Raw genomic sequence first — 60,948 nt, 5'->3', positions numbered from 1 at the left:
TGTGTTTAAACATACCGATTATAAATTATTTGAATGTACTTCTCTTTCTGTTTTACTTGGAGATTTCCTGAACTTTACTGATTTATCTGAACTATTGTCTATTGTCCATGAGAACGATTTTAATATTCGTGTTGTCAAAGAAACTGACTCCAAGGCCAGTGAATTTATGAATCTTTTGATCTCTATGGACTTCATCCAACATGTTACTGGGCCCACCCATAACCATGGCCATACTCTGGACCTGCTTATTACCAAGGGGCTTTCTACTGGGCCCACCCATAACCGTGGCCATACTCTGGACCTGGTTATTACCAAGGGGCTTTCTACTGGGCCCACCCATAACCATGGCCATACTCTGGACCTGGTTATTACCAAGGGGCTTTCTACTGGGCCCACCCATAACCATGGCCATACTCTGGACCTGGTTATTACCAAGGGGCTTTCTACTGGGCCCACCCATAACCATGGCCATACTCTGGACCTGCTTATTACCAAGGGGCTTTCTACTGGGCCCACCCATAACAGCGGCCATACTCTGGATCTGGTTATTACCAAGAGGTTTTCTATTGACATATCCTCTATTTGTGATGTTGCTTTATCTGACCAACACTGTCTGTTTTACTACCTTGTTGCCCATAGCAACAGGGCAATACTGAACGCAATACTTCTGAAGTTGCTTTATCTGATCATCACTGTGTTGCCCACAGTACAGGGTAATACTGAACGCAATACTTCTGAAGTTGCTTTATCTGATCATCACTGTGTTGCCCACAGCACAGGGCAATACTGAACGCAATACTTCTGAAGTTGCTTTATCTGATCATCACTGTGTTGCCCACAGCACAGGGCAATACTGAACGCAATACTTCTGAAGTTGCTTTATCTGATCATCACTGTGTTGCCCACAGCACAGGGCAATACTGAACGCAATACTTCTGAAGTTGCTTTATCTGATCATCACTGTGTAGCCCACAGCAACAGGGTAATACTAAACGCAATACTTCTGAAGTTGCTTTATCTGATCATCACTGTGTAGCCCACAGCAACAGGGTAATACTAAACGCAATACTTCTGAAGTTGCTTTATCTGATCATCACTGTGTAGCCCACAGCAACAGGGTAATACTAAACGCAATACTTCTGAAGTTGCTTTATCTGATCATCACTGTGTAGCCCACAGCACAGGGTAATACTGAACGCAATACTTCTGAAGTTGCTTTATCTGATCATCACTGTGTTGCCCACAGCACAGGGTAATACTGAACGCAATACTTCTGAAGTTGCTTTATCTGATCATCACTGTGTTGCCCACAGCAACAGGGTAATACTAAACGCAATACTTCTGAAGTTGCTTTATCTGATCATCACTGTGTTGCCCACAGCAACAGGGTAATACTAAACGCAATACTTCTGAAGTTGCTTTATCTGATCATCACTGTGTAGCCCACAGCACAGGGTAATACTGAACGCAATACTTCTGAAGTTGCTTTATCTGATCATCACTGTGTAGCCCACAGCACAGGGTAATACTGAACGCAATACTTCTGAAGTTGCTTTATCTGATCATCACTGTGTTGCCCACAGCACAGGGTAATACTGAACGCAATACTTCTGAAGTTGCTTTATCTGATCATCACTGTGTTGCCCACAGCAACAGGGTAATACTAAACGCAATACTTCTGAAGTTGCTTTATCTGATCATCACTGTGTTGCCCACAGCAACAGGGTAATACTAAACGCAATACTTCTGAAGTTGCTTTATCTGATCATCACTGTGTTGCCCACAGTACAGGGTAATACTGAACGCAATACTTCTGAAGTTGCTTTATCTGATCATCACTGTGTTGCCCACAGTACAGGGTAATACTAAACGCAATACTTCTGAAGTTGCTTTATCTGATCATCACTGTGTAGCCCACAGCAACAGGGTAATACTGAACGCAATACTTCTGAAGTTGCTACAGATTTGATTGAGTGTGTGAACAATACTCCACCACCTATTCTACTTTCCTCTTGTGATGATTTAGTTAATAACTGTAATAGCAAATGAAGGGCAACCATTGATGCCACAGCTCCAGTAAAGTTTAAAAAAAGGCCACTACCAAACAGAGAGCCCCTTGGAATGGAGTAAACTAAATCAATTAAAAGAGAAATTGCAGAAATGCAGAGCGGAAGTGGAGAAAGTCAAAGTGGCAGGTCCATTATGATATTCTGAGAGTGCAACTTGGCAAATATAACAAGACTATTTGTATACCTTCGGCACTATTAACTCTGTATAATTCGAGAGTGCTCTTCTCAACCATTGATGACCTGATAAATCGCGGCCCCTGCAAACCTATGTGAACTTTCCCGCCACATCTAAATGTGGTGAGTTTGCAGCATATTTCAGAGACAAGTATCAGTCAAGCAAGAACCGATGAGAAGTTAGATGATATGTGCCCTAGCCTACCACGCAAAGGCAATATGGAGTTATTTTCCATGGTTGATACAGACAGCTACAGCAGCTACATCAAGTGTCAACTGTATATGGGAAAATTATTTTGGCAATAAGCCTGGAAAGGAGATCAGAGCCGCCGACACCTTGGTTTTCTGAGAGGAAGACAGTGTGCATGTTTCAGAAGCTGAAACCAGGAGCAACTTCAACTCAGACAGGACATGACTCAGACAGGACATCATTCAAGCATTTATCTACAGGCACTGGTTTAGTCTCTCCAGAGAATAAGGAAACAAAATGGATGGAAGTCATGTAAGCAGTAAAATTAAGATAAAAAAAAAACTGAAAAAACACCTTATGGAACAGCACGGACTGTGAAGCAACACAAACATAAGCACAGACATGTGCATACACACACAATAACATACACACTATACACACGTACACGTGGATTTAGTACTGTAGTTACGTGGTAAATCAAATCAAATCAAATCAAATGTATTTATATAGCCCTTCGTACATCAGCTGATATCTCAAAGTGCTGTACAGAAACCCAGCCTAAAACCCCAAACAGCAAGCAATGCAGGTGTAGAAGCACGGTGGCTAGGAAAAACTCCCTAGAAAGGCCAAAACCTAGGAAGAAACCTAGAGAGGAACCAGGCTATGTGGGGTGGCCAGTCCTCTTCTGGCTGTGCCGGGTGGAGATTATAACAGAACATGGTCAAGATGTGCAAATGTTCATAAATGACCAGCATGGTCGAATAATAATAAGGCAGAACAGTTGAAACTGGAGCAGCAGCACAGTCAGGTGGACTGGGGACAGCAAGGAGTCATCATGTCAGGTATTCCTTGGGCATGGTCCTAGGGCTCAGGTCCTCCGAGAGAGAGAAAGAAAGAGAGAATTAGAGAGAGCATATGTGGGATGGCCAGTCCTCTTCTGGCTGTGCCGGGTAGAGATTATAACAGAACATGGCCAAGATGTTCAAATGTTCATAAATGACCAGCATGGTCAAATAATAATAAGGCAGAACAGGTGAAACTGGAGCAGCAGCAGGTCCAGGTGGACTGGGGACAGCAAGGAGTCATCATGTCAGGTAGTCCTGGGGCATGGTTCTAGGGCTCAGGTCCTCCGAGAGAGAGAAAGAGAGAAGGAGAGAATTAGAGAACGCACACTTAGATTCACACAGGACACCGAATAGGACAGGAGAAGTACTCCAGATATAACAAACTGACCCTAGCCCCCCGACACATAAACTACTGCAGCATAAATACTGGAGGCTGAGACAGGAGGGGTCAGGAGACACTGTGGCCCCATCCGAGGACACCCCAGGACAGGGCCAAACAGGAAGGATATAACCCCACCCACTTTGCCAAAGCACACGTGGGTGAATACGTGGTAGTGGTGTAGTAGGGGCCTGAGGGCATGCAGTGTATTGTGAAATCTGTGAATGTATTTTATTGTTTTTTTAAATTGTATAACCTGCCTTAATTTTGCTGGACCCCAGGAATAGTAGCGGCTGCCTTGGCAGCAGATAATGGGCATCCATAATAAATACAAACACAAAGATGAAAGCTAAATAAGTTGGCAGCTAGATGATTTGGAGAGGAACACCACCAACGTTTATTTTCAAATCTATTGAATCCTCAATGAAATCTGGATGCTCAACCAGAGTCTTTGCTACAGCTAGCTTTTTGAAAACCCTTCTCCACATAAAGGGTTTTCAGCCATTACATTCATCCACATTTGGCTCTGCGTAAACTACAATTCCGACGCTGTGTTTTAACATTTAGAGATGTGAATAATCGCTTTCGATAGTGATCGTTCATGTCATCTTTCATGTCAGCGATAAATAATCTAAAAATATATATACTGTTGCTTACTGTCACGGTGTACCGTGGAGATTTGGACAGGTGGAAACGGTAACCCTATAAAAAGTTGTGTAATAATTAACTTTTTTTGTAGTATTATTTCTCTCTGATATTTAAAAAAATATATATTCCTAATGTTTCTCAAACAGTACCTCAAGCGATGAGTATTCATGTTTAGTGCAAGCGTCGGGGGTCTTAACAAAACTCCCCTTGGTCAGAAGATACTATCTTCAATAGTCTCTAAAGTAGTAGTTAGCGTATATGAATGGGGTATATATACCCTGCTCAACACGATCATATGCTGGGACCGAGAGACTGAAAAACAGCTTCTATCTCAAGGCCATCAGACTGTTAAACAGCCATCACTAACATTGAGTGGCTGCTGCCATTATACTGACTCAAATCTCTAGCCACTAATAATTAAAAATTGGATGTGATAAATGTATCACTAGTCACTTTAAACAATGCCACTTAATATAATGTTTACATACCCTACATTACTCATCTCATATGTATATACTGTACTCTATACCATCAACTGCATCTTGCCTATGCTGCACGGAGATCTCTCATCCATATATTTTTATGTACATTATCTTATTCATTCCTTTACACGTGTGTGTATAAGATAGTTGTTGTGAAATTGTTAGATTACTTGTTAGATATTACTGCACGCTCGGAACTAGAAGCACAAGCATTTCGCTACACTCGCATTAACATCTGCTAACCATGTGTATGTGACCAATAAAATTGGATTTGATTCGCCTCTCCCGCGTTCAAACCGACATTTAAAAAAAAAAAATGAAACCCAGCATAACGTGATCGGAAATCTCAACAAGCAGGCCAGTCCGCCCAATGAAGAATTGATTGCGTGCGCATTTACGCGAGGGGGGAGGGGGATCATTCTGCAAGTGGGGAGCTTTTCGGCACAGCACCGGTATATTTTTGAATATTCAGCCCCTCTTCTTTGAGAATTACCAATAAACTACCCACTGCACCCTTGGTGAGGTTGATTTCATTATTCCAAGATGCCAGCTTCACAAATACCACTCTTTTTTTGCAGTTTGAGAAGATCCTGCTTCACACGCTATCAGACGACCGCTCAATCTCATCACTATCAAACAACCTTTCAGTACGATCACTTGTAACAATGGAGGAGGTGTCAGTCAAGTTACCATCTACCCTAGTTTCAGTATGTATGACAGATGTTCCATTATCGATAGACTGTCAGAGCTAAAACATCCGCATTGTAATTCATGTCACCGTTTATGAGAAGTCATAGCTAAATTGCACTAGTCCAACAAACCATTAAACTAAGAGACATTTGGATTTATAGGTGACAAAATGTTTTTGTCTTACCTATTCAGAGGTTGTCTTCTCCACAGGGCTTGATTAGCTTGAGATGGGTGTTATCTGTGTAAATTACAGTAGACTACTATAATCGGGTCAATCAGTTGAAGCTGTCAGACGATTTCGCGAACAGGTTGACAAGACACCTTTTCACTAGTGGCAACACTTCATGCAAAGTAAATGACAAAACACCATATGGCATCTTAGCCCTATAAATAGAACGCCAAATTCATGATATGAATATAATAAACATTTTACATTTAAATATTGTCTTATGCATATATATTATGAATAATATGCAGACTCGTTCACACTGACGTGAATTACGTGGCATTTTTAAAGCAATTTGAACATATACATAGTTCTGATAACTACGTTGAAATTATACTGAAATAAATATACATTTTGCCTCATTACTTTGTCGGAGTGTGATTCATGAAACCCCGTCTGAAGACACAAAGATGGTGAAAGATGCACAAAAGCCACTTCAATGTCATAAATGTACAATGAACAAAAATATAAATGCAACAATAAAACACCTGGGAGCCAGGCCCACCCACATCATTATTTTTTTCCCCACAGAAGGGCTTTATTACAGACACAATTACTCCTCAGCAACCCCCAGGTGAAGAAGTCAGATGTGGTGGACATGGGTTGACGTGGCTACACGTGGTCTGCGGTTGTGAGGCCGGTTGGAAGTACTGCCACTTTCTCTATAATGACATTATGGTAGAGAAATTAACATTACATTTTCTGGCAACAGCTCAGGGTTGACATTCCTGCAGTCAGCATGCCAATTGCATACGCCCTCAAAAACCTGAGACATCTGTGGCATTCTATTGTGTGACAAAACTGCACATTTTAGCGGCTTTTTATTGTCCTCGGCACAAGGTGCACCTGTGTAATGATCATGCTGTTTAATCAGCTTCTTGATATGCCACACCTGTCAGGTGGATGGATTATCTTGGCAAAGGAGAAATGTTCACTAAAAGGGATGTAAATAAATTTGTGCACAACATTTGATAGAAACAAGCTTTTCTTGCATATTGAACTTTTCTGGGATCTTTTATTTGGGACTAACACTTTACATTTAGTTATTTGTACAATAGGATGTTGTAAAACCCTGATAGTCAGGTTATTAAGTCATTGTATTGAAGTTAAAGTTTTACCCTCATTTCAATGCTTGTAAAGCTGGTTTAAATGATATGAAAACAGTAGTGGTAACATTTTGCAAATCCAAATTTGTTTAAAATGTAGATTCAACGTCACAATCGGGCTACGCCGACAAATAACATCCAAACATTGATTCGACCAGCTTTTGCCCAGTGGGTAATTACTTCAAAAGATTATTATAAATAATATTCCATATGGGAATCATTTCAAATGTCTGCATTTACTTTTCTCCACTATATAAAACCATAGACACATGACAAAATCATAATACGCAAGATAGCTAATACCACTAACATTATAGAACGCAATCACATACAGACATCTTGAACATCTGTCAATGTTTGGTTCAAATCAGTTATAATGATAGCTAAAAAGGAAATGCCCCGCTGTCTGCCAAGGGTAAAAACAGGGTTAGATTTGCTGAGAGTGGCGAGACTGGCTGAGCTTCCATCAGTAGCCCTCCACAATCGCGTAAAAATATGTCCCCATTCTGTGCACACACATCCTGACCCAGGAACTTCCTAACACCCTGCCTTTATCTTTTTATAAATGATGGGGGCTTGCGAAGCAAAAAACACTTCAATATTCAACCTACCTACTTTTATTATAATTATTTAGCACTCAACTGCTTCTACACCGTTTAAGCTAGAAACACCATTCAAACGTTAAAACATGTAGACTGATCTGGTTTGATTTGCTTGTATTCTGCTTTGACATATTTTATACTTTTTAGGTTATACATTTTTGTCCTTCTTTACGTCAATCTTTATAGTACATACTACCTCAATCAGACTGACGAACCGGTGTCTGTATGTTACCTCGCTACTTTTATAGCCTCGCTACTGTATGTAGCCTGTCGTTTTACTGTTGTTTTATTTGTTTACATATTGTTCACCTAACACCTTTTTTCGCACTATTGGTTAGAGCCTGTAAGTAAGCGTTTCACTGTAAGGTCTACTACACATGTTGTACTCGGCGGACGTGACAAATAAACTTTGATTTGATTTATTCATTTTCCTGGCATTTCCTCAACATTCTTAAGCTCCCCATTGTGACATCATCACTTCCAACAATCCATTCACTGAAAATTGAATAATGCAACTTTTGACACAAATCAGCTACTTTGACCACATCAATAACTATGGTACGGCTTGGGGGATCACTAAATTGATCACTGACATTTTTTATCTTGAGTTATTTTTCTCGTGCTCTGCTACGTAGTACAGTTATATCTGACTATCTGACTATGTACTCTGTTCCAATGGCACAGAGTACATACAATACCTTTTACCAAATTCAGTTCGGACATTTGGAACAGTTAGCAGGATAAAGTCCACCGAACAAAGAGAGTACCCACCACATTTCTGAACAATAAAAATGCCCAAATAAAAAGGTAGTAAACCCAAAATGGCTTTGTAAATAAAAGTATACCAGTGACTGAGCCTAAGAGTTACTAGAGAAGGCCAGCCAACCCTGGTATACAAAGTGCAGTTTTGCAGTTTAAAATAAATCTCAAAGTGCCAGGGTAAAGAATGTCAATTGATCTCAAACACTGAGCGGAAGCATTCATATACAGTATAAAATATCTCCATTGTCTAGTAAAGGCATAAATGTAGCTGATACTAGCCTCCTTCTGGCTTCAAAAGAAAAACAGGCCTTATTCCAAAAATAAAATCCCAATTTCAGCTTCAATTTATTATAAGTTGTTGAATATGCAATTTTAAAGAGAGGCCGTCATCAATTAGAATTCCAAGATATTTATATGAGGTTACAACCTCAATCTCCTTTCCCTGACAGGTAGTAAGTAATAGGTGAAAGGTTCAGAGGTCTATTTCCTGCATTAGAAAACACCATTAGTTTAGTTTTGTCAGTATTGAGGATAAACTTCAATTGACACAAGGTATGTTGAACAGTATAAATAGCAGTTTGCAAGTTCTGGAAAGCTTTGTAAGAGACGAGGCACAACAGTAAATAACAGTATCATCAGCATAAAAATTAAGTTGTGCATTTTTGGCCATTTTTGTCTAAATCATTTATATAAATAGTGAATAAGAGAGGACCAAGTACAGAGCCTTGGGGCACACCATTGAGGACAGACAATTTAACAGACATAAGCCCATCAAATTGAGTGCACTGAGTTCTATCAGACAGATAGTTAGCAAACCATGCAACTGCATGCTCCGAAAGACCTACACTCAACCATCTCTGCCTTAGTATAGCATGATCAACTGTATCAAAAGCCTTAGAGAGATCAATACAAAGTGAGACACAGTGCTGTTTTTTGTCAAGGGCTTCAGTGATATCATTTAAAACCTTCATGGCTGCTGTAATTGTGCTCTGCTTCTTCCTATTGATAAAATATAGTTAGTAAATAAAAACTATTTTAGCTGTTCACTTACAAGGGTTTCAAGTATTTTCACCAGGGGTGACAGCTTTGAGATTGGCCTATACTTACTTAAAAGAGTTGGATCTCCCTCTTTTAAAAGTGGTAGGACAAATGCTGATTTCCAGATCTTTGGAATGTCATTACATTCCAGGGTTAGATTGAACAGATATCTAAGTGGTTCAGCTATGAAATCAGCTGCCAGATATAAAAGTAGGGATCCAAAAGATCAGGACCTGCAGGCTTTCTCTGATCTAAGGATTTCAGGGCTTTATGTACCACCTGCACTGAGAATGGCAAAAAGCAAAAAGTTTGACAAGCTCTCACTGGTTCATCCACACATGGTTGTACAGTGACAGAGGACACTACTTCATCCACACAGGGTTCAAACAGCCTACCAGATGATACAAAGTGCTCATTGAAACAATTCAGCATTTCAGTTTTGCCATATATAGCAACAGAGTCCTTCAAAACACATGACGGTAATTCGTTAACATTACTGTTACCAGACATAGACTTAATAGCCTTCCAAAACTCAGGTTATCAGTGGTTACAGACATAACATATTCAGACTTTGCCTTCCTGAGAAGAAAAGAACACTTGTTTCGTAACTGCCTAAAAATAAGCCAATCAGCATCAGAACACTATTTCCTTGCTTTTAGCCCAGGCTAGATTACGGTCGTGAATAATACAAGACAGCTCAGAAGAAAATGGGAGTATGCGGGAGTGATTGATTGACAGACAGAGAGCAGCAGCTAAAGGATTTACTAATTGCGGGAGTTATTTCTGATTTCGGGTTTCAGGCAGGGCCTTATATTTGGCAGAAGCAATCGGGCCTGTGTAAACAGCCTGGTCTCATAGACTAGACGTAACATAGTAAATGTAAATCCGGGACTCTGAAAATAGTATGAAATGTTATGTTTGGTATGGTTACACAATTAAGGATAAAACATATAACGTGCATGTCTAGCAACCCAAATGTTGGGTGTTCAAATCTTATCAAGGACAACTTCTGCATTTTAGAAACTTTTCAACTACTTACTACTTTTTAGGTACTTTGTAAATAATTAGCATGTTAGCTAACCCTAACCCTAACCTTGACCACAATTACTGAACCACACAACTACTGACCACAACTACCTACAACAATCACACAACTACTGACCACTACTGATCACAACTACTGACAACAACCATACAAATACTGACCACAACTACCGAACCCCCCACCTACCTCCCACAACCACACAACTACTGAACCACAACTACTGACCACAAAACTACTAAACCATAACTACTGAACCACAAGTACTGACCACAAAACTACTGAACCATAACTACTGAACCACAAGTACTGAAAACACAACTACTGAACCACAACCACTGAACCATAACTACTGAACCACAACCACTGAACCATAACTACTGAACCACAAGTACTGACCACAAAACTACTGAACCACACAACTACTGACCACAAAACTGCTGAACCGCAACTACTGACCACAACTACTGAACCACAACGACTGAACCACAACTACTGACCACAAAACTACTGAACCATAACTACTGAACCACAAGTACTGAAAACACAACTACTGAACCATAACTACTGAACCACAAGTACTGAAAACACAACTACTGAACCACAACCACTGAACCACAACCAATGAACCATAACTACTGAACCACAAGTACTGACCACACAACTACTGAACCATAACTACTGAACCACAAGTACTCACCACAAAACTACTGAACCACAAGTACTCACCACAAAACTGCTAAACCACAACTACTGACCACAACCACACAACTACTGACCATAACCACGCAACTACTGACCACAACTACTGACCACAACCACACAACTACTGACCACAACTACTAAACCACACAACTACTTACCACAACTACTGACCACAACCACACAACTACTGACCACAACTACAAAATCACACAACTAATGACCACAACTACTGACCACAACTACTAAACCACACAACTACTTACCACAACTACTGACCACAACTACTGACCACAACCACACAACTACTGACCACAAAACTGCTGAACCACAACTACTAAACCACACAACTACTTACCACAACTACTGACCACAACTACTGACCACAACCACACAACTAAACCACACAACTACTTACCACAACTACTGACCACACAACTACTGACCACAACTACTAAACCACACAACTACTTACCACAACTACTGACCACAACTACTGACCACAACCACACAACTACTGATCACAACTACTAAACCACACAACTACTTACCACAACTACTGACCACAACTACTAAACCACACAACTACTTACCACAACTACTGACCACAACTACTGACCACAACCACACAACTACTGACCACAACTACTAAACCACACAACTACTTACCACAACTACTGACCACAACCACACAACTACTTACCACAACTACTGACCACAACCACACAACTACTGACCACAAAACTGCTGAACCACAACTACTAAAAGTGACACAGGATGGTCATAATGCTTCATGACAGTGTCATAGAGTGTATTATCTTAGTCCAAGTAAAGTGACACAGGATGGTCATAATGCTTCATGACAGTGTCATAGAGTGTATTTTCTGCAAGTTACTTAAAATATGATGGAAAAAAAAACCTAGACTGTAAAGAATGAATTACAAATGCAAACAAAGGAAAAAAAAACGTTCAAATGGAAGGACACTTCTTGACAGGGAAAAACACGTTTGAAATGAAGGAGTAAATATAACGGTCATAACAGTAATATGACAATATTATGACAGGTTATGACAAATTTTGGTTGTGACCATGTCATCATGTGTTATGATGCTGGGTGTCCAGGAAAGTGTTACCATAAAACTTGTTAAACTTCCAAGCCCCACAACTGTACTTGTAAAGTTACCATCTAGTTAACTACTGTCATTTTTCCGGGCTCTCATTTCAGCAGAGCTTTTAAATTAATTAAAAGAAGACTGTCAGGAAAAGGCCCTGTTCTCTGCAACACATGGAAACAAATTATTGAATTCATTCTATTTGGGAAGCCGTTTTTGTCTGTCCACTTGCAATTTTTAATGAAGGCTTATTTCTATAAACTTAAATGTAGCCTATTAAGTTAGTCAACATAACTAAATAAATAATGAAATCAACAGCTTTCGAAATAAATGAAATACATATGATAGGCTATGAACAATTGTTACGTACAAATTGTAACTTTCATATGGGAATTGATTTAATAGATTGCGAAATCATTAAATGCTATGTTTTGCGTTTGCAAATCAACATCGGCTAAAAGTGGTGTAGGCCAAACAAGCAGTCTGTCACGTTTACTAAACATGTAGCCATCGGGAAAACAAGTCAAAACAATGAGGCTGCTGCTATTGTTTTTGCTTTCCACAATGGAACTTTGTTCAGCAGAAGACAAAAATATGCTGCAATATTTTTTTTAGGTCTAATGTTTACATACACATACAGGGTGTAGGCGCTTGAATGTACAATTCAAATTCGCACCACTTGCAGGGAATAAGGAGCCTAATTTGTCGTCCGTTTGCCAATAAGGCGTAAATGTAGCCTTTTAGAAATTAAATCAATGATTGCTGTTGGTTTATTGGATTATGTGGGAATGATGCTGTTGTTACTTTTACTGCAACTCTCTATGTGGGGAGCAACTGGAGCAGACACCGACGGAGAAGCAACTGTGTGTACATCCAATGCCTGTTTCTCTTTTCACATGGAGGGAGTCAGCTTTGAAGACGCTCGATTGAAATGCCATGGTGACGGAGGTTACTTGGTAACAACTAAAGACAAAAGCGAGATAGCAGAACTTCAGTCAACCCTTTCACAGATCGACGAAAGACATCGCTATTTGGACTTCAAATTTTGGATCGGTTTGAAATTGCGTAAAGGCGATTGCATTATAAGGGACATGAGTCTCAACGGTTTTAAGTGGATATCTGGAGGGGAATATTCCCAATATTCGAACTGGGAGAAGGAACCTCGCAGCACCTGCACAGAGGAGCGTTGCGTGTTGGTACATTATTCTTTATGGAGTCGCAATGAATTGAAATGGACGGATGGATCTTGCAAAGACGAGGCTTTTTACTCGTGCAAATTCTATTTCAAGGGAATGTGTAAACCTTTGTTGTTGGCAGGAGGAGAGCAAGTGAATTACATGCTCCCATTCTCAGCAAATCCATTAAATGGGGATAATAACATGACTGCATTCCCATTTGGAACATATGCTGATATAAGATGCAATGACAATGATCACTTTTCTATTTGTAAATTAACGGATGGTGTCTATGGTTGGACTATCCCTGGTCCGTTTTGTGGCTCAGATAAACAGAACTGTGGGTATAAAAACGGTGGATGTGATCATTTGTGCGTTGATAGTGACGCTGGTGGTGTCCGTTGTGAATGCAAGGACGGTTATGTGTTAGGACAGGACAGAGTATCATGTGGCCTAAAGGAATATTGTCACAGTTCTCCATGTCAGCACCAATGTGTAACAGGACCGACGGGCTTCTCGTGCGTATGCCCAAACGGCTTCCAATTGGATAAAGACCAATTTGGTTGTATTGATGTTGATGAATGCCACATTAATGCCTGCGATGGTCATCATTGCATCAATACCCAAGGTAGTTACATATGTAGGTGCAAGGGAGGCTACACAATGGTTGATGGCAAATGCCACGATATAGACGAGTGCACGGAATCTAGATGTCCCCAAATATGTCTTAACTCTGAAGGATCCTTCTCCTGCCATTGCATCGCGGGGTTCACTGTGTCTGAGGACGGTCATACTTGTAAAGACATAGACGAATGCTTCAGTAATCGATGCGAGGACAAATGCACTAATACCTTTGGTAGTTTCAGGTGTTCTTGCCATCAGAACTTCCGGTTACACCCTAATGGAATGACCTGCATTCGAGATGTGACTGTTGTCTCCACTGCGGAGACGTCAAGTGATCATAGAGACACTGACCAACACGACGAGACCATGGGCACTATAACCATATCGCCGGTTGAATTAAAAAAAGAGACTCAGTACACCCACGGACCACCTCAAGACACTATTAGGCACGACATTACGCACGACATTACGCATGACATTCCGCACGACATTACGCAGCATAGTCCGTCCAGCAAAACCATTGGAATGAGTGGGCCAGCGCATAATTATCATTTATTTAGCTCTTGGCTGTTTATTTGCGTCATTGCTTCTGTTGTTCCACTACTTATTCTCATTGCAGTAACCTCTGTTATTGTCATATTTCGATGCAGTCATTCAAAAAAAGAAGCGAGGAAGAAAATCGCCACTGCTGACAGTTATTGTTGGGTGGCTTCCGGTATAGATACTCGGTTGGAAACATTTGACGGGTCACTTGAAAGCACAGCTTGAAATTGTGTGAACTCTTGAAATGTTAAACGATAACAAATCTAAATAATATTCAGACATTGCATTACCTACTAAAATATATTTTAAAAATCGTTGAAGAATCTGAATACAAATGTTTTCTTTTTACAGCGTGTCAGATCATTGCCTGTACTTCATCAAAGCACATATCCAATTTTAAGTATGTTTTATTCATAACGGTTTAACAATGTTATTTCATCGTCATACTCTCGAAAAAAAATGTTGGGTTGATTTTTACTATTTTCCCGAGTTCATGTTATTCGTGTATTTTGACCCAGCAGTGGGTTATTTCCTACTTTTATTGCACGGTAATCATTATTTATATTTTTTGCTATACTCCTTCCTATACAGTCCATTGCTGTGTGCACGTCGTTAGTCCAGTCACGTTGTGCGTGGTTTACAGACCTCAGTCAGGGTCTCAACTCACTGTTGAGTTGGAATAGTAGAAAACACAGGGTGCAATTTCGAAACTTGGTTGTGCATCAGCAGTTTTCCTCTCGTTATAGCCCATGGCATTCACCCACGGTCACTCAATTAGCCCATGTCATTCACCCACGGTCACTCAATTAGCCCATGACATTCACCCACGGTCACTCAATTAGCCCATGTCATTCACCCACGGTCACTCAATTAGCCCATGTCATTCACCCACGGTCACTCAATTAGCCCATGTCAGTTATCATTTTTTAGACCGATAATTTATTTGAGTTAGTCTAGCCAGCTATCTAAACTTGTAATAATCAGATCTGAATTACCAATTACCAGGGACCCTGACCTCGAGGCGGCCCCATTGATTTTGTTACTCTCTCTGTGTAGAATTGCAGGAAATCGCCTTTTAAACCTGCAAACATGTCTCCCCGCTCCATGGTGAAATGTGTTGAATTGCAGGAAATTATCTGTAAAACTGCAACAACAACAAAAAGTTCTGTACCACAAACACATTTGTTTACCTTTTCTAAATAAAATATATTTTTTTCTGCTAACAGATCCTTATGTAGTGTTTAATCCCATTGGTTAGTTAATGTGTAGTGTACTTGCATATATTTACATAGTCTTTTTATTCAACCTTTAGGCAAGTCAGTGAAGAGCAAATTCTTATTTCCAATCACGATCTAGGAACAGCGGGTTAACTGCCTTGTTCTGGGGCAGAATAACATATGTTTTTACCTTGTCAGCTCGGGGATTCGAGTTTGCGACCTTTCGGTTACAAGTCCAATGCTCTAAGTCCAATACCCCTCCCCCCTCAACCCCCTTCTACTTCCTTAATTGTGTAGCTAGAGTCAAATACTTTCTATAGAACAACATTCACATCAGGTTAGGCATCCGAAATGAATAATGAATGTATGTGTGTTGTATTACAGTTTTTTTCCAACTGCAAGTTTTCAAAACGGTCTCCTTTTTTTTCAAAACTCTACACACAATTCCCCAAAACTGCACACACAAAATGCAAAATGCCTCACATCTCCTTCAAAATGTAACACTGCATTCAAAATGCCATAAACACATGTCAGAATGAAGCATTTGCATCAAATGGCAAACATTGCTTTCATAATAGAACATTTTTGGATCTACCATGTAAACACTGTTGTTCTAAATCTAAAGCTCTTTGTTCTTTCATAGGCTTATATCTACATTTCAATACAATGTTCTACAGTGAAGGTAATCTGCTGAGAGGGGTTACAAGTACACTGTAAACACCAATACAATGTTCTACAGTGAAAGTAATCTGCTGAGCGGGGTAACAAGTACACTGTAAACACCAATGCAATGTTCTACAGTGAAAGTAATCTGCTGAGCGGGGTAACAAGTACACTGTAAACACCAATGCAATGTTCTACAGTGAAAGTAATCTGCTGAGCGGGGTAACAAGTACACTGTAAACACCAATGCAATGTTCTACAGTGAAAGTAATCTGCTGAGAGGGGTAACAAGTACACTGTAAACACCAATACAATGTTCTACAGTGAAAGTAATCTGCTGAGAGGGGTAACAAGTACACTGTAAACACCAATGCAATGTAGAAACATAAAATATTTATTAGGCCAAACATTACTGTTGTATACAGTAGCATACAACAAAACCATAAACATATGTAAACCAAAAGTATATTCTTTAGAATACAGTAAAGAACACAATTTGTGTGTGGGGGGTCCCGGGGGGGGCAGTCCAGGAATTGGTGGTGGTGGTGGGGGGTGGGGGGGGGGGGGATCACCAGTGCTAAGCTACTCTTCATCTCTTCTCCGGCCTGAGTCTGGCCACAATACTTCGTCCACATCACAAGATACGTTTTCTCTTGCCAAACATCGAGGGAAGTATCTCCTAGCATGGCGTATCCAACCTTGGACAGAGGCAACCTCTATGTCCCCACATAGACCATATTTATAATTGCAGTCTCTTGTACATCTGTAAACAAGCGTCCTCGTCCTCCATGATGTCTTTGCCTTTCCACTCTGTACAGAATAGGAACTGTGAACAATGTACAAAAAAATGTAGTACAGCATGATAAACAACCTTATTCATTCAATGCAGTGCAGTAAATGGATGGCTTAGAGTTACAAATGTTTATGCAATACTATGCTGTCATACGTATTTTACAGTACATTGCTGTAATGCTAAAATTGTCATTAGATAGTTGCATACCTGTTCTCGTTTCTGAAGGTTTGAATTATGGATGCCACTGTAAATCGACTCAACTGGGGTTGGACTCTCAGTCCAGCCTCTCTCATGGTCAAACCGTGGTTGATCACATGATCAACAAGTGTTGCCCTAATCTCATCAGAGATGGCTCTCCTTTCCTTCTTTTCTTTGCCCTCATCATCTTCGTCCTTTTCCTCTCCCTCCTACTCCTCTTTCTCTCTGTCCATTGTTGGCATCCATTGTTCAAAACAGGTCATCTGACCTTTGACCTATTTATAGGCCTATACTACAGTAAAACAGTGATTGGTTAGTGATCAGTTAAGATTTTAGTGTTTGCACATGTGAGGAGTGTGTGTGTGTGACCTGGTGAATAAGTGTAGCATTTTGATTGGTTGTGTTTGGAAAACGAAAGCAAGTCACTTCCTGTTAGATTTTTGTGTTTTAGGTAGAGAATTGTGTGTAGTGTTTTGAAAAAAGTGTTTTATGCAATTGACAACTGAGTCAAAGGCTGAGAAATAGCTTATGGTTTTGGATATTTGGTGTGTAGTTTTGCACTTTGAGTGAGAGGTTTCAAAAATCGTGTGACATGAAAGGATTTTGTGTGTAAGCAGTTGGAAAAAACTGTAAACATAGAGGAGGGAGTAAATTGTAGGCAAGCAATAAACATTTCAGAACAACTACTAGTCGAATAAGACATGGGAGAGATTTATTTACATACTAATGCACTTGAAACAAATAGCCAAACCAAAAACTGCAGACATTAGTTTTTGCACGTAGCAATTTACCGCTATCTAGTGTACAAGCAACGTAACCTTTTCCTAACCATAACCCAATTATCCCAACATGACACGTCAATTCTCCTAACCTGCCAATTTAATTATTATAACTTGCTACGATAGTTATCCTAACCTCTCACATTAATTATCCTAAACTCTCACGTTAATTATCCAAACGTGCCTACTGGGCCTGGCTAAAACGCTACAAGGAAGCAGCAAGCAGCCACTCAAAATGTGTGCCTGGATAGTCTGAAACAGACCCCTGTGTCTTTTTGCACTTTGGATCTAATGGTAGACAAAGGAGAACAGTCATATCCTGTTCCTAAATAGCACTCAAATAATGGAATGCTCATTGTGTTTTCTTACACTGTAAAAGATGTGGCGATGTTAGTACACCACATCTACATACAGAAGTTGATTAGTCAATGGGCCAAAGTGAAATGAGCACTTCGATTTGTTTTTTACGTTTGTTTTGACAAATTGAGGTCATTGTAAATATTGAGACAGAAACTGCTGTATCTGGGATATATATACATATATATATATTTTTTATTTCACCAAAAAAAGTAACACAAACGTGTCCTTAATGGATGTTCTTGGGGCTTTATTTTACAATACCGATATTAACAACAGGGTGGAGAAAAAGTGATTGTACCAAATCTGAATATAACATCATGGGTAAGCTCAGGACCTCCTTCAGCTTGTACATGTTGACCATTCATAGTGTAGTACTAATTATAACAGTATAATAATTAGACCACATTAATATTATCAAAAGCATTAATGGTCCGTGACATTAAGCAACCAATTGTTATATTACTTTGATTTAAAGAACCATATGCCCTTGTCTGTAAATGTGTATGCATCATTTGTAGGGTATCCATCAACGAAATGTTAACATTTCTTTTTTTATCATACACTATTTAGCAACCATTATGAGAATGTTCTACATATGAAAATGCTATAAGTCATTCGTTGTTTCTTTTTTAGACATCTTTATTTAGGTTTCATAACATTTATGACAACATAGCTCTAGAAGTAATATTGAACAACAGTCACAACAGTAGCATTGAACCCCCTCCCCAACTTGAGTAGCTTTTCCTCATTCCTTAATGTGGCAGTCACTGGTTTCTATAACGCCTCATCATTACATCTCTGTTGGCCATCGACATTCTGCTCATGACGCTTAATAACACAATACCGAACAACAAGTATCAGTACTATGACCGCCACTGCAATGAAAATCCATACCCAAAGAAACCCCCCGGCTGTTGCTGATGAGACATTACTTGTAAAGTTAACACCTGGCGCTAAAAAGTCGCTGTGGACAGGCGTTGTTAAGGGAACACTTTCATTTCCGACTGTTTTGACACATTTCACGAGATTTTGAAGGGAAAATCCTGCACTGCACGAACAAACAAAACTTCCAGCCGTGTTAGCACAACTTTGATCACAATATCCATGGTCGCATTCGTCAATATCGTGGCAATAATCGTCACTCTTTATGAAGCCACTAGGACAATCACATTGTGTCCCAGCACTGTGTCTGTCGCATATTACTGGACATTTGGCCAAAAAACAGTGCATTTTACACAAGTGCGTATTTTCGCTACTTGGAATATATCCTTCTTTACACGAGCATGTGTAGCCCCCTGGTACGTCTGTGCATATATGTTCGCAAGGAGCCATAGCGCATCCTTCACCACCATTTCCTTGATGAAAAAACTCGTGAGCCTCCATTTGCGGTGTTTGGCATATGCTTTTATGTACATTCTGACACAAAAATCCATCGACTTTTTCCTGACAAGGTCGTTCTGTCCACATTCGATCGGTAGAAACGGACACACACCGTGGAGCGCAGACATTTACGTTGTCTTTCCAGTTGCTGAATTCTGTGATTTGAAATCCAGTTGCCCACTGGTAACCTCTCAATTTCGATTCGATGTTGCTACATCGGTCAGCTGGTAGGCGCAAACCGATCCAGAAGTCTCCCGTTAAGCCTACAAGCAAATCTCCAATAATTTTGTCTGATGCTGCAGATCGAACTGTCAATAGCTCTCCTTCCATCTTTTGGCATGTTTCCCCCGATGTCTGGAAATCGACAGCACCCAAGGTTACAGCGTTGCACATGTTCCTATTGCACACGCATGTAGTCGAGTCAATGCTTTCCCCTCCTACCGTTAGCATGAACATAGTTATAATAATTATGGTTATCAAACCAAGAAAAGGATTCGTTTTCATTGCCATGATCGCAGTGCACATCACAGGAGGATTCGTGGAGGGCAAAATCCATTTAGTTATACTGAGTAAACCATGAAAGGAGAAACCCTAGAGACAAAAGTTTAGAGGAAGGAAGGAAATAGAAACTGCCAGAAAAGCACCCCCAACTGCAAAGTGAGTAGGCTCTTCTGGATAGGGAAGGTACACACATATTTGTGCCCATGAATCTATTGATCCAATGTTATCATGATTTGTTATCAGGGATATTATACTTTAGTAATCCACAATGATTTGGTGATGTAAAAGTCTAATAATTACATTGTCTTTCACATTCCTACAGGTACAGCAGGGGCGGCAGGGTAGCCTAGTGGTTAGAGCATTGGACTAGTAACCGGAAGGTTACAGTTCTATTTTTGTTGTTTCATCAGACCAGAGGACATTTCTCCAAAAAGTACTATCTTTCCCCATGTGTTCCTCTCTAGGTTTCTTCCTAGGTTCCTAGGTTTTGGCCTTTCTAGGGAGTTTTTCCTAGCCACGATGCTTCTACACCTGCATTGCTTGCTGTTTGGGGTTTTAGGCTGGGTTTCTGTAGAGCACTTTGATATATCAGCCGATGTAAGAAGAGCTATATAAATACATTTGATTTGATTTGATATGGGATAGGGCTGTAGTCAGATGGTTTTCAGGGTGGGCCCCTATGGCCCCCCTCCCAGCGGTGTCTTCTCTCTTCAACTGTTGACCTTATCTGGAGTTGAGTTCCACATCCCTCATTGTCCTAGTTCCCAGCAACGTGCCTGCCTTACCAGGAACTCAAACCAGAATGCTACCCTTTGCCCTCTTCCTTAGAAATATGAATATTCAGCAAAAAAATGTTTGAACAGAATGTGAACTTTCTGCACCTCCCCTTGTCTCACTCAGTAACTTTCCATGCACAAAGTTCCTATTCACCTTTCATTGACCCCTAACATATACATTTCTTATTCATGTAATCAATACGTTCTAATATGATGACAGGAATACGTATATTTCAAGCCAGAATCCAACAGGTAGAAAAAGGAATGTTTCACTGTCTCACAACTTCATAATTGCATTGATGTCAGTGGAGTATCTTGCACAATGTTTGGCAGCCACACTTCAGGATAGTCAGGATAGGGCAGACGTGGCATCTCCAGAAGTAAACTGAGGGGCTTTACCTCAGGTGGTATACTCCTCAATGCCATTGGCTGAATCCTGAAACATTTTCCAGTCTGTGCTAGAAAAATATTCCTGTAGCGTAGCATCCACATCATTTGACCACTTCCGTATTGAGCGTGTCACTGGTGCTTCCTGCATAGGTTTTTGATTGTAAGCTGGAGGATAGAATTATGGTCAGATTTGCCAAATGGAAGGTGTATTTTTCCTCTGGTTGCACATGTGACATGCTGGTAAAAATGTGGTAAAACGGATTTAAGTTTGCCTGCATTAAAATCCCCGGCCACTAGGAGCGCCATTGCTGGATGAGCATTTTCTTGTTTGCTTATGGCCTTATACAGTTGGCTGTGTGCGGTCTTATTGCCAGCATCGGTCTGTGTGTAGCACCAGCTGTTATTGGCAAATAGACACACCCACCCCTCGTCTTACCAGACGTAGCTAACCCTAGCAGCAACATTATGAAAAAAATAAGTTTAAAAAAAACAAGTTCCAAACAACGCAAACAAAACTAACTAAATAGCACAGTTGGTTAGAAGCTTGTAAACATCATCCTCTTCGGCGCCGTCTCAGCTACTCCTGTTTATCTCAGGGCATGTAACCTGGGCTACGTCTGGAAAACTCAAGGAATGAGGCAACTTTGATTTAAAAAGAGAATAACAACTTTTTTATAATTACTTTTCCTGACAATTACGCTGGCACACACGACGCTGTCTATGTAAATGAATGGCTACTGCTGTCGCACGTGGTTGGCGTAGTCCCAAGTGTTATTTCTGTTTAAGATTCAGCTTTCTCGCATACATGCCCTGATTGGGATCAGTGATTGGGATTCTCTGCCTCCTCCATCACCATGGGCCCCTAGTCAGCTGACTCCTCTATGTTGACCACGGTCCACTTCTCTGCCTCCACCATCACTATGGGCCCCTAGTCAGCTGACTCCTCTATGTTGACCACGGTTCCCTTCTCTGCCTCCACCATCACCATGGGCCCCTAGTCAGCTGACTCCTCTATGTTGACCACGGTCCCCTTCTCTGCCTCCACCATCACCATGGGCCCCTAGTCAGCTGACTCCTCTATGTTGACCACGGTCCCCTTCTCTGCCTCCTCCATCCCCATGGACCCCTAGTCATCTGACTCCTCTATGTTGACCACGGTCCCCTTCTCTGCCTCCACCATCACCATGGGCCCCTAGTCAGCTGACTCCTCTATGTTGACCACGGTCCCCTTCTCTGCCTCCTCCATCACCATGGGCCCCTAGTCAGCTGACTCCTCTATGTTGACCACGGTCCCCTTCTCTGCCTCCACCATCACCATGAGTTTTATCTGATCTTAAATGGTTAGATCTGGAACCTGTTTTTTTTACAGGGTTCCCCTACAGGCAAAAATGGTGCCCCAGAATCATTTTTTTTTGTGTGAGTGTACTGGGAATAAAATGTCAATATACTGTCAACAATGTTTCACTGAGCAAGGCCCAAATGATTTTCTCTCTCCGATAATTGTAATGGTTGTGCAGACAGGACATACCAGTAATTTTTTCTATTGGACACACAGGCCAATAAATAAACTAGCTGATCACAAATCTAATTAAAATGTTAAATACAATTGTTTATTATATTATTATATGTTAGATGCAGAGTCAATAATGCAGAGTCATTGTTTCATCTCTTAAGTTTGGTGAGGAATACAGCATAATGAAGTTGATTAATTATATGGTCAGTTCCGAGTGAGCTTAAAACCCCAAGCGGATGCATTACTTTTATACATCCAGTGAAATATCTGTGTCATTGTTCATTGCTCGGCGATAGTAGCTCATTCCGCTCATTATTGGCTCTTTTCAGCGGAGAAACACCTCTCCAATTTCATCGTGGGGGACAATAACCAAAACCTGAGTAATGAATATATTATGCCCTACGATGCACCCTCCCGCACACAGGTGGCGTACCTCTACGTTTGTGTAGTTTGCCCAGTCATTCGAAAAAGAAGAAGTGAAAATTTGCCATCGCGTTTGTTTGTTATTTTTTATTAGTAGGAGATATTAAACCATAAGTAATACTGTATTCGATAAACAATGGACACATAACTTAATCCAGTACACAAATAAAACAAACTATTTATGATTCCGTTTTAGCGAAGCAAGGCTTCAGGTAAGAACGACCTTACGAGGAGTCTGTTTCAGGACAAATGGACAGGCAAGGCCTGGTCAAGTCAATTTTTAATCAAAGTCAATTGTAATAAAAGCCGCGTCTCTTCTAGACAAAACCGCAAGGACTGGCTAATGTTACTCAACTATTTGCTAAAGTTAATCAAACGGAAAAAAGTAATGCCATCACATACTTTATCAAAATAGGCAAATCTGTAGCTAACTAACGTTAGCAATAAATTGTGGCGAAAACCTTAAATAACGTTAGTTAACTACGGTTATCTTGCAATTTGTGACTTTATTTCGTAGCTTATCCAGCCGAGAGCCGATACAGGTAAATAAATTAGCGTAGCAACACTGATTAAATCACTGTCTACATCAGAAAACAATAGCTATGTGTGCTAACTAGATAGCAAGTCACCAAATTACATAACAGCCCTTGCATTTTATACAGGTTTTTCAGGTTTTTTATCTATCTGATCTTTACTTAATAAGGAGAGTGAAGATAACTAGCCTGCCGTTCTCCACCACAAACTGAGCCCAAGACTATACTGACTGGGTCCTGACTGACAACATCACTGGGCACCGCAGGAGAAATGGCATCAGTGAAAGACAGCAGTCAAACACTCCTGTTGAATATCATCACGAAAGATAAAGAGGAGGAAGTGAAGATTTGGGAATGTGATGATTATCCAGGTAAGAAGAGAGCAGGTTTTTATCAACAGCGTTTACAACCAAGGTAAGAGAGCAGGGGTGTATTCATTGGTTGCAGAATGTAGCAAAAAATCTTGGTCTATTGCAAAACGTTTACAACAGAAACCGTTTACAATGTAAATAAGAGTTTTCATTGGATAAATTCAGGTTGGTCCCTTCCTGTTCTGTGCCTTTTGCTTCTGTTCGGTTCCTTGTGTAGGTCCATAAGGTATTGTACTGTATATTGAATACTGTATTCTCCACATGGCTCATTCACATTTTTCTACCACTGTACATTGCATTGTGTTACTGTTATACACAGCTCATATTCATGTTTACCTTTACATTTTAGTCATTTTACAGATGCTCTTATCTGCCTTTGTGACAGGTTAAAGGAAATATTCATAGCCTGTTATACATTAAAAACTATTAGTAAGTTCATAGGGGAGAAATACCTTGCTCAAAAGCACATCGACAGATCCCCCCCCCCCCCCCCATCTAGTTGGCTCGGGGATCCGACTCTGCGACCTCTCGGTTACTGGCCAAACAGTTTGCTACCGTGTGCACTTAAGATTACATCCCAGGTTTTATCAACAGCGGTTACACTTTTCCTCGGGTCCTCGAGGGCCACAGTGCCAGCTGGTTTTCATACTTTCCTTTTAGTGAGAGACTGATTTCTATTAGAATACTATTTTTAAGATGCCAATTGTATTTTTTTTTACTTAAGATACCTGGGTTGGTTGTTGATCGAGGCAGGCAGATATCAAGTACACAGTTAGGTCATTTAGTTGCACGCCAACCACTTTCTTACATGGTTTTAGTATTTATTTTATTTCCTCGAGTCAATGCAAGATGTTAGTTTAGACGCAATGCATTTGTCACATTTTGACACGTTTTTTTTGTCTTCTATTCTCATTTACACAGGAGAGAGTCCAGACATGGCATCTGTAGAGCTGGCAGGCAGCAGTCAAACACTGGGGCTGAATGTTACCATGAATGAAGAACAGAAGGAAGACATTGGGGAATCTGCTGATCATGGTAAGAGCAGATTTGATGTATTATTTTTAGGCACGTCAGATGATCCAGGAACACACATTAGTTGATTTAACGGGTTTAAGGCCCACTCCAGCTATCTTTGAATTTTTCCAGTAATAAAAGTAAAGGACAAGCATTTCGCTACACCCCGCAATAACATCTGCTGAACATGTGTATGTGACCAATAACATCTGCTAACCATGTGTATGTGACCAATAACATCTGCTAACCATGTGTATGTGACCAATAACATCTGCTAAACATGTGTATGTGACCAATAACATCTGCTGAACATGTCTATGCGACCAATAACATCTGCTGAACATGTCTATGCGACCAATCACATCTGCTGAACATGTGTATGTGACCAATCACATCTGCTGAACATGTGTATGTGACCAATAACATTTGATTTGAAGTATATTCCAAGTATAAATTCAGTAAAGTATAAACACATAAGGGCGAAATTATATGTTTAGACACAATTACGAAATTCAAAGGTTTGGAAATTGAAGGAGTTGTATGTAATTGAGGACAAAAGAGCACCCCCCCCCCCCACCACCACCACACCACCACACACCACAATTAATTCCTGTCCCATCTTGTCCTGGCAATTTTTTTCCCCCTGTACTGTCCTGATCTCGCAACAAATTTATTTTACCCCGGAACATTCTTGTCCCTTCCTGATAAAAACCACTCCCATCTCGTGCTCTTTTTTTTTTGCCCGCATAAATATGTAGGCTATTGTGTTGGTTTACCAAGTGTTATAAAAAAACATGAGCTGGCACACACAGCAGAAAAATGTATTTTGTGTGGAGTTGCTGAATAACGGTGAATAAACTATTCAAATAGTATATTAAATTACCTAAATGTTTTTATAGTTTATGGTTTTACCAAGTATTGAAAATGATTTTGTTAATGCAATATGCGACTGTGATGTGGTTGTTTTGCCTAAGTCTCTCTGGATAAGAGCGTATTCTAAATGTAGGTGGATTAAGGCTGCAGGTGAGGACAGAGACCCCAGCAGGATGGTCTGCTCAGCACAGCACTGAGCACATTAAACTGCAGCCTCTACAGCTGAGCACAGCACTGAGCACATTAAACTGCAGCCTACAGCTGAGCACAGCACTGAGCACATTAAACTGCAGCCTACAGCAGAGCACAGCACCGGCATAAAACTGTAGCCTATGGCTCAGCACAGCACCGGCCTGCAACTCACCACAGCACCGGCCTACAACTCACCACAGCACCGGCCTACAACTCACCACAGCACCGGCATGAAACTGTAGCCTATGGCTCAGCACAGCACCGGCCTACAACTCACCACAGCACCGGCCTACAACTCACCACAGCACCGGCCTACAACTCACCACAGCACCGGCCTACAGCTCAGCACTGAGCACAAATTTACAACATGAACATAAAACATTTTTAAAAACCTGAGCGCCAGTACTGCATAAGTCAATCTATTTTTATTTCTTTCTTCACCTCCGATGGCATGGGTTTAGTTAAATATGCAAACAATTAGGCCTCCCGGGTGGCACAGTGGTTAAGGGCGCTGTACTGCAGCGACTCCTGTGGCTTCCGTGTTGGATGCGCACTGTGTTAAGAAGCAGTGCGGCTTGGTTGGGTTGTGTATCGGAGGACGCATGACTTTCAACCTTCGTCTCTCCCGAGCCCGTACGGGAGTTGTAGCGATGAGACAAGATAGTAGCTACTAAAAACAATTGGATACCACGAAATTGGGGAGAAAACGGGGTAAAATAAAAAAAATAATATGCAAACAATTTGGTTTGAAGATAAAGTTGTTGAAAGTATTAGCAGCTATGCCGCCTCAGGCCGCGTGTCGCTCTCTCCGGTTGGTAGCCTAATCCGCAACATTTTTACAAGCCGTGTTTGTCAAAGACAACTCCATCAAATTTAGGTAAAACATTTTTTTTCATTCCTTGTCTCTAATGTTAATGTTAGTGATGGGTCCTAGGGGCGCAAGAGTGAGCTGACTGAAGGGGAAGGGTGGAAATGACTTTAATTTTTGTATTCGTTTTTATTAAGTAAACTATGTTAGGCCTACCCTGCACAGTTGTTGTTTATATGAAATGCTCCTCACATGACATATTTCCACCTAAAAAACAAACTCAATTTTACTGTACTGCCCGTTCACTGTACTGCCCGTTTACTGTACTGCCCGTTCCTGTGGACTGTTGATCCTGTCCCGTCCTGTCCCGAACTAGACTCTAGAATTTCACTCCCATTCCTGCCAGAATCTCACAAAACCCGCTGAATTCCTGTTCCTGTGTTAAGCTCTAACCTGGACCAACCATTGAGATGTGCCTTTTGTTAAGTACATCAGGTGATACATTAGGTGATAGGAAGTCTGGAATGGGTCTTTAAAGATGCTCAACAGCGATATTGTCACTTAGAAAAGAAGATAAAGCCGATGTAGCATTCATTTCAAGCAGAATACACCTATAGATGTAACTCCTTTTCAGTAATGCACATTTATTTCTTTTAATTTGATCCAATGATTATGGATGTGTACTGCACCCGCTCACCAGTTTTTTATGTTGTCATTCACCCAGGAGAGACCTCTAACTCCTCTGAGCAAGTGGAGACATTTCCTGCATCCGGGAAGAAACATCAGGAAGGGACCAAAGCTAAGAGGTCTCGCCACTGCCCTCACTGTGAGGAGAGTTTCCCATTCCCATCATATCTTGAAAGACACCTTCGAAAACATTCTGGAGAGAAGCCTTATTCCTGTTCTGTTTGTGGGAGGAGTTTTTCTCAACTGAGTGGGTTGAATGTGCACCAGCGAACACACACTGGAGAGAAGCCTCACCGCTGTCCTCACTGTGAGGAGAGTTTCCCATTTCCATCATATCTTGAAAGACACCTACGAAAGCATTCTGGAGAGAAGCCTTATTCCTGCTCTGACTGTGGGATGAGTTTTTCTCAACTGAGTGGCTTGAACGTGCACCAGCGAACACACACTGGAGAGAAGCCTCACCACTGTCCTCACTGTGAGAAGAGTTTCCCATTCCTATCATATCTTGAAAGACACCTGCGAAAACATTCTGGAGAGAAGCCTTACTGCTGCTCTGACTGTGGGAAATGCTTCACAACATCAAGTCATTTAACCTCCCATCGCCGAGTTCACACAGGGGAGAAGCCTTACTCCTGCTCTGACTGTGGGAAGAGTTTCCCATTCCCATCATATCTTGAACGACACCTGCGGAAACATGCTAACCATTGTGTTTAATGAAGGTCATGTGGTGGCAACCAGCACTGAACAATACATTTTTGGCCAGCAGTCAACCCAGCCGGTCGGCAGTCAACCCAGCCGGCCAAACCATCCACTGTTGTTCACTGGAATCGTCATTAAGTCGAAGAGGAATCGGTTCAAGGAGTGAAGTCAGGATAGATGATCCTTTCCTCCAAAACATATGAATCTCATATCATCTGTTTTATATGTGCCAAGTCTATTGAGGGGGGCACAGGTTACAGGTTAGGCTTAAAGCCTGTTTTGTATGAATTATTATAAGTGGTGTCCAGCACAACCTATGACAAAGCTTACACTGAATGAATTGATGGTTTGGGTTCTTTGATCAGTGAAATTATATTCTCCCTGTCAATAGCATCATCATCATCAGACAAATACTTTACCCATGATTTAACCATTTGGAAGATATTTTTGCTTTAGTAATTGAAGATGGAAAATAAATAGCAGACACCAAACCTCTGGACAAATTTGTACCCAATGGGACACCATAGGCACAAAGTGCAGACTGTAGACTAAGATAAAGAGACAAAGTTCCTGGAAACTAGGGAGACCCTCTGAGTTAAATATATCTCCTAGGTTTTTGATCCCTTTTTCACACCAGGCTTTTGGCTCAAATGGTTTATTACCTGAAAGTAATAGCCTTGTTATGCCATAGCGGGGTATAGAGATGCCACTTCCAGGACAGATCCATGACAGATCCATGACAGATCCATGACAGGTCCATGACAGATCCATGACAGGTCCATGACAGATCCATGACAGATCCATGACAAGTCCATGACAGATCCATGACAGGTCCATGACAGGTCCATGACAGGTCCATGACAGGTCCATGACAGATCCATGACAGGTCCATGACAGATCCATGACAGGTCCATGACAGATCCATGACAAGTCCATGACAGATCCATGACAGGTCCATGACAGGTCCATGACATGTCCATGACAGGTCCATGACAGGTCCATGACAGATCCATGTAAACGTAACTGGTACCATAGACTCTGTCTGGAAGGAATGGGATGCGTGTGCTAACGAACGGCAGTAGGTCTGGTGTTTTGGAGTTTTCGTCACTGATTTATTTGGACAACTCATGATTTCGCAGAGGTTAGCGTCTTCCGAAATTTCGGAAGGAGAGGGGGACATTCGATTCGTCACTAGCAAAGAGAGAGAGAGAGAGAGTGAAGCTTCTCATTTTCTAGAATCTCTTAATCCCTTTCTCTTAACACATATGGACCTAGAATTGTAATCGTGCAGCTGACCAATTACACAACACTTTAGTTCTGGATTAACCAACTATACCATTTACACACTTCTCAACATTCCTCAAGTTCGAGATCTCATTGGAGATAATAGAACTGTAATATACTATAACATGCATTTCTTAGCATAGTAGAAAAATAACACATCTTTCAATCTAATAAGGGGAAACTAATTCCTTTTCAATGAACTACCAAGAGACTGGTGTAGACTGATGAACCATGGTATAAGTGATTGACCATTAAGACGTCTGCATGCTTCCCAGCCTAAACAGGTCCTTGTAGTACCTCAAACTGGATCTTTGCCATTCCATAAAGGTATTTATGTACATGTTTATTGAGTAAGTTTACATTCCTGCTGACTGTCGAAAGAGGAATTTTAAGATTTTGGGGAATATGATGATTAACCAGGTTATCGAGCAGGGTTTATTACCAGCGATACGCGACCTGGTCACTGATAATAAAAGGCTTTTTTTTTTTACCCTGAATTCAGATCTCGTCCCTGCTGGATAAATCTCAACAGGAGATCTTAAGTGTTGTTTCCTTCTGAAGGAAACAATCCAGCCACATGGTGGCATATATCTGTTTGTTTTTATTGGCCCACTAGATCTTTTTTTTGGGGGGGGCGTCGTTTTGTCTAGAAGGTATGCTGCTTTTGTCAAAATTAACTTTTTGTAGCGAGTGATAATTAATGTAGCAGGTTAGGATAATTTTTTTACATTTTAATTTGACCTTTATTTAACTAGGCAAGTCAGTTAAGAACAAATTCTTATTTTCAATGACGGCCCAGGAACAGTGGGTTAACTGTTCAGGGGCAGGACGACAGATTTGTACCTTGTCAGCTCGGGGATTTGAACTTGCAACCTTCCGGTTACTAGTCCAACGCTCTAACCACTAGGCTACCCTAGGTTAAGGTTAGGAAAAGAGTTAGGTTTGGCTAAAGTGATATTTTCTAAAATGTTTTGACGTCTAGTTGACATAAGCTGTATTCCATCTAGGCATGGTGGAATAAGCGTCCGCTCCTGAGTGGCGCAGCGGTCCAAGGCACTTCATCGCAGTGCTAGAGGCGTCACTACAGACACCCTGATTCGAATCCAGGCTGTATCACAACAATTGGGAGTCCCATAGAGCGGCGCACAATTCACCCAGCGTCATCCAGGTTTGGCCGGTGTAGGCAGTCATTGTAAATAATAATTTATTCTTGCCTAGTTAAATAAAGATGAAATCAAATAAAAAAATGTAATGCTTGGATGTCACCTGCTGGTAAGGTGCTGAACTGTTAGGTTATAGACCGGATGCCATTGTTGAGCAGGCGGTATATAGAAGTTGTTACTCGCTGGCTAAGGCACTGTTGGCTTCTTCAATAAAACGACATGAAACACGTGCTATCCGGGATCCCTACCCCATTGCATTTGACATTACAGACAAATATTCTTTGGTTTTACCTCAGTATATCGTTATTCGATTAGCTGACTCCTTGGCTCTTCTTTGGTAGCTAACTCAGCTGTCAAATCGTTAAGTCTCTGCTCTCTCTTTACTTTATATCTGCTGGCTTTTATGTTGTGTTCTGTGAGTTTGTGCCTGTGCTCGTCTAGGTGGTGTTCTCTGGCTTAGTACTTCACTACATTACCAAAAGTATGTGGACACCTGCTAGTTGAATATCTTAATATGTAATTTGTACCCCCTCCTTTGCCGCTATAACAGCCTCCACTCTTCTGGGAAGGCTTTCCACTAGATGTTGGAACGTTGCTGCAGGGACTTGCTTCCATTCAGCCACAAGAGCAGTAGTGAGGTTGAGCGCTGATGTTGTTGGGCGATTAGGCCTGGCTCGCAGTCGGCGTTCCAATTCATCCAAAAGGTGTTTGATGGGATTGAGGTCAGGTCTATGTGCAGGCAAATCAAGTTTTTCCACACCGATCTCGACAAACTATTTCTCATCTGCGGGATCGTCTGAAACCAGTCACCCGGACAGCTGATGAAACCGAGAAGCATTTTTGTCTTTAATAAAGACTGTTTGTGTAGAAACTAATTTTGATTGGCTGGGCCTGGCTCCGTAGTGCGTGGTCTGTTCCATCCCAGGCCCAGCCACGCCCCTTCCCAGTCATGAAATTCATAGGTTAGGGCCTAATCAATTTATTTAAATTGACTGATTTCCTTATATGAACTGTAAAAATAGTAAAATCATTGAAATGATTGCATGTCACGTTTTACAAATTTAGTTCAGTATAGATAAATCTTTGACGCAATAATCCCAGAGGCAGAACAGGTCGAAAAGTTCATTGAAGGACGAAAAACAAACGAAGAGCAGACAAGGTACTAAACAATTAGCACAGACAGGAATGATTTTCCACTTTCCTTTTAAGCCGGAGGCAAGCCTGCCGGAGCAGAAGTCAGAGCTGCCTCGACTGGAGTAGCCGAGCAAGATCATGCGGCCCCCACATGTGGGGAATCTAATTGGTTGTTTACATCACACCTCCTCGTGATTGATGGATTGTAGCTCGCCACTGCCAGCACTCTGCATGGCTTGTGGCTGATTTTAGCCAACTCAAGCTAGCTAACACAGAGTAGATTCTCCATATGTGACCCGTTTCAGGAAACTAGGCGCATGTCTCGGGTCACAAATTCACAGGAGAGCCGCTTGAACGTAACCTTTTTTTTTAAATGAAAATGCCTGTTTTGGGGGCAGAAATGCCTTCTGTAACATGTGAACTTTCATGTGCCTTAATAATAACAAACTTGTATGCCATCTGTAAATAAGAATAACATTGTTACATGTTGATCCTAGTTGGTTTAGCCACAGAAAAAAACAGCAACCTTCCCACTAGCCATGATTGGCTGAGATAATGAGTGGGCTGGACAGGCCGAGAGGTGAGTTTGGATTGGTCTGCCATATAGCACGCTTCTGTCTATTTGAGCTGGTCAGTATTGCTCTACACTTTCTGGAGGACCGAGTCTTGAAATCAGTGGAATTCGAGTGATTGCTAAGGAGAAAACACCTGTCTCCGGATGACATCTTCTTCACACTAGGGGCAACCATGGCATACGTGACAGGAGACAATTGATGATGCATATGGGTAAGATATTCTTGCTCGCTACATTTTCAGATATTACACGTTTCTAATTTTGACAGTCTTTTCATTTCAAGTTAGTTATACAGGGTCTGCTAACCCTGTCTGAAATATGTTGGGGCTAGTGTACTGGTCTGCTAACCCTGTCTGAAACATGTTGGGGCTAGTGTACTGGTCAGCTAACCCTGTACCAAACATGTTGGGGCTAGTGTACTGGTCAGCTAACCCTGTCTGAAACATGTTGGGGCTAGTGTACTGGTCAGCTAACCCTGTCTGAAACATGTTGGGGCTAGTGTACTGGTCAGCTAACCCTGTACCAAACATGTTGGGGCTAGTGTACTGGTCAGCTAACCCTGTCTGAAACATGTTGGGGCTAGTGTACTGGTCAGCTAACCCTGTACCAAACATGTTGGGGCTAGTGCACTGGTCAGCTAACCCTGTACCAAACATGTTGGGGCTAGTGTACTGGTCAGCTAACCCTGTACCAAACATGTTGGGGCTAGTGTACTGGTCAGCTAACCCTGTCTGAAACATGTTGGGGCTAGTGTACTGGTCAGCTAACCCTGTACCAAACATGTTGGGGCTAGTGTACTGGTCAGCTAACCCTGTACCAAACATGTTGGGGCTAGTGTACTGGTCAGCTAACCCTGTCTGAAACATGTTGGGGCTAGTGTACTGGTCAGCTAACCCTGTACCAAACATGTTGGGGCTAGTGCACTGGTCAGCTAACCCTGTACCAAACATGTTGGGGCTAGTGTACTGGTCAGCTAACCCTGTCTGAAACATGTTGGGGCTAGTGTACTGGTCAGCTAACCCTGTCTGAAACATGTTGGGGCTAGTGCACTGGTCAGCTAACCCTGTCTGAAACATGTTGGGGCTAGTGTACTGGTCTGCTAACCCTGTCTGAAACATGTTGGGGCTAGTGTACTGGTCAGCTAACCCTGTCTGAAACATGTTGGGGCTAGTGTACTGGTCAGCTAACCCTGTCTGAAACATGTTGGGGCTAGTGTACTGGTCAGCTAACCCTGTCTGAAACATGTTGGGGCTAGTGTACTGGTCAGCTAACCCTGTCTGAAACATGTTGGGGCTAGTGCACTGGTCAGCTAACCCTGTCTGAAACATGTTGGGGCTAGTGTACTGGTCAGCTAACCCTGTACCAAACATGTTGGGGCTAGTGTACTGGTCTGCTAACCCTGTCTGAAACATGTTGGGGCTAGTGCACTGGTCAGCTAACCCTGTACCAAACATGTTGGGGCTAGTGTACTGGTCAGCTAACCCTGTCTGAAACATGTTGGGGCTAGTGTACTGGTCAGCTAACCCTGTCTGAAACATGTTGGGGCTAGTGTACTGGTCTGCTAACCCTGTACCAAACATGTTGGGGCTAGTGTACTGGTCTGCTAACCCTGTCTGAAATATGTTGGGGCTAGTGTACTGGTCAGCTAACCCTGTCTGAAACATGTTGGGGCTAGTGTACTGGTCAGCTAACCCTGTCTGAAACATGTTGGGGCTAATGTACTGGTCAGCTAACCCTGTACCAAACATGTTGGGGCTAGTGCACTGGTCAGCTAACCCTGTACCAAACATGTTGGGGCTAGTGTACTGGTCAGCTAACCCTGTACCAAACATGTTGGGGCTAGTGTACTGGTCAGCTAACCCTGTCTGAAACATGTTGGGGCTAGTGCACTGGTCAGCTAACCCTGTCTGAAACATGTTGGGGCTAGTGTACTGGTCAGCTAACCCTGTACCAAACATGTTGGGGGTTCCTTCCTTCCAATATTTGAGTCTAGGATTAAGGTAAAAAATGTTAATTATAATTAAGGTCAATTATAATGTCTGTTTTATTTGACTCCACTTTTAAATATCAGCCTGTCTCATCACATTCAGGGATGAGCTGTTTGTAAGCAAGAGGGGGGGGGGGGGGGGAGGGGTGGTGTTCTTAGTGACAGCAAGCTCTAATCCACTTTAAGGCCAAGGCCCAAAGTGGATATCCATTATTGTAAAGTCAGTCCTCTCCTTCCTTTCATGTGGAGTGTTGCCTGTGTGTAGTATCAGTTCTCCTAGTTCTCCAGTCTAGTTTTTTATTTTTTTATTTTTTTAACCTGGCATGAACAAATTCTGATTTACAATTACAGCCTGCCAGGGAACAGCCTTGTTCAGTGGCAGAACGACAGATTTTTACCTTGTCAGCTACGGGGGATGTGATCCTACAACCTTCCGGTTAACGGCCCAACACTCTAACCACTAGGCTACCTGGTGCTCCAGGACACAACAGTGAAAACATTTGAAATAAAATAAAAAAATAAATAAATACATTTTTGGTCTACAGTTATGTTGTTTTTATTGGCATTTTTTCCCCATATTATTTTACAACGATGGTCACAATCTGGAAAGATGTGTGTGAACAAAAAGAGTGGCACTATTGCAGAGTGGCAGGAAGCAGGGTATTCTCTCGGCATGCGAGTGTCCTACACACTGCTGGGCATGCTGTGTTACCTACAGATGTTACTTATAGAGTTTAGTCTTTAGTCTTATTCATAAGGTGTTGAGTTCTATCTGCTGACGGACATGCATAACACACACGGGGCTACTGCACATCAATGGGAGTAAGACAGAGAGGTTGAGCCGGACAACCATGAATGGCTGCTACTGCATTGGAGCCTACCTGGGTAAAGTAATCAAAGACTGGTGGTTGTTGTTCTCTCCCTCTTTCACTTGCTTTCATCCCCTCCCATGTCTTTCCAGCCCCTCCCATCTCCTTCCAGCCCCTCCCACCTCCTTCCAGCCCCTCCCACCACCTCCTACCTTCCTGCCCCTCCCTCCTCCCAAGTCCTCCCACCTCATCCCACCTTCTAGCCCCTTCCAGCTATTCCCACCTCCTCCCAGACACTCACCTCCTCCCAGCCCCTTCCAATTCCTCCCAGCCCCTTCCAACTCCTCCCAGCCCCTCCCACCTCCTTCCAGCCCCTCAAACCTCCTCCTACCTTCCTGCCCCTCCCACCTCCCAGGTCCTCCCAACTTCCAGCCCCTTCGAGCTATTCCCACCTCCTCCCAGACACTCACCTCCTCCCAGCCCCTTCCAACTCCTCCCAGCCCCTCCCACCTCCTTCCAGCCCCTCCCACCTCCTGCTACCTTCCTGACCCTCCCACTTCCCAGCCCCTTCCATCTCCTTCCAGCCCCTCCCAGCTCATCCCATCTCCAGGCCTATCTGGGTGGGGGGACTGGCTGAAATAGACGTGTACCACTGGTCATGTTCCCAGTACAGTTGCACATTATCCAAATGGCTATTTTATTTTAAAATGGGAGAGTCTGTGAGGAAGTTGACAATGTTTTGTGAAAAGGGACTTGTAATGGTTAGTTTTTCTCCTTTAGCATTACAACAACAACAACAACAGAGCACCAGTGTCTGACATGGACATAACACTGACTTATTGAAGGAACCACATGTAGTGACGCAGTGTCCGGCTCATGTAAAGCAATAGTAGTCGTCGTATCAGAGTAATGATGTAAATACAGTTTATATAATACATATCTACTGTACATTAAAAAAAAAGAAACGGAAACAAGTGAGACAGAAACAGATCTTCACAAGTGACCTAAAGCCATCAAAGAAGCACTATGTACTTTAGGAGGAGAGAGAGTGGAGGGTAGAGGAACAACTTTAGGAGGAGAGAGAGTGGAGGGTAGAGGAACATGTTTAGGAGGTTAGGAGGAGAGAGTGGAGGGTAGAGAAACAACTTTAGGAGGTTAGGAGGAGAGAGTCGAGGGTAGAGGAACATCTTTAGGAGGTTAGGAGGAGAGAGTCGAGGGTAGAGGAACATCTTTAGGAGGAGAGAGTGGAGGGTAGAGGAACAACTTTAGGAGGTTAGGAGGAGAGAGAGTGGAGGGTAGAGGAACAACTTTAGGAGGGGAGAGAGTGGAGGGTAGAGGAACAACTTTAGGAGGAGAGAGTGGAGGGTAGAGGAACAACTTTAGAAGGAGAGAGTGGAGGGTAGAGGAACAACTTTAGAAAGAGAGAGTGGAGGGTAGAGGAACATCTTTAGGAGGAGAGAGAGTGGAGGGTAGAGGGACAACTTTAGGAGGTTAGGAGGAGAGAGTGGAGGGTAGAGGAACATCTTTAGAAGGAGAGAGAGTAGAGGGTAGAGGAACAACTTTAGGAGGTTAGGAGGAGAGAGTGGAGGGTAGAGGGACAACTTTAGGAGGACAGAGAGTGGAGGGTAGAGGAACACCTTTAGGAGGTTAGGAGGAGAGAGAATGGAGGGTAGAGGACGAGACAATTAACCAGGACTCATTTTAATAAAAGCCAAAGACCGATGACACAGAACAACATTTACAACAGGAAGAAGAGGAGAGGGGCAGTCTGATGTGTGCAAACCTACTGAGTAATGCTACATTCATTACCAAGTGAGAAGCTGGCAATTACCATTTGTGAAGTTGTAAATACTAGTTGGTTCACATGCTTTGGCCACGTTGAGAAATGCAGATTGGCTAATTGCCAACAAGCTGAGTCAACCATAAACTAAAAGTACAGACATCATGCTTGCAAACTGTTCAAAAATCATATTAATATATGTATTTTATAAATAATGTTTCTTGTTACATTTAACTGCCGAAAATGCTGTTATAAAGGCAATTTCCTTAGTAGGTGACCTCAAGAGGTCACCATGTGGGAGCTCAGGGATGATTGACGTGTTTCCCACTAGTAATTACCAGTTGGAGGGGCGTTCAAGTGGATTTTTTCCCAGTCGTATGTGGTAAATACCACCTTCCCACTTGGTTATGAACGCAGCAAAAGTCCCATGATAAAAGCATGTTCGCACCACCCCATGACATGCTTGAGAGGGGTGCAGGGGTGATAGGGGGGAGGGGGTTAAAGCACTTGTCGCTGCAGCTTAGCCTAACATCTTCGTGGCGCGCTGGTTGGCTTCATCAATCCTGGTCTTGTTGGAATCAGCCTGAGGGGAGAGAGAGAGAGAGAGAGAGAGAATTGAGATGATAAATCATTCAAGCAATCAACTACCAATGGATAAATCTTTGGATTGTCAAACTCAAGGATGAGCTGCCAATCGCTAACACTGAAAATGTATGGAATGATTTGTCATCGTCAACGTAATGGACAGTACCTTGTCCATGATCCTGTCGATCTGCCGGTTCTGGGTGTCGATCTCGTTGCCCATGTCCAGGGCCATGTGACGCAGGTTACCGATGATCCCGCCCACCTGCTCCAGGTTCTCATCCATCTCATTCTCCCGGGCATCGTCTGTTACCCTGGAAACACACATTGGATATTCCATGAAACTAACGGTAGCTTCGGAGTGGCAGAGGGAGTCCACACACACACACGCGCACACACACACACTCTTACTAATACAGGAACACACTCACCTGCGGATGAAGCCCCCACTGATTGCCATCTGTTCACGTTCGTCCACCACACGGGCCCCTGGCTGACTGTTCACTACTCCATCCTGGTTGGCCCCCCACGCCTGGCCCCCACCCTTTATCCTGCAGGGACACGTACCAGTCAGGGTCTGTGTAGGTGAGTAAGTGTGTGTGCTTGTGTGCATGTAAACTGTAATTTGCTGTAATATAAATATGACAAAGCCATGCATAGTGACAGCAAGGCAGCCCACCGACACAGCATACCAATGATATCTAAGGCAGCCCACCGACACAGCATACCAATGATATCTAAGGCAGCCCACCGACACAGCATACCAATGATATCTAAGGCAGCCCACCGACACAGCATACCAATGATATCTAAGGCAGCCCACCGACACAGCATACCAATGATATCTAAGGCAGCCCACCGACACAGCATACCAATGATATCTTAGGCAGCATGCCAACACAGCATACCAATGATATCTTAGGCAGCATGCCAACACAGCATACCAATGATATCTTAGGCAGCATGCCAACACAGCATACCAATGATATCTTAGGCAGCATGCCAACACAGCATACCAATGATATCTTAGGCAGCATGCCAACACAGCATACCAATGATATCTTAGGCAGCATGCCAACACAGCATACCAATGATATCTAAGGCAGCCCACCAACACAGCATACCAATGATATCTTAGGCAGCATGCCAACACAGCATACCAATGATATCTTAGGCAGCATGCCAACACAGCATACCAATGATATCTAAGGCAGCCCACCAACACAGCATACCAATGATATCTTAGGCAGCATGCCAACACAGCATACCAATGATATCTAAGGCAGCCCACCAACACAGCATACCAATGATATCTTAGGCAGCATGCCAACACAGCATACCAATGATATCTTAGGCAGCATGCCAACACAGCATACCATTGATATCTTCGGGACATATTTATGTTATATATGTTAGGTCTATCAATGAATAACGGATCCGAGTAGGCCGGCAGGCAGGGTAGCCTAGTGGTTAGAGCGTTGGACTAGTAACCGGAAGGTTGTGAGTTCAAACCCCCGAGCTGACAAGGTACAAATCTGTCGTTCTGCCCCTGAACAGGCAGTTAACCCACTGTTCCCAGGCCGTCATTGAAAATAAGAATTTGTTCTTAACTGACTTGCCTGGTTAAATAAAGGTAAAATAAAAATAAATAAAAAAGGCCTACTGATCAATTGAATTCTAGTGTATTTACTGTGTCTGTGGTTGATAGAAAGGGGTCCTTTATAGACTTGTAGATAGAGGAGACATAAACCCTCCCACCAACACAGACACATTAAACACACAGAACACCGAGCAGAAGACCAGACAGACAGACAGACAGACAGACAGACAGACAGACAGACAGATGGGGAGACAGACGGGGAGACAGGAAGACCAACTGGGAGACAGGAAGACAGACTGGGAGACAGGAAGACAGACTGGGAGACAAGAGGACAGACAGGGAGACGGGAGGAAAGACGGAGACAGGAGGAGAGAAAGGGAGACAGGAAGACATACGGGGAGACAGGAAGACAGACAGGAAGACAGGAAGACAGACAGTGAGACAGGAAGACAGACAGGGAGACAGGAAGACAGACAGGGAGACGCATCATATCCAAACCCTCTGGTTACTGGAGGAAATCAGTTTAGATCACAATCAGAAATAAACCAGAACATGATAGTTAATGATACTGAATTACAGAACGACATGGAAATAGATAAATAAATACATATGATAAAAGTAAAGTTTATTTATACATTTTTTTCAGATGCGGGACACTAAAAAGTAGGTCATGCCGTGCTGCTAGAAGAATCATTGCTGCAATATGTGTAAGTGATCATTTGTAAAAATAAATAAATAAAAAAAAACATTTTTTTTAAATATAGCTTTTTGGTGCCCGCAACTGTACGTAAAGGAAAATACATAGACAACACTAATGAACATAATGATATGGACATTATGTTATGGACACAGAAAAGGCTTTGCCTCAGAACATGACTCAGAGGCCATAGTTTGGATTTGCAGTGGCTCCTTAGGTACTATCCATTCACACCCCATAACCACACACACACACACACACACGCACGTGCAAACATGTGCACATAATGTACACACACACACACCTGTTTTGTACAATATAGAGAAAGAAAAACATTCTAGGAAGTGAAGTTCGGTTTAAAATCACTTGGACTTTATAGACATTTTTGATTGTCGCTCACCACAGAAGTTAAATATGCATAAAACAATAGCTTTGAAATATAAACTATTCCTATGATGTTAAATTGTCTTGAGAAGAGGTACACTATATATACAAAAGTATGTGGACACTCCTTCAACTTAGTGGATTCGGCTACCTCAGCCACACCCATTCTGACAGGTGTATAAATTCGAGCACACAGCCATGCAATCTCCAGAGACAAACGTCTGGAGTAAAATGGCCTTACTGCAGAACTCAGTGACTTTCAACGTGGCACCGTCATAGGATGCCACCTTTCCAACAAGTCAGTTTGTCAAATTTCTGCCCTGCTAGAACTGCCCCGGTCAACTGTAAGTGCTGTTATAGTGAAGTGGAAACGTCAAGGAGCATCAACGGCTGAGCCGCGAAGTGGTAGGCCACACAAGCTCACAGAATGAAACCGCTGAAGCGTGTAGCTTGTAAAAATCGTCTGTCCTCAGTTGCAACACACTCTACCGAGTTCCAAACTGACCTCTGGAAGCAACGCCAGCATGTTCGTCGGGAGCTTCATGAAATGCGTTTCCATGGCCGAGCAGCTGCACACAAGCCTAAGATCCCCATGCGCTATACCAGGTGTCGGCTGGAGTGGTGTAAAGCTCGCTGCCATTGGACCCTGGAGCAGTATAAACACGTCCTCTGGAGTGATGAATCACGCTTCACCATCAGGGCAGTCCAACAGATGAATCTGGGTTTGGCAGATGCCAGGAGAACGCTAAATGGTCTGGGGCTGTTTCAGGGAAAGCCCCTTAGTTTCAGGGAAGGGAAATCTTAACTCTACAGCATACAATTACTTTCTAGACCATTCTGTGCTTCCAACTTTGTGGCAACAGTTTGGGGAAGGCCTTTTCCAATTTCAGCATGACAATGCCCCCATGCACAAAGCGAGGTCCATACAGAAATGGTTTGTCACCTGCAAAGTGGCGCAGCTGTCTAAGGAACCGCATCGCAGTGCTATAGAGGCGTCACTACAGATCCGGGTTCGATCCCAGGCTGTGTTGCAGGCGGCCGTGACCGGTAGGCCCATGAGGCGGCGCAGAATTGGCCCAGCGTCATCCGGGTTATGGGAGGGTTTGGCCAGCTGTGATGTCCTTGACAATGTCCTTGTCCCATTTCTCTCTAGCGACTCCTTGTGGTGGGCCGGGCGCACGGGCGCATGGACGCTGACTTCAGTCGCCAGCTGTACAGTGTTTCCTCTGACACATCAGTGTGGCTGGCTTCCGGGTTAAGCAAGCAGTGTGTCAAGAAGCAGTCCAGCTTGGCGGAGTCAAGGCTCTCAACCTTCGCCTCTCCAGCAATCCAGTTGCAGCAATGGGACAAGACTGTATCTACCAATTGGATATCACGAAATTGGGGTAAAAAGTACCCAAAAATAAAATAAATCATGCACAACACTGAAAATGTATGGAATGATTTGTCATGATGATCGATGTGGAAGAACTTGACAGAGCTCTGACCTCAACCTCCTCGATCACCTTTGGGATGAATTAGAATGCCCAACATCAGTTCAGCCACTTATGCTCGTGGCTGAACGGAAGCAAGTCCCCGCAGAAATGTTCCAACATTTAGTGGAAAGCCTTCCCAGAAGAGTGGAGGCTGTTATAGCGGCAAAGGAGGTGCCAACTCCATTTTTATGCCCATGATTTTGGAATGAGAATGTTCAACGAGCAGGTGTCCACATACTTTTGGCCATGTAGTGTATGTGACTTCTAAATACTAATCAAATTTCACACAACATTGTGAACATAAAACTGAACTTCCTGAAATGCTTCATTTCCTCCTGTTTCAACACACATGAACCATACACGACAACATACCGTAGGTCCTAGGTCTATCATCTCAGGACCCGAATTCTGACTTGAGATTTGAACACTTAACTTGAGCTTTAGAAGATATATGTTCAAAGTAAAGTTCAAAGTTAGATGCGTAAATCTCAAAACAAACACAAGACCATTAGCTTCCCACTAAGCAGTTTGTTTCAATACCTCATCGAATGTAAACGATTGTCATTGTTCTTTTGGCAGGAATGAGTCAAATGAGTGGTCTTTATCTATTGCTTTGTGTGTCACTGTCCAAGGTTTGTATGTGTCCACCAAACAGCATGTAACACTATATGGTGAATGCAACAGCGAGAAAATAAAAAAACTCTGTGTCTGTTGCTGTGTGTGTCTGTCATGTATTCGCATAGAAAGCGTTGGGCAGCATGTTCATGCACATGACTGATGAGCAAACAACAGCAGGAATCAGGTCTTGCTAAATCGTACTGTAGGCCTACTGCACATGACTGATGAGCAAACAACAGCAGGAATCAGGTCTTGCTAAATCGTACTGTAGGCCTACTGCCTCATGTAAGAATAGTATTGGAATGTGTGGATGTATGTACTGTATGTATGTACGGGTGATTATTTTGAAGGAGATTAGTGTTACAGTGGACGAGCATGCATCAAACTCACACACACACTCACAAACACTCTCTCTCTCTCTCTCGCTCGCTCTCTCGCTCTCTCTCCAGGTCAAAGTGCAGGTGGAAGCAGCATGCACACTAGTTAAGACATTAAAGCAGGCAGGCAAGCAGGCAGGTGGGCAGACAGTCAGGCAATGCAGGCTGCACCTACTTGTTACAGGGACATGAACAAAGACCACAGAGAGACCCTAGATTGTTCAAATTCTTTTCTGCATCCTTCATGTCCTTATTGATCTGGTCCATCCCCTCCTCGATCCGCTCCAGTTGCTCTGATTATCAACACAAGTCAAGTTTCCCCCACAAAGAACGAGAGCACGTTGAAAAAAAAAAACAAAAAAAAGAAAGAAGAAGAAGAGAGCGGGAGGACAAAGGAGAGGAGACAAAAAAGAGACATTGACTGTGACAAGAGAGACAGACATTGGACAGCACTACCAACACCACACAGGCCCGTCGCCACCGGTACCTACTTGGCAACACATGGACATAATTGGACACAGCATTGCCCTAAACCCTTCATATCTTTCTCGGCCTCCTTCAAGTCTTGGTTGACCTTGTTCATGCCATCTTCAAACCGATCCAGTTGTTCTGGTGAGGACAAAGGTCATGAGAGCAGTGAAATGAATCGGATTGATGATTGAGCTCTAAGCTGCAGCCTGTGAAACACAGCCATAATGCGATGCAAGAAGTAAGATGCATTGTTATTAAGATGTACCAGGAAAGCAGGGGTTCTGTCGTCACACCAAAAGGCTAATAAAGGAGGTCCCTGGTGACATAGACGTAGGTTTAAACTCTATTATCACATTAATAGGCTATACTCACCTGCTTCTTTGGTCAATAAAGACAGTGTACTGTACATGTATTTGTATACATATTTACGAGACAGCCACTTCCATCCGAACTTCCATTGCTTTCTGTTTAGTTTAACACATGGAATTATTCAGCTGATTAACAGCAGTTTGAGTTTCAGCGGTGATTTGAACCAGTAGCCAGCCGTTCAATAATTAGCCTACTTCCTCTTACCTCTGGGCAGGGTTGAGGAAGCAAGCTACTCTGAAAATATAGTTTACCAAGCTACCAATTACTTCACACTGGAAGAAGGTAAGCTACACAAAAGCTACCCTTTAAAAAAAAAGTATAGTTTACTTTAACTAAAGTTACCTTGAAAAAGTATTCTACTACATCCAAACTACTTTGTGAGCTAAATTTGAAATGGCATATACTACAATTGCAAGAATAGATCACTCTGGGGTCAGATGTTTAAGAGTGTGGAATTTAGCCTATGGTCAGATGTTAAGAGAAGTGAGTATAAGGCAGGTCTGATGCTCCCGAACACTGCCTCTGGGCCACACTTTCAGACTCACAGTATTAAAGCCAGTGCATTTAAACAACTTATAATAGTGTTTGAGAGAGAGAGAGAGAGAGTGAGACAGACAGACAGACAGACAGACAGACAGACAGACAGACAGACAGACAGACAGACAGACAGAGAGACAGAGAGACAGAGAGACAGAGAGAGACAGAGATAGAGACACATAAAGGCTGGATTCCAATACAAAATAGCCTCTCTCATTCTGAAACTGCTAGGGCCTAGGAAAGAGAGCACCCCTATGAGCACAAGATGTTGACAATACGTGTTTAGGGTAGAAAATATGTATTTTTTTGTTTGACAAAACGTTGAAAATACTTATTTTAACCAATTTAGGTTACTGGGGCAGTGTATTGAAACCAGATTGGGGGGTGGGGGGAGAGGGAGCAAGTGATAAACAGACAGATAAGAGAACCAGGATGAGTGAAGGAGGGGTGTAGATGAACTGAACAAGTGTTGTGAAGCAGTGGATGGGGTGAAAAGCATTATGGGGGATGCAAGCAGAATGTTTGAATAAAATGTAAGTTGGGTAGCAACAGTAATGACCTCACCCCAAGAGCTTGCCCTAACCACTGATACAGGGTCAGATATGGGTTGATTCCTTAAATGGTGTGTTGGGTTAGCATTGTGGGTACTCTGATCCTAGACCTGTAGTTAGGGTCAACATCTACCTGGAGTGGGTCCGGGGGGAGAGCGGAGTGGTCTGTAGCAAGGCAGGGTAAGGGAATTCATGGCTGGGCTGGCTTGTTGATGTGTGAACATTTGTAAACAATCCCTGGGTTGTGGCGATGCGGAAACAACTCACAATGTTTGAGACAGATACACATGTCTCTGGTTACTGGACACAGAATGGACACAGACACAAGATGAAATAGGGAACTGGATGTTGAGCAGTGAACTAGACTTCAAGACTGCTTCAAGGCTGCTTCAAGACTGCTTCTGTGCTTTCTGGCTACTTCTTCTCTTTCTCCCTTCTACATATTCAGTGTCTTTCTTCTTTAGTTATTACTCACTCACTCACTCACTCACTCACTCACTCACTCACTCACTCACTCACTCACTCACTCTCTGTAGTGTGACCATCTGCAGTCAGATAGTGGGAATAGTATTGTTATCCTCTCTGGCGTCTCTGTCGCCCCCAACAACACTACCACACAAATAAGTAGCCTCCCCAGGTAATCCCATGGAAAGTGAGGGATTAGAGAAGAGGGGGAATGTGAGAGAGAGAGAAAGCGAGGGGCAACTTTACACAGCACCACTCTGACCCTAAACTAATCAATGGTAACAGTCGGGGTAGCCAATCAGATCAGTTCTGAAGTCACTCCACAGGTCCTGTTTACAAAAAGGTGGACTCTCTCCAACACTGGCACCTAGTTAGAATCTCTGGAGGTGGAATCTCTTCAACACTGGCACCTGGTTCTAGAATCTCTGGAGGTGGAATCTCTCCAACACTGGCACCTGGTTCTAGAATCTCTGGAGGTGGACTCTCTTCAACACTGGCACCTGGTTCTAGAATCTCTGGAGGTGGACTCTCTTCAACACTGGCACCTGGTTCTAGAATCTCTGGAGGTGGATTCTCTCCAACACTGGCACCTAGTTAGAATCTCTGGAGGTGGACTCTCTCCAACACTGGCACCTGGTTCTAGAATCTCTGGAGGTGGACTCTCTTCAACACTGGCACCTGGTTCTAGAATCTCTGGAGGTGGACTCTCTCCAACACTGGCACCTGGTTCTAGAATCTCTGGAGGTGGACTCTCTTCAACACTGGCACCTGGTTCTAGAATCTCTGGAGGTGGACTCTCTCCAACACTGGCACCTGGTTCTAGAATCTCTGGAGGTGGACTCTCTTCAACACTGGCACCTGGTTCTAGAATCTCTGGAGGTGGAATCTCTCCAACACTGGCACGTGGTCTAGACTCGCTGGTGCTGAGGTAATTTAAATCTGGGAATTGATTGCTCTGTGGTTGTGACGATTGCAGCGAGCAGGATGTTAGTACCATTACTCAGGAAGCCAGAGAGAAAGGCTATATGTTCCACTGACAGGCCTATGAGGTGATGTGTGGAACCGAGCCGGGGGCAGGAAGCCGTCCCATGGAGTGGAACACACAAATGAAACCCCTGCCATGCTGGAACCTGGGAGAGAGCAACACACTGAACGTTGGAGATGTAAATACCAAGAATAGAGCTGATATGATTGCTTTCTCCACATGTCAGAGAGGCATAACATGTGTTCTACAAAATACATTCATGTTGAAACACTGCATTGTGTCCAAATGAATGCAGAAGGGGCTGTGAATGCTTAGTTTAGAAAGATTGTGCTTCTGTTGCAATGTAACTTCCTAGTTCTATACCATACTAACATTATTCAGAGGTCTAATGAAGAGCTGGGACTGTCTTTCCTACTGCCACGAGACAACCATGACTGGAGAGCTGGGACTGTCTTTCTTACTGCCACGAGACAACCATGACTGAAGAGCTGGGACTGTCTTTCTTACTGCCATGAGACAACCATGACTGAAGAGCTGATGTCCGTACAACTGAAGAAGGAGGTCTACTTAGTTAAACTTCTCAGTCCGCTTTATATTCTGAACGGAAGCAATTGAGGTCAACATAAAGGTAAGAACCTGACCAGATAAATAACCTAACAACCAACTAGTACTATCAAGCTGCTTCTCCTGCCTAACCAACAAGTACTATCAAGCTGCTTCTCCTGCCTAACCAACTAGTGCTATCAAGCTGCTTCTCCTGCCTAACCAACCAGTACTGTCAAGCTGCTTCTCCTGCCTAACCAACCAGTACTATCAAGCTGCTTCTCCTGCCAAACCAACCAGTACTATCAAGCTGCTTCTCCTGCCTAACCAACCAGTACTATCAAGCTGCTTCTCCTGCCTAACCAACCAGTACTATCAAGCTGCTTCTCCTGCCTAACCAACCAGTACTATCAAGCTGCTTCTCCTGCCAAACCAACCAGTACTATCAAGCTGCTTCTCCTGCCAAACCAACCAGTACTATCAAGCTGCTTCTCCTGCCTAACCAACCAGTACTATCAAGCTGCTTCTCCTGCCTAACCAACCAGTACTATCAAGCTGCTTCTCCTGCCTAACCAACCAGTACTATCAAGCTGCTTCTCCTGCCAAACCAACCAGTACTATCAAGCTGCTTCTCCTGCCAAACCAACCAGTACTATCAAGCTGCTTCTCCTGCCAAACCAACCAGTACTATCAAGCTGCTTCTCCTGCCTAACCAACCAGTACTATCAAGCTGCTTCTCCTGCCTAACCAACCAGTACTATCAAATTGGTGTTGGAGTCATGTAGACGTTGGTGAACAGGGAGTACAGAACGGGACTTAGCAAACACCACTGAGGGGCCCCTGGGTTGAAAGTCAGCGTGGTGGATGTGCTGATGTGTCACCTGGGGGTGGCCCGTCAGGAAGTCCAGGATCCAGGTGCAGAGGGAGGTGTTAAGTCCCTTAGTGAGGAGCTTGGAGGGCATGATGGTGTTGAATGCTGAGCTGTAGTCATTGAACAGCATTCTCACATACAGTGGGGCAAAAAAGTATATAGTCAGCCACCAATTGTGCAAGTTATCCCACTTAAAAAGATGAGAGAGGCCTGTAATTTTCAACTATGACAGACAAAATTAGAAAAAAAATCCAGTAAATCACTGTAGAATTTTTAATGAATTTATTTGCAAATTATGGTGGAAAATAAGTATTTGGTCAATAACAAAAGTTTATCTCAATACTTTGTTACATACCCTTTGTTGGCAATGACAGAGGTCAAACGTTTTCTGTAAGTCTTCACAAGGTTTGCACACACTGTTGCTGGTATTTCCTCCATGCAGATCTCCTCTAGAGCAGTGATGTTTTGGGGCTGTTGCTGGGCAACACAGACTGTCAACTCCCTCCAAAGATTTTCTATGGGGTTGAGATCTGGAGACTGGCTAGGCCACTAAAGGGCCTTGAAATGCTTCTTACGAAGCCTCTCCTTCGTTGCCCGGGCAGTGTGTTTGCGATCATTGTCATGCTGAAAGACCCAGCCACGTTTCATCTTCAATGCCCTTGCTGATGGAAGGAGGTTTTCACTCAAAATCTCACGATACATGGCCCCATTCATTCTTTCCTTTGCACGGAAGCGGTCGTCCTGGTCCCTTCGCAGAAGAACAGCCCCAAAGCATGATGTTTCCACCCCCATGCTTCACAGTAGGTATAGTGTTCTTTGGATGCAACTCAGCATTCTTTGTCCTGCAAACACGACGAGTTGAGTTTTTACCAAAAAGTTATATTTTGGTTTCATCTGACCATATGACATTCTCCCAATCTTCTTCTGGATCATCTAAATGCTCTCTAGCAAACTTCAGACGGGCCTGGACACGTACTGGTTTAAGCAGGGGGACATGCCTGGCACTGCAGGATTTGAGTCCCTGGCGGCGTAGGGTGTTACTGATGGTAGGCTTTGTTACTTTGGTCCCAGCTCTCTGCAGGTCAATCACTAGGTCCCCCCGTGTGGTTCTGGGATTTTTGCTCACCGTTCTTGTGATCATTTTGACCCCACGGGGTGAGATCTTGCGTGGAGCCCCATATCGAGGGAGATTATCAGTGGTCTTGTATGTCTTCCATTTCCTAATAGTTCTCCCACAGTTGATTTCTTCTAACCAAGCTGCTTACCTATTGCAGATTCAGTCTTCCCAGCCTGGTGCAGGTCTACAATTTTGTTTCTGATGTCCTTTGACAGTTCTTTGGTCTTGGCCATAGTGGAGTTTGGAGTGTGACTGTTTGAGGTTGTGGACAGGTGTCTTTTATACTGATAACAAGTTCAAACAGGTGCCATTAATACAGATAACGAGTGGAGGACAGAGGAGCCTCTTAAAGAAGAAGTTACAGGTCTGGGAGAGCCAGAAATCTTGCTTGTTTGTAGGTGACCAAATACGTATTTTCCACCATAATTTGCAAATAAATTAATAAAAAATCCTACAATGTGATTTTCTGGATTTTTTTTCTCATTTTGTCTGTCATAGTTGAAGTGTACCTATGATGAAAATTACAGGCCTCTCTCATCTTTTTAAGTGGGAGAACTTGCACAATTGGTGGCTGACTAAATACTTTTTTGCCCCACTGTATGTGTCTTTTGAGCAGGTGGGAAAGGGCATTGTGCAATAGAGATTGCATCATCTGTGGATCTGTTGGGGTGGTATGGAAATTGGAGTGGGCCCAGGGTGTCCGGGATGATGGTGTTGATGTGACCCATTGTAACAGTTTAACTTCCGTCCCCTCGCCCCGACCCGGGCTCCTCTGTACACATCAACAACTGACACCCACAAAGCATCGTTACCCATCGCGCCACAAAAGCTTGCAGAGCAAGGGGAACAACTACTTCAAGGTCTCAGAGCAAGTGACGTCACCGATTGAAACGCTATTTGCGCACACCACCGCTAACTAGCTAGCCATTTCACATCAGTTACACCATGACCAGCCTTTCAAAGTAATTTAGATCGGAACCTTGGCACTCTTGGGCACAGGGACTATGGTGGTTGGCTTGAAACATGTTAGTATTACAGACTGAGTTAGGGAGAGGTTGAAAATGTCAGTGAAGACACTTGCCAGCTAGTCAGCGCATGCTCTTAGTACTCATCCTGGTAATCTGTCTGAATGTTAACCTGTTTAAAGGTCTTCCTCACATCGGTTATGGTGAGCGTGGTCGCACAGCTGTCCGTAACAGCTGGTGCTCTCATGCATGGTTCAGTGTTGCTAGCCTCGAAGCGAGCATAGAAGGCATTTAGCTCCTCTAGCAGGCTCACGTCACTGGGCAGCTCGTAGCTGGGTTTCCCTTTGTAATCTATGATAGTTTGCAAGCCCTGTCACATCCAACGAGCATTATAGCCGGTGTAGTAGGATTCGACCTTGGTCCTGTTTTGACAATTTGCCTGTTTGATGGTTCGTCGGAGGGCGTTGCAGGATTTCTTATAAGCATCAGGATTAGTATCCCGCTCCTTGAAAGCGGCAGCTCTAGCCTTTAGCTCAGTGCGGGTGTTTCCTGTAATCCATGGCTTCTGGTTGGGATATGTACGCACAGTAATCATGTGTACAACTTCGTCGATGCACTTATTGATGAAGCCGTTGCCTGAGGTGGTATACTCCTCAATGCCATTGTATGAGTCCCGGAACATATTCCAGTCTGTGCTAGCAAAACAGTCCTGTAGCTTAGCATCTGCGTCATCTGACCACTTCCGTATTGAACACGTCACTGGTACTTGATTGAGTTTTTGCTTCTAAGAAGGAATCAGGAGGATAGAGTTATGGTCAGATTTGTGAAATGGAGGTCAAGAGAGAGCATTGTATGCGTCTCTGTGTGTGGAGTAAAGGTGATCTAGAGATTTTTCGCCTCTAGTTGCACAGGTAACATGCTGGTAGAAATTAGGTAAGACAGATTTCAATTTCCCTGCATTAAAATCACCAGCCACTAGGAATCAGTACTATCAGGCTGCTTCTCCTGCTTAACCAACCAGTAATATCAAGCTGTTTCTCCTGCCTAACCAACCTTATCCATCTGATCCACGTCCACAAGGTTCCATTTCCTTAACCAAAGCCTTAACCCAGGGATTCTACAAATGGTCTCCTGTTTGAGTGCATGTGAATGAGATGTTTTGTCGTTACCAGTATAACTGATCAGTGTGTCCTCTCAGTAAAGAGGATGTGCTATCAACTAACAACTTCACCTCTGAACCGCAAGGCCACATGTTTCTTGTAACCATGCTCAAGTCAACAAGCAGTTAACCTCAATACTACAGCTCATTGTTACTGTCTACTGAGGAGATGTACTATACCTCTTATAAGACAAAGATACAAGCAAGACAGCAAACAGTTCAGACATTATATATTACAGAAATAACTGAGTTTAAAATCCCTGGTACATTTAACTTTCTAACTGCACATAGTGTACTAGCACTATGCAAATAGAGTTCAGTACATTACAGCGTAGGACAGCATAGTACAGCGTAGTACATTATATTTAGTTTATATAGTCATGTACAGTTGTCCAATATTAGAGTGTATTATTGTGTCTCTATAAGGACTTACCTCCCTGCTCATCCAGCATAACCAGAGTCCTGATACCAGCATCTTTACTCTACACACCCCGGGCCAGAAGAAAAGAGGGGGGGAGATAAGATAGGTCAGCAGTGATATCAAGCAGTTCAGTGTGAACAGAACACAGCAGTGATATCAAACAGTTCAGTGTGAACAGAACACAGCAGTGATATCAAACAGTTCAGTGTGAACAGAACACAGCAGTGATATCAAACAGTTCAGTGTGAACAGAACACAGCAGTGATATCAAACAGTTCAGTGTGAACAGAACACAGCAGTGATATCAAACAGTTCAGTGTGAACAGAACACGGCAGTAGAGATCAAACAGTTCAGTGTGAACAGAACACAGCAGTAGAGATCAAACAATTCAATGTGAACAGAACACAGCAGTAGAGATCAAACAGTTCAGTGTGAACAGAACACGGCAGTAGAGATCAAACAGTTCAGTGTGAACAGAACACGGCAGTAGAGATCAAACAGTTCAATGTGAACAGAACACGGCAGTAGAGATCAAACAATTCAATGTGAACAGAACACAGCAGTAGAGATCAAACAGTTCAGTGTGAACAGAACACGGCAGTAGAGATCAAACAGTTCAGTGTGAACAGAACACGGCAGTAGAGATCAAACAGTTCAATGTGAACAGAACACGGCAGTAGAGATAAAACAGTTCAGTGTGAACAGAACACGGCAGTAGAGATCAAACAGTTCAGTGTGAACAGAACACGGCGGTAGAGATCAAACAGTTCAGTGTGAACAGAACACGGCAGTAGAGATCAAACAGTTCAGTGTGAACAGAACACGGCAGTAGAGAAATGGAGGAATACTGACAGTTAAAATAAGATCACTTCCTCAAGACGTATTGATCAAACATGACATCATGGATCGTCACCCGATTCCATATATGATGCACTATATAGGGCAGGGTTCCCAAACCTGTGGCCCGCGGGTTGAATTTGGCCCCCAGGTCATTTTATTGGCCCGTTTAAGTGTTTATTACATTTTTTATTATTGGACATACAGTGAAAACACCAGAAAATCAGCTCCAATTGATTTTAATTTTGGAAATCTGTTCCATATTATTCCCACGCATATTCCCACAAGAGCATCTACTCTTTCCATGAACTAGACTGACCAGGTGAATCCAGATGAAAGTCCCTTACTGATGTCACTTGTTAAATCCATTTCAATCAGTGTAGACGAAGGGGAGGAGACAGGTTAAATAATGATTTTTACGCCTTGAGACGTGGATTGTTTATGTGTAACATTCAGAAGGGTGAAGCACAACAGCTTCCTGTGTTTATCACAAATGGTCATTCACCACGAAGGACATCCAGCCAACTTGATACAACTGTGGGAAGCATTGATGTAAACATTGGACCAGCATCCCTGTGGAACACTTTCGACACCTTGTAGAGTCCATGTCCCAATGAATTAAGGCTGTTCTGAGGGTAGGGGGTGCAACTCAATAGTAGGAAGGTGTTCTTAATATTTTGCACACTCAGTGTATATCTGATCATATACAAATGTAAGCTAAGTTTGAAATGATTACATTTTAATCAAATATTATATATATTTCGGCTTCTTCCGGTCAATTTGCAGTCTACATTTTTTTGGTAAATTATGTTCCAGCCCCCTGACCATCTGCTCAAGAAGAAAAAAATGTCCCTCGGCTGAATGGAGTTTATGATCCCTGCTAAAGACAATAGGGTACAATTTGGGATGGATCCCGTGTGGGACATGGTTTATAGATAGAGTCAATGTACATGTTATCCATGAGGTGTTCCGTGGTGACGCAGTGTATGTTACCAGTGCTGAAGTAGAGAGTAACTCATGTAAATGTCAGAAGTTTTGGATTTCATATAAAATTATCTTATTGTAATTCTGGCTTCTCAAACCAATGTGGGATTTTTTTAATAATTACTGAAACATGGTTTAAAAAAGTCTGTGCCAAACTCTGATGTCTCTCTCTGATGAATGGATAGTATGTTATAGATCTGATAGTAACCTCATCTATGTTCCTTTAAACTGTTAGCTCTGAGGGTATTGTCAGCAGTAATCATATGCCCATAGAATTGAATGCCACCGTTTGCAATGAAACTGTCGGTCTTAGGAAGAAATCCACTGTGGGCAGCCCACTCAGTACCATTGGCTCAAATGTAAACACCACTACCTCGGATCAGCCTCTCAGAATAGCACTAAAAACAAACAAGCGAACCAGAAAAGGACAATAAATAGCTCATATTAACGTATGTAGACTGAAAAAAAGGTTAATGAAATTGGCAACTTTACTAAAATCAGAAAAGGTTCATATTCTGTCCATCTCTGAAACACACTTAGATAATTCCTTTGATGATGCAGTAGTATACAAAATATAATACATAACATAATATATAATACAATGGAAAATACAGTAAAAAAAAATACATATATGGCAATACGTCCTCCATTTGCATTCCTATCTTTCCTGTATATGCTATAACCATGTGTTATAATTATGTATTGTGTTATGCATTGTATTTTGTATTGCATTATGTATCGCATTATGTATTGTATTATGTATTGTACTATGCAGTGTACTATGTAATGTACTATGTATTGTATTTTGTATCGTATTATGTATTGTATTATTGATTGTTATGTATTGCATTATGCATTTAGTTATATATTGTACTATGTTATGTATTGTCTTATGTGTTGTATTACGTATTATGTATTGTGTTATGTATTGTATTTCATATTGTATTATTATGTATTGTATTTTGTATTGTATTATGTATTGTATTGTGTATTATGTATTGTTTTATGTATTGTATTTTGTATGTGTTATGTATTGTAATCTGTATTGTGTTATGTATTATGTATAATGTTATGTATTGTATTTTGTATTGTGTTATGCATTGTATTATGTATAATGTTATGTATTGTATTTTGCATTGTGTTATGTATTGCATTATGTATAATGTATAATGTTATGTATTGTATTATGCATTTAGTTATGTATTGTCTTATGTATTGTAATATGTATTGTATTATGTAGTGTATTGTGTTATGCATTGTATTATGTATAATGTTATGTATTTTATTTTGTATTGTGTTATGTATTGTATTATGTATAATGTATAATGTTATGTATTTTATTTTGTATTGTGTTATGTATTGTATTATGTATTTTATTATGTATATTATGTATTCTATTTGTTGTGTTTTGTTTCCTGTTTGGATCCTAATAAAAAACACGAAAGACTCAGAGCTATGGTGATAGATGCAACATGACTACCTCTGAGCAAAACAAGGCTCTATTGGTAAACGATACCAAAAAAAATCCTATCTGGCACAAAGTGGATCTGATCACAACTGCTTTTAGAGGATGTATGATAGTGAGCTATTAGACCAACTCAGAACACAATATATATAAGGATGACAACGAAGCTCCTACTTGCTTGTTTGTTTTCCAACATAATTTGCAAATCATCATCATTCATTAAAAATCCTACAATGTGATTTTCTGGATTTTTTTTCCTCATTTTGTCTGTCATAGTTGAAGTGTACCTATGATGACAATTACAGGCCACTCTCATCTTTTTAAGTGGGAGAACTTGCAATAATTGGTGTCTGACTAAATACTTCTTGCCCCACTGTACCAAGGAATGTAAAGAGATATTCCTTGACACATTCACGCATGCACGCTCACACACACAATTTGCCTTTCTGCGATTCCTAGCATCCTATCGCCTCATCTCCATTTCAACTGACTGTAGAAGGTTCCTTCCCTAGGACCTTCTTCTCCAATGTGTTTGGAAAAGGAGACGAGGAAAGAGGATGTGAGGAATCAAGGAAAGATGAACTGAGAACCATAGAGACAACAGAGAGGACACCCTTGCACCTGTCTTTTCTTACAACACTCTTGGCTGTCCCCATATACATTCTCCTCATTCAAAGAGAACCCTTTGAATGACCTTTTTTGGTTCCGGGTAGAACCCTTTGAGGGGAAAAATATAATTTCAGAAATGCTTTGCTGTGTTTTTACTTGTCTCTTGTTATAGAATTGTCTCTTGTTATATGCTAGTTTTTTTCTAACCTGACAAACTATTCTTTGTGTAACTTAATCATAAGACTGGAAAGTATAAAGTATAACTAAGAGCAGTTGAGTTTTGCAGGATTGAGGGGCAAAGAAACCTATGGAGAACAAAGACATTATTCCCGCCCAAAACTCCATCATCCAAAAGTTGGGAATTAAATTAAACAATATTTCTGTAAATCCAAGTGGTTGGAGTGGTCCGTGGGTACTTGAAGAACAATTATGTCAGATCAGTTGTGTTTTGGGATCTCATGAAGGACAGTAGAACATCGTAAATGTATCTCTGAACGTGTATATTTCCCAGTGATCAGATTCACATCCAAATGTGGGGAATGAATATGATTAAATATGAAACTATTTGTGAGAAGATGTAATGTGATGTTAGCCTCCTAAATGAGAGAATTGTTTTTCATATGAAGTCTTAAGTTAGGGATAGGGTCCTTTTTTCAGAATTTCCGCCTGACTGACGTGCCCAAGGTAAACTGCCTGTTACTCAGGCCCAGAAGCCAGGATATGCATATAATTGGTATCATTGGGATAGAAAACACTTTGAAGTTTGTAAAAATGTTAAACTAATGTATGAGAGTATAACACAAGTGATATGGTAGCCAGAAATCCAAAGAAAAACCAACCGGAAATTATTATTTTTTGAGATCCCATGCTCTTTCAATGGATAGCTATGGGTCCTATGTAATTCCAGGTCCCATATTGCAATTCCTATGGCTTCCACTAGATGTCAACAGTCTTTGTTCAAGGTTTCAGGCTTGTAACTTGAATGATGAAGAAGTAATATGAGTTTGGATAGAGAGTCAACTTTGAAAATCAGTCTTGGTGCACGCCATGGAGAGGACGACACTAGCTTATTTTATTTTCCTAATGAACATACTTCTTTCCGTATGAAATATTATAGTTTATTTACATTTTAGGGTACCTGAGGATTAAATAGAAACATAGTTTGACTTGTTTGAACAAAGAATAAGGTGTAGTTTTTCGGGTTCCTATCTTGGCATGTTGAACGAGTGGATTACTGAAATCGATGGCGCCAACTAAACAGACTTTTTGGGATATAAACAAGGATTTTATCTAACAAAACGACCCTTCATGTTGTAGCTGGGACCCTTGGGATTGCAAACAGAGGACGATTTTCAAAAGTAAGTGATTCATTTAATCTCTATTTGTGATTTTGTGAAGCCTGTGCTGGTTGAAAAATATGTTGATGTGGGGCGCCGTCCTCAAACAATGGCATGGTATGCTTTCGCCGTAAAGCCTTTTGTAAATCTGACAATGCAGTTAGATTAAGAAGAATTTCAGTTTTCAACCGATATAAGATACTTGCATGTTCATAAATGTTTAATATTATGAGTATTTATTTGAATTCATTCAATTTCATTCATAGGCTATTCATAGGCTAGGTTGTAGCAACCTCATGACGGGTATAGAGTACATTAGAGTATCATGCAGTAGCCTAAACCTATCGATGTTACATTGAGCTGGTTGAACAGAATATGAATGACAGTCATCCATTATGATGTAATAGAAGTAAGTTCGTTATGATGAAGAAAAAAAAATTGTCCTCCCTGATCTGAAATGGCACAGAGCACCACTGGAATGCACTGACTGTAAGAGCGTCTGCTAATTTACTAAAACGTTAATATGTAAATGTTGAGAGACAGGCCTAATGACATGACCGATCACATCTATCAGACTTCTTTTTTTTCCCTGTCAGTACTCACACATCAACAACTGAGCTATGAAACCGTTGAGGTCGAGGATATGTGGGTGGGAAAGAGGATTACATCTTCTGGCTTTGCATAGGTTTTGTTCAAAGTGCTTCTGGAATCAACAGAAAGGAATCTTAAGATAGAGGAAAAACAGGTTGACGTACATGTCCTCTCTTTGAATCTGACAGGGACATGTATGTTTAACGTTGCACATCCCGATTCATTCTGTCAAGTCACCACTCACTTCTCCTCACCTATACAGTAGTAGGGCTCTAACAACTTACTCTGTTGTTATGACTACCAGTCCTCAGGATTCATGACGGAGTGAATCACAAACACCCGTGGTGGGCGAGAGTGCTCCATGATATGGCTCCCTAGCCCACTATTTATGGGCAGAAAGACTTTATCATCACACTATATAGTAGCCTAGTATACAAGACACTATTGTGTGAGAGAGAGAGAGAGAGAGAGAGAGAGAGAGAGAGAGAGAGAGAGAGAGAGAGAGAGAGAGAGAGAGAGAGAGAGAGAGAGAGAGAGAGAGAGAGAGAGAGAGAGAGAGAGAGAGAGAGAGAGAGAGAGAGAGAGAGAGAGAGAGAGAGAGAGAGAGAGAGAGAGAGAGAGAGAGAGAGAGAGAGAGAGAGAGAGAGAGAGAGAGAGAGAGAGAGAGAGAGAGAGAGAGAGAGAGAGAGAGAGAGAGAGAGAGAGAGATGTGTTACTGGCAGTAAGATGGAGATTGTCTTTGATTTTATCGATGTCTCCTGTACTGATCTGCAATTGATATGACAACGAGCCCCCCACCCCTGTATCCCCTTGCTGCCGAGCCATTGGATGGCCAGGGTTGGTTGCATGACATATGATATTCATACCTTGGCCCGGATTACAGTAGGCTACTAAATAACATTTCCAGTGGCACACTGACTCACCTCATGATGAAGATGAAGTCATGGGCTACTAGTCATGGTGGTCATGGCAGATGCTCTTTGGACTTTGGTTTGGTTCAACAGACAGATTAGTCTTCTCTTTTCAAAGGTAGGCATGTGCTTTCATTTCATGTGCTTCTACACCTGCATTGCTTGCTGTTTGGGGTTTTAGGCTGGGTTTCTGTACAGCACTTTGAGATATCAGCTGATGTACGAAGGGCTATATAAATAAATTTGATTTGATTTGCTTTCCAAACTGTACGTTTTTCCTGCAAATGTCATTTGAAATTCACGAAAGGCAAACTGTAAACTACCATAGAAATATAATCTATAGATGGCAGTTCCCATTCAAGTAAGGACTTGTACCCATGAGTTTAACACTCAAATTGCCAGGGTAAGAGGTTCAAAAACCCTTCTATGGATTAAATGTCTATGGCCACAACTCAACACGCTGTATATTTGATCTGCATGCTGCCCAAATGGCTGCTTTCCCGACTGTAGGCAACTAGTAACTAACAAAATAAAGGAAACACTTGAGTAAATGAGAGATACAAAATGGATGATATGGCGTGGTTTAGGTCCACCTGTAGAATCTATGCCAAGGAGCATTGAAACTGTCCTGGCAGCTCAAGTTGACCAAACATCGTTTCAAGACACTTTAAATACGGAAAGTATTCAGACCCCTTGACTTCTTCCACATTTTGTTACGTTACAGCCATATTCTAACAATGATTAAATCGTTTTTTTCCCCTCATCAATTGCAAGCCCTGCCACATCTGACGAGCATCAGAGACGGTGTAGTAGGATTCAATCTTAGTCCTCTATTGATGCTTTGCCTGTTTGATGGTTCATCTGAAGGTATAGTATGATTTCTTATAGGCGTCCGGATTAGTGTCCCGCTCCTTGAAAGTGTCTGCTCTAGCCTTTAGCTCAGTGAGGATTTTGCCTGTACTGCATGGCTTCTGATTGGGATATGTACGAACGTTCCCTGTGGAGACGACGTTGTCGATGCACTTATTTATGAGCCCGGTGACTGAGGTGGTATACTCCTCAATGCCATTGCATGAATCCCAGAACATATTCCAGCCTGTGCTAGCAAAACAGTCCTGTAGTGTAGCATCCACATCATCTGACCACTTCCCTATAGAGCGAGTCACTGGTACTTCCTGCTTTAGTTTTTGCTTGTAAGCAGGAATCAGGAGGATGTAATTATGGTCATATTTGCCAAATGGAGGGCAAGGAAGAGCTTTGTATGCGTCTCTGTGTGTGGAGTAAAGGTGGTCTAGAGTTTATTTTTCCTCTGGTTGCACATGTGACATGCTGGTAGAAATTAGATTAACATGCATTTAAGTTTGCCTGCATTAATGTTCCCGACCAATAGGAGTGCCACCTCTGGACGAGCATTTTCTTGTTTACTTATACAGCTTGTTGAGTGCTGTCTCAGTGCCAGCATCGGTTTGTGGTGGTAACTAAACGGCTACAGAAAATATAGATGAAAACTCTCTTGGTAGATAGTGTGGTCTACAGCTTATCACCTTGAGCACCACATGCTATTGACAAATAGACACACACCCCCACCCCTCTTCTTACCAGAAGTAGCTGTTCTGTCCTGTCGATTCACTGAAAACAAAGCCAACTGTATACAGTATTATCTGTGTCGTTGTTCAGTCACAACTTGGTGAAACATAAGATATTACAGTTTTTAATATCCTGTTGGTAGGATAGTCTCGAATGGAGATCATCCAGTTTATTCTCAAGTTTATACCTATAACATGATGCAGCCACCACTATGCTTAAAAAATTAAGAGTGATACTCAGTAGTGTTGTATTGGATTTGTCCCAAACAAAACATTTTGTATCCAGGACAAAAAGTGAATTGCTTTGCCACATTTTTTGCAGTATTACTTTGGTGCCTTGTTGCAAGCAGGATGCATGTTTTGGAATATTTTTATTCTGTACAGACTTCCTTCTTTTCCCTCTGTCAATTAGGTTAGTATTGTGGAGTAACTACAATGTTGCTGATCCATCCTCAGTTTTCTCCTATCACAGCCATTAAACTCTGTAACTGTTTTAAAGTCACCATTGGCCTCATTGGAAATCCCTGAGCAGTTTCCTTCCTCTACGGCAACTGAGTTAGGAAGGACGCCTGTATCTTTGTAGTGACTGGATGTATTGATACACCGTCCAAAGTGTAAATTAATAACTTAAAGTGGAACTGACAACTGTATAACTACTCTGCAGGTATAAAACAAACAGACAATCAGAATATCAGTCCAACATATCAAATTCCCAGTTCATGCTACTAAACCAACTTGATAAGAGGTTTTAGAAATGGGTTCTATTTGACTCAGTGGTCCGTGATGAACACTAAGGCATTGTTGGCAGAATTCTGTGGATGGATGCTGTTCAAGGCATGATTCATATAATATATTTAATAACAACAAATTTCCGAGTGGCGCAGTGGTCTAAAGCACTACATCGCAGTGCTAGCTGTGCCACTAGGGATTCTGGGTTCGAGTCCATTCTCTGTCGCAACCGGCAGTGACCGGGAGACCTATGGGGTGGTGCACAATTGGCCCAGTGTTGTCCGGGTTAGGAGAGGGCTTGGCCGGCAAGGATGTCCTTGTCCCATCGCGCATCAGAGATTTCTGTGCACTCTGACACGGTTGCCAGGTGTACAGTGTTTCCTCCGACACATTGGTGCGGC

The 60,948-nt window shown here is 42.2% G+C and overlaps 3 protein-coding genes and 1 non-coding gene across 5 annotated transcripts in view; 2 read left to right on the top strand and 2 right to left on the bottom strand.

The window, feature by feature from the left end:
- The first annotated feature begins 12,653 nt into the window (after positions 1-12,653).
- On the top strand, positions 12,654-15,632 carry LOC110505909 (complement component C1q receptor-like). Its single transcript, XM_021585382.2, has 2 exons — positions 12,654-14,707; positions 14,745-15,632. Exon 1 carries the CDS (start codon positions 12,823-12,825, stop codon positions 14,632-14,634), a length of 1,812 nt encoding a protein of 603 aa, XP_021441057.2. The 5' UTR covers positions 12,654-12,822; the 3' UTR covers positions 14,635-14,707; positions 14,745-15,632.
- A 3,330-nt stretch (positions 15,633-18,962) lies between these two features.
- Positions 18,963-20,404, bottom strand: LOC110505908 (thrombomodulin). The gene has a single exon (XM_021585381.2). It carries the CDS (start codon positions 20,322-20,324, stop codon positions 19,194-19,196), a length of 1,131 nt encoding a protein of 376 aa, XP_021441056.2. The 5' UTR covers positions 20,325-20,404; the 3' UTR covers positions 18,963-19,193.
- Positions 20,405-23,413: 3,009 nt separating this feature from the next.
- Positions 23,414-35,580, top strand: LOC110505906. Its single transcript, XR_005039536.1, has 4 exons — positions 23,414-23,614; positions 24,106-24,306; positions 25,228-25,341; positions 27,918-35,580. It is a non-coding gene; the product is annotated as an uncharacterized LOC110505906 (transcript).
- A 1,433-nt stretch (positions 35,581-37,013) lies between these two features.
- LOC110505907 (synaptosomal-associated protein 25-B) overlaps positions 37,014-60,948 on the bottom strand; it is a 76,808-nt gene continuing 52,873 nt past the window's right edge. The window contains exons 4-8 of one of the 2 annotated variants that reach the window (XM_036962705.1): positions 51,510-51,558; positions 43,535-43,652; positions 38,324-38,443; positions 38,062-38,206; positions 37,014-37,893 (exon numbers count right to left, since the gene is read on the bottom strand). In XM_036962705.1, coding sequence (XP_036818600.1) covers positions 37,831-37,893; positions 38,062-38,206; positions 38,324-38,443; positions 43,535-43,652; positions 51,510-51,558 — 495 coding nt within the window. In that variant the 3' untranslated portion in view covers positions 37,014-37,830. Of the gene's footprint in view, positions 37,894-38,061; positions 38,207-38,323; positions 38,444-43,218; positions 43,337-43,534; positions 43,653-51,509; positions 51,559-60,948 lie in introns of both variants that reach the window. The other variant, XM_036962704.1, reaches the window with a different exon arrangement.

Source organism: Oncorhynchus mykiss, chromosome 25 (assembly GCF_013265735.2).
Source record: "Oncorhynchus mykiss isolate Arlee chromosome 25, USDA_OmykA_1.1, whole genome shotgun sequence".
Classification (NCBI taxonomy): Eukaryota; Metazoa; Chordata; class Actinopteri; order Salmoniformes; family Salmonidae; genus Oncorhynchus; species Oncorhynchus mykiss.
Note: the sequence above shows the minus strand (reverse complement) of the source record. Positions and strands in the feature narration are given on the sequence as shown.

Bases quoted from the DNA above. Each gene is read 5' to 3' on its own strand.
- LOC110505908 (XM_021585381.2), bottom strand. From the start codon at position 20,324: ATGTGCACTGCGATCATGGCAATGAAAACGAATCCTTTTCTTGGTTTG.
- LOC110505909 (XM_021585382.2), top strand. From the start codon at position 12,823: ATGATTGCTGTTGGTTTATTGGATTATGTGGGAATGATGCTGTTGTTA.